General features: G+C 36.1%; 6 protein-coding genes, 1 long non-coding RNA gene and 1 pseudogene across 9 annotated transcripts; 3 read left to right on the top strand and 5 right to left on the bottom strand.

Moving 5' to 3' along the window:
• Positions 1 to 2,185: 2,185 nt before the first annotated feature.
• LOC106391253 (GATA transcription factor 8) lies at positions 2,186 to 4,951 on the bottom strand. Of its 2 annotated transcripts, none has more exons than XM_013831855.3 (3): positions 4,705 to 4,951; positions 3,962 to 4,214; positions 2,186 to 3,293 (listed from the first exon to the last, which is right to left on the bottom strand). In XM_013831855.3, the coding sequence occupies exons 2-3, from the start codon at positions 4,187 to 4,189 to the stop codon at positions 2,520 to 2,522; spliced, it is 1,002 nt and encodes a 333-aa protein (XP_013687309.2). In that variant the 5' UTR covers positions 4,190 to 4,214; positions 4,705 to 4,951; the 3' UTR covers positions 2,186 to 2,519. The 2 variants fall into 2 exon arrangements, with proteins under 2 accessions (XP_013687309.2, XP_013687308.2); XM_013831854.3 differs by having other exon boundaries at positions 4,379 to 4,864.
• Positions 4,952 to 30,928: 25,977 nt separating this feature from the next.
• On the top strand, positions 30,929 to 32,684 carry LOC106393985 (uncharacterized protein DDB_G0286299-like). The gene is made up of 3 exons (XM_022696344.1): positions 30,929 to 31,183; positions 31,231 to 31,357; positions 32,203 to 32,684. Exons 1-3 carry the CDS (start codon positions 30,929 to 30,931, stop codon positions 32,682 to 32,684), a joined length of 864 nt encoding a protein of 287 aa, XP_022552065.1.
• Positions 32,685 to 33,656: 972 nt separating this feature from the next.
• Positions 33,657 to 35,018, bottom strand: LOC106393986 (protein FAR1-RELATED SEQUENCE 5-like). Its single transcript, XM_013834615.1, has one exon. The coding sequence runs from the start codon at positions 35,016 to 35,018 to the stop codon at positions 33,657 to 33,659; it is 1,362 nt and encodes a 453-aa protein (XP_013690069.1).
• Positions 35,019 to 37,489: 2,471 nt separating this feature from the next.
• LOC106395399 (protein ENHANCED DISEASE RESISTANCE 2) lies at positions 37,490 to 41,767 on the bottom strand. The gene is made up of 16 exons (XM_013835868.3): positions 41,588 to 41,767; positions 41,345 to 41,501; positions 41,113 to 41,187; positions 40,973 to 41,026; positions 40,821 to 40,886; positions 40,570 to 40,756; positions 40,447 to 40,493; positions 40,084 to 40,184; positions 39,803 to 39,963; positions 39,655 to 39,726; positions 38,967 to 39,415; positions 38,657 to 38,884; positions 38,413 to 38,565; positions 38,079 to 38,318; positions 37,895 to 37,996; positions 37,490 to 37,801 (listed from the first exon to the last, which is right to left on the bottom strand). The coding sequence occupies exons 2-16, from the start codon at positions 41,495 to 41,497 to the stop codon at positions 37,712 to 37,714; spliced, it is 2,178 nt and encodes a 725-aa protein (XP_013691322.1). The 5' UTR covers positions 41,498 to 41,501; positions 41,588 to 41,767; the 3' UTR covers positions 37,490 to 37,711.
• Positions 41,768 to 41,996: 229 nt separating this feature from the next.
• LOC125585572 lies at positions 41,997 to 44,352 on the top strand. The gene is made up of 5 exons (XR_007322557.1): positions 41,997 to 42,818; positions 43,004 to 43,081; positions 43,164 to 43,648; positions 43,747 to 43,870; positions 44,188 to 44,352. It is a non-coding gene; the product is annotated as an uncharacterized LOC125585572 (long non-coding RNA).
• A 2,911-nt stretch (positions 44,353 to 47,263) lies between these two features.
• LOC106391256 (U-box domain-containing protein 3) lies at positions 47,264 to 50,952 on the top strand. Its single transcript, XM_048754882.1, has 4 exons — positions 47,264 to 47,501; positions 48,339 to 48,628; positions 48,726 to 50,597; positions 50,671 to 50,952. The coding sequence occupies exons 2-4, from the start codon at positions 48,353 to 48,355 to the stop codon at positions 50,734 to 50,736; spliced, it is 2,214 nt and encodes a 737-aa protein (XP_048610839.1). The 5' UTR covers positions 47,264 to 47,501; positions 48,339 to 48,352; the 3' UTR covers positions 50,737 to 50,952.
• A 388-nt stretch (positions 50,953 to 51,340) lies between these two features.
• On the bottom strand, positions 51,341 to 54,509 carry LOC106391257 (uncharacterized protein DDB_G0290685). Of its 2 annotated transcripts, XM_013831865.3 has the most exons (4): positions 54,372 to 54,509; positions 53,377 to 54,231; positions 51,992 to 53,283; positions 51,341 to 51,643 (listed from the first exon to the last, which is right to left on the bottom strand). In XM_013831865.3, the coding sequence occupies exons 2-3, from the start codon at positions 54,221 to 54,223 to the stop codon at positions 52,025 to 52,027; spliced, it is 2,106 nt and encodes a 701-aa protein (XP_013687319.1). In that variant the 5' UTR covers positions 54,224 to 54,231; positions 54,372 to 54,509; the 3' UTR covers positions 51,341 to 51,643; positions 51,992 to 52,024. The 2 variants fall into 2 exon arrangements, with proteins under 2 accessions (XP_013687319.1, XP_013687318.1); XM_013831864.3 differs by having other exon boundaries at positions 51,992 to 54,231.
• A 242-nt stretch (positions 54,510 to 54,751) lies between these two features.
• LOC106393987 lies at positions 54,752 to 59,646 on the bottom strand (annotated as a pseudogene).
• Positions 59,647 to 71,449: the final 11,803 nt, after the last annotated feature.

Here is a 71,449-nt window from a genome sequence, read left to right on the forward strand (position 1 = left end):
TTTTATTAACTAAACTTTTTTTTTCTTCTCATTTTGCTGTTTATGTGGAGATTCTATTTGCACAGGACACATGTTTTTCTTTGACTGAGAGAGATAGATTCGGGCTACGTGGCTTGCTTTATACTCGTGTTATCTCCTTTGAACAGCTAAAGATTGAATTTCTTTAGTATCAAAATACTAGGTATCTGCTATCTCCTATAATACTTCTCTTTGTTTTGTTAGTGTGTTCTTCACTATAATGTGTGACTATCCATTTATACATATAATTTTTTACCATGTTTTCAGATTAACATGTCAATAGAAATATTTGCTCTGCTTTCATTGCTTAGTTATGTCTGCTGTGAGCTGATCATTTATGTCATATAGATTTAAAAAGGCATAGTAGCATGCATTAAGCGATAAAAATTACCTACTCTCTGTGACGTGTTGTTTTATTGTTTTCATTAGATTTAGAATATTAGTTTTGTTTGTAAATGGAGATACTTAATGAATTACTAAATGCAGTAAGCCAAAGAAACCTAAATTGCAAGTCAAAGATTAGAAAATTATCGAAAGCAAAAAATCTTTAAGAAGTTAAACAAGAAAGCTTCAAACTAATATTTATATCAAACAAGCTAATCAAGATTAATGTATAAAATCTATAAACAAATCTAACTTCATTTTATATAGTGTGTGGTTAATAATGATAAGTGTGTTTATAATTATATATATACATGCATAAAAAACAGAGTTAAGTAATTCATACAATTTTTAGCTACAATTTAATTATTATTATTTTTGGTTATTTGGTAAATTAGGCCTAACGAAATTTGTTTTTATTTATGAACAAAAATATTCTCATGCATAGCATGGACACAATACTAGTAAAAAATAAACTAAAAGACAAAAGAGAAGAAAAATATTTGGTACTCATTAAGGGGGGGTTATTGGGCAAAGAATTCTAGAGGAGTTATTAAATTTTTAGATATCATTCTTATTGGTTTGTGAATTTTTAAAATCTAAATAGAATCCATTGTTATTTGAGTGATGATTTTTAAATTCCACTCAAAATCCTTTGTTATTGGAAAATTTTAGTTTTCATTGATTTTAAGATTCTATTAAAATATATTGTTATTGGGATGTAAATTTTCTTTGTTTTTACTCATAGTACTCAACTTTGAGAATATCATCTATACCCATAAGATTTTTGAAATCAATGTAATACAATACACTCACATACAAAAACTCAAATTGAAGAATGAAATAATATACAAATCACAATTTTAACATAATACAATTCACAACTTAAAAAAATAGAAAACAAATATTAAAAATTTTAAATAAAAATTGTAAAAATAGTTTTAAAAATCACTTTCGTATTTTTTAATTAAACATTTCAAAAATAATAATTCAAATTGTTTTTACAAAAATTCAAATTTAAAACATATATTTCGAAATTATATAATTTTTTTTTTATTATTTATATATCTATAAAGTAAGAAGTAGAAATTAATTATTTTGGTCATTTTATTTCTTGAGATCTTTTTTGTGACAAATGTTTTTTTAAAAGTTGTTTAAGAATTGTCTTAATTGAAATGATTTTCTTTTCTTTTTTTTCTACCACCATTAATTTTTTACTTTAAAAATTAATAACAATCAATAGAATTCTATACACAAGTAATGAAAATCTATGTAAAAGTATTTGATAAAATTTGTTAAATCTAGTTAACTTGTAAAATCCTCTCAACTATTAAAATCATAAAATTCCACATAAATTCATGTTCCAATAACCCCCCTAAAGTCGTGAAATAAGGACAATATGCTAAAATAAACATTTCGATAACTTTTTTTTTTTGACATAAACATTTCGATAACTATGAAATAAAAAGAGGTGAATAAATCCATGGAAAAAGAGAGAGGGAGACTGTGTGTAACATGAAATGACGCAATGTGCGAGTTTAGAAAGCTCGCTAAATGACGAAACATGAAAGCTCGTCTATGAAGTCTTTTACTCAATCACTAACTTCCATTTAATTTACATTATTACTTATATAATACTACTATATACACTGATTTAAACGCAACATTAACTTCACCATAAAACCTTGACCATTCATAATATCATGGTCCATGTACATTTAGCTAGCAAGAAAAGGCCATGTATTAAGCTTTGTATAGTCAGATGTAGTTTCAAGGGTAGGAAACATTCTAATAACTAGCAGTTTATAACATTATATTTTAACAAAACCAAAAATAATATTTTTGCTAAACAAATCAACTACAAAAGAATCCTCACAATAAAAGTACAAAGAATTGAAAGGAAGAAAAAGGAGAGGAAGATTTAATGTAAAATTCAACACCTAACTCTCTCTCCAGTGTATCTTCAAAATCGTCTGCTCTTCCCCAACTTACTCTTCCTTTGTTTCAAGAGTTTTGCCCATTCACACTACAAATAATACAAAATACAACACAATCAACTCTCATCTAACTTTTGACCCCTTCCTCAATTGATTGCTCCTCTTCATCCATCTCTTCTAAAGCTAAAACTTGTCTACTCTCTGACTCTTTCCTACTCCTATGCCAATGTAGGCATTGTTCAAAACCAGATCATGCAGATCATTCTCTTCGTTTGTGTAGCTTCCACTGCTGCATCTCTTGTTTCTCATTTCAGCCACCTTCTTGTGGGAGTTTGAGTGAAGAGCTGGAGTAAACGTTGGGCTAGCAGCTGGCCGGTACTCCGGGCAAAGCCTTCCTGATTTGTAACGTACACCACAAGCATTGCAAAGCGTCTTTGGGCCCATAGGCCCGAGCCTCCATTGTGGGGTCTTGGTGACCTCACAGTGCATACATTTCCTAACAGGATTCTGCTCTGAAGAACACGAATCTACATTGTTGTTTCCATTGGTTTCAAGATCAATCTCCGACCAAGAAGATGAAGAAACAACCTTGGCCTTCTTCTTCTTCTTCTTGGTTATCATCTTGCTGTGGTCAGAGAGAAACTGCTTTGGTATTCTAATGATGAGGCGCGAATCCGCCCCAAAAACAGTGTCGTTGACTTTATCTTTCTCCTGGACCTGTGGACGAGGACGTTTTGTGCGTGGACGACCGTGCTTTCCAGGGAGGACAAGTGAGGTTGTGTTGGTTGTATGAGACGATGAGGAGCTGCTTTCGAGTACTGACACTGGACTTGAGCTCCTGAATTGGCTATGAGAAGATGATGAATCCGTGTTTGTGAAAAACGAATCTTCCTTCTTCTCAACTAAGGATTCCTCTACAAAGCTTTGTGGTCTTTCCACCTTAACAATATCTTCAAACTGCAATTTTCCCACAAACAAAAGTATTTGTTAGACACATTATGTACGCAGATAATTAAGCTCAATAAAAAGAAAACATAAAAATCAGCTAAACCAAGAGAAATGGCGCAATTAATTTTGTTCTGGTGATTGGTAAAATTATGTGAATTCACGTAACAAAGGCAAAGTAAAAAATGAAGCGTAACGTGGCTCTCAAAACGAATGAAAAATAAATTAAAGTGAATGAATAAATAAATATTTAGAATGTTGATAAGAATAAGATGAATGTAGTTTTAAAAACAATAAAAATAAAATACAATTATATTGATTTGATTTAAAAATATAAATTATTAAATAATAATATAAATTAATTTATATTCTTTTCTCCAATTTCTATGAGGAAAAATATACTTTGTATTTATTTTAAAATAATTAATTTGAAAGAATAAAGAGTATTCTGAATACTAAAATTACTTCTTTTTTTAAATAGTGTAAATTCTGAAGAACATATTTATATCATTATTATTTTTTAAATGAGTCAGAAATCAAAGAAGAGGGCGTATTTCAGCTATACAAATAATAGTATAATACAAACATTAATCCAGAATAGTTTATTGTGTAATTGATAAATTCATAAGAAATCACATAAAGAAAAGGAAAAGAAGGCGTAGTTTAGTGTGAAAACTGACCGGAACATAGAGCTCAGGTGATGAGTCAGAGTTTGTGTTGGAAGCGAAGACAGGTTCAGAAGCTGCTGGCCATGTGTCGTGATGAGTAGTCCAGATGTTAGGAAAAGAATCGGAGTCACCTATGCTGAAACCGACATCGATATCACCACCGGGAAAATCAAGAAGATCGTCCATGTTGTCAAAGAAGTTGCCACAATCAAGATCCTCCGGGAAGCTTTGTCCAAACATCTTCCTTTTACAATATAGCAAATAGCTGCAAAGGAAAAAAAAACAAGTTGATAATTAAGATAAAAATGAGACATATATATAGAGTTTTGAACCGTAAAGAAGTTTCTCAAAAGTTTTTTAAAATTTTGAACTATATTTTGGAATTGTCTAAAAAAATCAAATTTTGAAAATAAACTTGCTTTGGCCCACCTTCTTTGATTTTTTTCAGAAATAATGAGGACCATTCAATTCAATTGCAATAGACCATCCAATGGGTCTAATAGTCAAAAGTCACCGTTAGGTAAAGATTCTTGATTATCTCTTATGTTTCTTGAATTGTTGAGTGTCTCAGTAACCAAGACAAAGTGTTAACAGAAAAAAAAACAGAGTGCTAAGGAAATCAAAACCACATAATTGCACCACCGACACTAACTTTACACACCATTCCTAAAGTTTCATTTCACATTCAAGAACTCCCAAGAAAGCAAAACCAAAATCAAGAATGTGTGTGAAACAGAGTCAGAGGGAATTCAAACCTCTGTTAGTAGTGCTGTGCAGATAGTATGAGAGAGAGAGATTGCTTAGAAAGGAAAAAAGTAGGAGTGGGAAGAAGTGAAGAGTGATTGATTGGCAAAATGGGTTAGTAATGGAGAGCAACAGCTTCTCTCTTATCATTATAAAGAGCTAGGTGTGAGAAACACTTCTTCTCTCTCTTCCAGTTTTGATGCTAGCTGTATTTTACCATTCTCTTATACATTGTCTTCATGTGCTAGTCTCTTTCATTTATTTCTCTCTCTAAACAATTTCATAAAAAGAAAAGAATTTTAAAGATATCTTTAATCGCACCTCCCTCTTCATGTGGGTTCCATTTCTCATTGAGACTTTACCAAAGATGATTTATTCACAAACCTTGCTTAGCTGTTCAAAAGGTGTTTCTGATTGAAAAGCAATGGTTAAGTAAAAACTTTTTTTAAAAAATGATTTAAATTAAAGTTAAACTTCGAATCAATCTTTTTAAAAAAATATTATTCAACAAAGGTGGTTATTTATTTGTTGTAACTCAAGATAAAAGCAAAAACAGAATTGTCGTTTAAGTAAAGAGTTGACGTAATTAGAAGAAGATATAAGAAAAGAATATGGACTTTAATTATTTTTAGATGAAACAAAAAAAAAATATAACGCGTATAAACTCCTAGTCATGGTTTTGCTCCTACCCGTATATGTACAGACATAAGAAAAGTCAATGAGATAATGGGAAGGTGAAATAGCACGAAGGAAATACAACGTTTACGCGTACATGTAATTCCATTTCATTTAGATATTTATCTATTTATTAATTTCTTCCATTGTTCATGCCACAAACTACGTGTTGCAAAGTAAAAGTATGACTATTTCTAAATACGTATTATTATTTTTAGAAATACACATAAGTACATTTATATTGGGAATATCTTAACATGAGTATTTCTCTTTCATTAAAGTATATTTATACTGATGGCCTAAGTATTTTTCAAACCTAGTTCGTCTTTGTTTCTTTCTTTTTATTACTAACAGTAAATATTGGAACCAAAAAACTTCAAGAAAGATAGAGAGAAAATTATTCTCTCGAAAGTCTTTCCTCCCCACCGTCAAAAACCCTAGAACCGCCGCCGGATTTCCCTGCTTCTCGCAGTGGCTGGTGACGTTCCGTCTCCGGTCACCGTGGGACAACGATTTCGAGTTCTCGTTCCAGCCTCTACCCTTTGCGGTCCCTGTCTTTTCTCTTCTCCTTGCTCGGATGCTCTGGATTTCTCTTTGAGATCTAACAGAATCCACGGGAGTCCTTGGCTTCTCTGGAACTCCGGCGAGAAGCGACGAATCGTGGGTCTCTCTAGGGCCTTGATTTGACTTGGATACTCCGATTGTGGTCGGATCTGGGTCAGATTCGAGACCCGAGTCTCGCCGGGATTGTGCGTCGCGTCGCTGCCAACGCTGTCCTAGCCTCTCCGTCTCACTCCAATCGCCTTCTTCCTCAGCTCGTTCCAAGGTTTGTTTAGAGCTTCTCTTCTCAGCTCAGATCTGAGTGACATGTGGTCTCGAGGCTTGCCGTAGAGAACCTTTTTCTATAGGTCGAGAGCCAACCCCATGGCGTGCTTCGGCGATCGTTGTAGCTTCCCTTCTCGCTGGTTGATGTCTAAAGGTTGGGGTTTTGAGGACGACCCTCTCCGAAGGTGTCCTTGCCTGAATGTGGAGTTTTCGATCTCCTCTTTGCCCGCCTGTTGTTGTGGAGTTCTCAGTCAACTCTATATGTACTTTATGTTCCCTTATTGCATATCTCCGGTTGAAGCGTTTGTGTCTTCCCTTGATGGTTCTTGCCGCATATTGTGGTCGCGTGGCCGGTTTGAGGAGCTTGTTTGTACCGCCTACGTTTGACTGGAGCTTGCTCTTCATCTTCAGCGGTGGACTGTCGGGTTTACACTTCCACTCTCTCCCGTGTTAGCTGAAGGCTAGTTTGATCGGCGTCCATCTCCTGTGGTGCCCCGGAGCCGTTGCCAGCCGCCTCCGTTGAAGCCGCTTGGAGCCACCTTCCGGTGAGTGTTCGTCTGAACGGCCTACAGCTATTCTCTTGCTTCCTTTCGGTGATCGAGAAGTGGTATGTTTGGGAAGTCATATGTTGTCTCTTGTCCTAGTTCACTTATTAAGTTCATGGCTTACCTTCATCGGATTGCTTTGATCTTAATCTTAGTTCTTAGGGGTCTTTTATTTTTTTTGCGGCCCTTAAAAACAGAATGACTTTATAAACAAATTCTGGTTCAATGACAATTGTAATCAAACCTTCATTCACTGCAATGATATTTACATTCTTAGCAAAAAAATATATATATTGGTGGATGATTAGTTAAATTGTAACTGTAAAATTTTTAGTCGGTAGCCTTTTTTTCAAAAAAAAAAAAAAAATTTAATCGGTAAGATTATTGATGTTATTTTTCTAATGTAATTATAATAATTAAATGAAATCTATAGATATATATTCTTACATCAATATTTTCTACTTTAGAAAACATGGTTCCTAAAACATTTTTTTAGTTTTAAAGACTAAATAAAACATGATTAGTAGTTTTAATGAATGTAAATCGAAACTAAAGCTAAATACATTTGTTACAACTCAACTAATTACCTCCAAAGCATTTTCAATTTTTTTATCAAAGTGATAAGCACTAGACTATTGTCATTACGGTTTTATATTTTCTTATAGCTGTAAAATGTACGTAGCACCGTTTCCTTTCCATCTAAAATGACTTCATCTTGTTAACAAATTTACAATCCGTCAAAGAAATTTCATTTACAGTTTACAACCCAAAAATATGTGAACTCTTCAAATGTTTATATTGGGAAATCAATAAAATAGACCACATCAATATCAAGATTATTATATTTATATTTTCATAATTTTGATATAGTGATCTCATTGATCTCCCAATTGTTTGTTTAAACAAATAATTAAACATACTAACTGAAGTTCTATCAAATTTGAGTTGGGTTTTTACCTTAAGCTATTAAGCTAAAAAGGCTGGCAAGATCTAAATGCCTTGAAAACACCTTATAAAAGAAGGTTTGCTTATTACCTTGTTAATATATCTTGAAATTAATTAAATGATAATAACATATCGAATCATGTTTATCTTGTAGATATTATTAATATATTTTTTATGAGTTTCTAATATTAGAACATCTCTATCTCTACTCCATGTTTTAATCCAAAAAATAGAGTGAGGACGAAGATATTTTTACTGAACAATGATAAGGGCATACTACATAAATTAATAGATTGTAGAGAAAACTGTCATGGTCACCAAAAATCGAAGACAATGAATTAAGAGCCATAGAGCTCCACATTTTTAGACGTATATATCCAATGAGATTTCCTTTCGGAGTATCTTCTATATCACTATTTTACTAAGCTAGCTTCAACAATACTTTCATTTATTCAAGCACACTCTTTCCTAAAGATTTTTTAAAACAAAACAACATATATAATCTACCAATTTAATTTAATGCTGATGTTCTAATTAAGGCTATACCTTTCCACTTTCTTTCTTTTATTTTTTTCTTCTCTTTAAGTTTTCATTCTGCAGTAAGTATCTTGGACTTCACTCCACACAATCACATTCTTCTAAAAGAAAGATAAGATGATAAAATAGCGACTTAAGGATAAGAAAGATAAAATAGCTTGGGTTTAGTTTTTAAGAAGTTTTCTAAACATCAATAAAGGAAGAATTCTTTATTAAAGCTATTGTGTTCAACGCTTAGAACTAGGGTTGCAAGTTGGTGAAGTCGACTCCCCTAAAGAAATTTGGGAAGCCGTGAAGTCAAGAAATCTTGGTGCTGAACGCGTAAAGTAAGCTCGTCTTCAGACCTTGATGAATGAGTTTGAACGTCTAAGGATGAAATACACAGACTCAATAGATATTTTTTCAGGCAAGATATCAGAATTGGCCTCAAAATCCACAGCTTTAGGTTAAACGTTAGAAGAACCTAAGCTAGTGAAGAAGTCCCTGAACAGTTTACCGCGAAGCAAGTATATTCAGATCATAGCATCCCTTGAACAAGTTCTTGATCTGAATAAAACAAGCTTCAAAGATATTGTTGGGAGACTCAAGGCGTATGAAGAAAGGATTCAGGAAGAAGATACGCAAAAGCCACAAGGGAACCTTTTGTACATGAACTCCAATCAATCATACAACTCAAGAGGAAGAGGTAGAGGTTGGAATCGTGGTCGAGGAAACATAGGAATAGGGCGTGGAAGAAGCAACACACAAGAGAGAGGCAAAGGAAAGAAGGACTACTCTCAAATTATGTGTTACAGTTGCAAGAAGAAAAGCCACTTCGGCTCTGATTTTCCAGAGATGGAACAAGACGACCAGGAGCTAAACAAAGCAGATACATAGGAAGCTGATGTTACTTTGTATATGCATGAGATCGTATACCTTAATGAAGAGAAGGTCATACCGAAGTCGCTGGTACAAAGCAAACGAGAAGATGGAATGTGGTACTTGGATAATGGAGCAAGTAACCATATGAAGGGCGAGAGATTATACTTCTCTGAAATTAATGAAAGCATCAAAGGAAAGGTGAAGTTCGGAGATGGTTCATGTGTCAACATCAATGGCAAAGGGTCGATGTTGTTTGAAACAAAAATAGGGGAACATAGACTCTTGACCGACATATACTACATTCCAGACCTAAGGAGCAATATATTGAGCTTGAGACAAGCTACTGAACAAGGATGTGATGTTAGGATGAGGGATAACTACCTAACACTGACATACCCTAATGGAAGACTACTGGCGAAAGTGTTAAGGTTGCCTAACCGGTTGTACAAGTTGCGACTTGAAGTTGGTAGACCAGCATGTTTGCACACGAGAATGGAAGAAGATACTTGGAGATGGCATGCTAGGTTCGGACACATTAGTTTCAAAACTATAAGGTCCATGGCGACACAAGAGATGGTACACGGGTTGCCGGAGATTCAAGATGAGAAGGAATGTTGGAATTGGAAGGGAGCTAACAAGGAAGAACAGATCAAACCTGGTATGTTTCGGATGTCATAGGTTGCTACAATGGACGATGGACATGGTCCATTCGTGGTTGGAACTCAACAGGAAGAACCTGCTGCTGAAGAGACTGAAGTGCAGCAACCAGAACCTGTTCAAGTCAATCCAAATGTTGAACAAGTCGATCCTCAACAACCTAGGCGCACGTTGAAGAAGTCGATCCTCAACAACCTAGGCGCTCAACACGTCAATCAACTCGTCCTAGCTATCTTGAAGACTATGTATTACTGGCCGACATTGAGTGTGAGTTTCTACTTCTTGCACTCAATGACAAACCAATTAACTTTCAAGAAGCCAACAAACTTGTTCAATAGAGAAAAGCTTGCACAGACGAGATTGATTCTATCGAGGAGAATGAGACGTGGGTGCTAGTAGACAAATCAACTGAAGTCAAAGTTATTGGCCTCAAGTGGATCTGTAAGATCAAATGAAATGCAGATGGCTCAATCAACAAGTATAAGTCAAGACTCGTGGCTAAAGGATATGTTCAAGAACATGGAATCGACTTTGAAGAGGTGTTTGCACCAGTTGCTCGTATAGAGACGATCAGATTGCTATTCGGTTTTGCTGCTATAAACGGATGGGAGATCCATCACTTGGACGTGAAGACAGCGTTCTTACATGGAGAATTGACAGAAGATGTGTATGTATCTCAGCCTGAAGGATTTGAAAAGACGGGAGAAGAACATAAATTTTTCAAACTTCGAAAGGCTTTATACGGACTAAGGCAAGCTCCACGAGCCTGGAACACAAAGCTTGATCAAGTACTAAAAGGATTAAAGTTCGAGAAGTGCTCCAAGAAAAGTTCAGTATAGCGAAAGGAAGAAGGACTTCTGGTGGTGAATAATAGTCATCATAATGATCACGATCATATCAAAAACGAAGGCAATAATGAAGGAGATTTCGATAATGATCATGATCATGATCACACCACAGATGAAGATGTGATAGAAGATCAACATCAACCTGTTCAACCGGAACAACATGTTCAAGCGGAACAACCTGTTCAACCGGAAGAACCTGTTCAACATCTACAAAAGTCAAGTTGTCAACCGAGCTATCTGGTTGATTATGTTCTTCAAGCCAAAGAAAAATGTGAGAGACTTCTACTATCAAAGGATAATGAGCCAAGGAGCTTTAAGGAAGCTAAAAACTTGAAAGAATGGAGAGATGCTTGCAAGGAAGAAATCATCTCAATCAACAAGAACAAGATATGGGTTCAAGTTGATAAACCAAGTCATATAAAGGTCATTGGTCTCAAATGGGTGTTCAAGATCAAGAAGGATACAGATGGAACTAACAACAAGTTCAAATCACGACTTATAGTCAAGGAATATCTACAAGAACATGTGCAAGGACGTGTGCATGGTGTTGAACACATTGCAACAAGTGTTCAAGGCGCAGACATCTTGACCAAGGCATTAGCAAGAATCAAATTCAAAGAGATGAGGGAGCTGATTCGAGTTCAAGACCTTAGCAATGGAAGTTTGAAGCTTAAGGGGGAGAATGTTGGAGATAAGCTTCGACATCACTAAAAGGAAGTCATGAAGAAAAGGAAGTTATCCTTAAGTGTAATTAGGATAACTAAAACTATTGGAATTACGAAAAAGGAAAGACCTAATTCATTGTGTAATAGGTTAAGTTAAAAATCCCTATTACCTATATAAGGAGATCTTAATGTAAGATAATCTCATAAGAAATATAAGAAAGATAAAAGCTTGTGTTTAGTTTTTGAAAAGTTTTCTAAACATCAATAAAGGAAGAACTCTTTATTAAAGCTACTGTATTCAACGCCTAGAACTAGGGTTGAACGTGTTCTCGTTTTGGATTACATCTTTGTTCTTGGTCACTTTAACAACTCAATTGCAGGTTGATATACCATGGATTTTACCCACTTTCATCCATGGTATATAAGTGTTTTAAGATATAATTATTATTTTTGGAGTCTTTTTAGAGTATTTACAGGTTCAGGTATGTTCTAGAGAAATATGGTGATTTTGGAGCCTTTTGACTGCAGAGCTGCACATACGCGTCAAATGTCTAGCTATTGATAGAGACCTTCCCACCGTTATATTGAGCTCATATTTTGTCACAATATATAAATTTGAGTTAGCTTTCCAATGCCACCAGTTTGAGGTCAATCAACATCTTGTAACAGACGTTATGCCCGCTTTACTCAAGAGTGGTCAGTCTGCCTCGCGAGAGGAAGCTGTCGGGAAGATGAAGGACTGTCGATCGATGAAACAGCACTGGTATCGGTCGACAGCGATGCCAGAATATGGGATGACCGAATGAATCCCAAAAGCAACCACAAATTACCAGAATACCCTTGGACGACCTAAAACTCTATTTATGTGTTTTCTAAGCCATTGTTAACGGCTAAGCTTTATTTTATTCATAGTTCTAGGTTAGGAGAGAAGAGAGGAACTCCTTCAGAGTCCTCTTGGAACTCCATTGGCTTTTATAATATCTATTGCAATTTCATCTATTCATCTATGATTTTCTGTGACAACTTCATGTCTGAATAGATCCACATGTTAGGTTTATGGTTCAGATAGGTTATGTGGGATTAGCCCAAAATATAGAATTTCAAAGTTGTGATATTCATCATTGAGTCTGTTCTTATTGCTTGTTCTTGAGTAATTAACCTGAACTTGATCATAGATTTATTAAGCACAAGCGAAAGCTTGGTTTTCTATCTGACTTGTCTTCTCTGAGTTAGGATTGATAGAAACAAACGAGAGTTGATCTAGAAACCTAGTGAACATTTAATCAACCCGCGCTAAACGCTTACTAGAAGCGTGTCGATCGATTCTCCTAATAAGATATCGATCGACACGAAGGCGTATCGGTCAATGCTCCTATAGAGACATCGATCGACGCTTTCTAAGATTCGACATCGAGATTGAAGGTCTTGGATCTAGTAATAGATAATCTAGAAATCGAGAGTTGATAGGTTATTCTAATCGTTGAGTTCTATAATATCATGCTTTAGTCTCTATATCATTATAATCCTGATTTTCTGAATAAAAACCCTTGATCTAGCAAACCATCCTTCCATCAAACAACACTCTGCCAAGCTGAACAATTGTCTTGTTCAACTTGTTTACTGCTTTATTTACTGTTTGCTATCTTTATTTACTGATTTAAACCTATTAGTCTAGCTTAATCATATAACTATTATATCTTTTGTGTGCCCTAGCTCCCTGTGGATTTGATCCCCAAGTACTACAGCTCGACCTCTTATTTTAGAGAATATAAATCACTTCTTAGGGTAATTTGAGTGATATCAAATTTGGCGCCGTTGCCGGGGAGCTTTGATCGCCATTAGATCTTGTCTAGTTAGATTTAGTCTACGTTTTACTACTGTTCAAAAAACTGATAAAATTTTTTCTTGTGTTTCAGATACATCCATATGAGTATCAGAAGCAACAAGGGAATAAGACTCTTACTAGTAGAGCCACTGGATTTGGAACGCGTGATCCATAAGTCTAAGAGGGCGATCGACACCCTCCAAGCAGCGATTGGCAGCGTAGAAATCCAAGTGTTGATCGACACTGTTCACCCGACGTCGATCGACACTGTTCACCTGACGTCGATTGACATGGTTCATCAGCCGTTGATCGACACTGCTCATCAACCGTCGATCGACACTGTTCACCCGACGTCGATCGACACTGTTCACCCGACGTCGATCGACACTCTTCACCCGACGTCGATCGACACTGTTCACCCGATGTCAATCGACACTGCTCATCAACCGTCAATCGACACTGCTCATCAACCGTCGATCGACACTGTTCATCCATCGTCGACAGACACTGTTCACCCGACGTCGATCGACACTGTTCATCAACCGTCGATCGACACTGCTCATCAACCGTCGATCGACACTGTTTATCCACCATCGACAGACACTGTTCATCTGCCGTCGACCGACACTGTTCATCTGCCGTCTGACACCACTTGTTTGGAGGCAGAGAAGGTGGAAAGTTCATACTTAAAGTTGATGAGAATGGGATGCTAAGAGACGAAGAAGGTCGCACTCGCAACACCACAGGACAATTGATTAATGTAGAGGGTGTTGTAATACCTGATGTGATTGATGTTGCTGAGACAAACGACTTTGATCTGAACCGCGAATGGTATGATTGGGGAAGTGTGGACCATTTCCGAGGTCTTCCTCATGAAGATTGATATATGGTGTTTTAGACATCTTGTATATATGCTTTTCAATTGGTTATCAAGTCTTTATCGAGTCTTCATAGTCCTTTTCGAGTCATTACAGGTCTGGAGTTGCATTGGATGCGAGATAGACCAGATGCAGGAAAAGAGGAGAGAAATAGTGCAATTTTGTGATTTTCACGCAGAACAGTCGAGCGGAGCAACCCGAGTGCATGTTCCAGGGGTAGAGATTTTTAAGGAAGCTTCCAATTATTTCGGGATTTTACCTAGGGCTTCCTCCTTTTACTCCCAGGCCGCCATAGACATGTATATATATCTTTTCTTATTTTCTATTATTGAACGCTAGTTTTTACACAAAAAACCATTGGAGACTTTTGTACTTGAAGATTTGCTACCTTGAAAGGAAGAAGGCTTCATCTCTCTCACCTTGAGAAGATTCTTGAACCCTATCTTATTTATTTATTTATTCAACATGTTTTTTTCATCTATTGTCTCTGTGATTTCTCTGTTTATGGCTGAGTAGTCGCTTGTTAGGTTTGGGGTGTTAGGGATCATGGATCAATGAGTTAGACACAAATAGGATTGTTATTCTTAGATATCTCTATCTATTGCTAATCTTAATGCTTGTGTTAAACTGGCTATTTATCATCTGATCATAGGTTTAATCTAATCATCAAAAGTGTTTTAGGTTGCTAGAAAAGGCATAGATAGGCGATTTGTCCTTAGCCAACGAAACGAAAGCTGATGTTAAGGTAAATTGTGAACCAATTGAATCCAAACTTAATGCTTGTCATCATTGTCTTATCCAAACGACAGTTTAGGCATTAAGATTGCTTGATAAATTGGTAGACACCACGACATTGGGTTTATCTATTCTTGTAGTTCAAGTTCTAGATTGGCTTGTATTGTCTTCCTGAATAGTTGTGTGGCTTATGATCCTAAGTATCCCGATGAATCACCCTGAACTTAGCTCTCTTAATCATCTGAAAACCATTAATTAATCTTGTTACTTGCTTGTGACGAAACCCTCAAATCTTAAAACCCCCATATTGTTTTAGCTTGATATTGATCCTATAGAAATAAAGTGTAATTGTTGGTCTCTGTGGATTCGATCCTAAAGTGCTACATCGACATACCATTCAATTGTGGTAGTGTGCACATTAGGTTAATTGGTGTGCGTATACATGTAATATCAAAGATCCCAGAGACCTTATCAAAGAACTTGAAGAGCTAGCCTCTGCGAGCGAGCATAATGAAGTATCTGTAGACCACATTATCTGCAAGATCTTCCCCTATTCTCTATCTGGAGATGCATTTAGCTGGTTCAGTCAGCTGCAGCCAAGATCTATAATCTGCTGGGAGGACATTAAGACCGCCTTCCTCAACAAATTTCTCTATGAAGCTACAACAACTCGACAGAAGGAGTTTGATGATATGTTGGACAAGATGATTAAAGGTCAGGAGAAGGAATTGATGTCTAGTTTCAGTCAGATGTTGAGTATAGTCTACACTGAGCCGAATGAGGAATCTGAAACCATGAATGCTCAGATCGAAAAGCCAGACATTGAGGTTCAATTGACAGATGAGTTTGCGCGAAGATAAGAAGCTTACATTAGTGACACGACCTCCACATCTACCGACGGTACGACCTCAATGTCTACCGATAGCATGACTTCAACGTCTACCTACGGCACGACCTCAACATCGACCGACGGCAAGACCTCAACGTCGACCGACGGAACGAACTCAATGTCGACCGACGGCACGACCTCAACGTCGTTTGACAGTACGACCTCAACGTCTACCAACGGTACAACCTCAATGTCGATCAACGATATAGAAAAAGAGATCACCATGGAAGATTTCTTGGACCTAGAAGAGTTCTTGGAGTTGGAGTTAGAAGAATTCTTGGAGCTGGAGGAATGGCTTGAAGATATAGATCAGAATTCGAAGAAGAAGCTTGATGACGATCAGAATACTTCGAGAGGAGATCTTGAAACTTCACCAAAGGCTAGCATCGGTCGACACCAACCTGATGAGATCGATCGACACCCACCCTGCATCATCGACCAACACCCACCCTCTATCATTGTTCGCCATCTACCGGATAGCATCGACCTACACCCACCCGAGAGTATCGATCGACACCTTACAGATTACATCGATCGACCACACCCACCCGATCTCGATCACCCGTTGTTGGACGAACCGCACGGTTTCATAGTTGAGATGGAACCAATTGAGGAAAGAGTGCACCAGTCTGAAGCTTCACACCTTGTTGTCCATGGACATCTGAGACCACCTATCTGTGCAGTAAAGGCTACTGGATTTTACAAAAGAGTGAAGAGGATACATGACCCTGTGAAGTTTGTGGTTCCATGCGCTGTGGTCGAAGTTGAATTTCCTATCCCACCAGATAGAAGTATGCAGTTAAGTCCTTACATTGGGGTACTTGATGATCCTTTACATGCAGAAGCTTCTCAGAGAGGGTTGCGATTTAGAGATGAAGTCGATAAGGGACCAGCATAAGCAGCATCGGTCAACACCGATCGGATACCATCGAACGACACCACATATAAAATATCGAACGACATTAACAAGCCGGCATCGATCGACGCTACCACTTCTCCATCGATCGACAGTGGACGCGTATCAAAACAGAAGAAGTTCAATGTGTGGAGAAATCTTAGGGATGGAGATACCACCACGTGATCAGACAAGTCTGGGGGGAAAGAAGAGGAGGAATTAGAAGAAGAGAAAAAGGATCAAGGATGGTCCTCAGGTATCATTGATCTCTCACTTCTCAGATGGTGTCAGGAAATCCAGAGTGCGCAACAGATGCTTCTCACAACCATTTGCAAAGCTTCGAGCGCTCCTTATTGCTGAGATGATAGACAAAGGAGAAGAGTCTATGGAGGAGGCTTTCACACAAGAATGATAAAGCTTCAGAGAGCAGACATTGAGACTTGTTTTGGAGCATGTTCTCATTCTCATCCGTACTAAATTAGATCTCCAAAGTCAAGCTAAATGACTATAACAAAGCGCTGAGTGGGAGGCAACCCACTATTAAGTAATTTCTTTCAATTTAGTTTAGATTGTTACTGATTAAAGTTTTTATTTATTGCAGGTCAAAAAAAAAAGATCCGAGGAAGACGAGTTTGCACGAGGATCGACGGGCTGCGCAGCATCGATCGACAGAGCATCACTAGCATCGACTGATCGCCACTTAACTGTGTCGATCGACAGAGCTTCAAAAGTATTGACCGCCACTTAACTGTGTTGGTCGCCACTCATATCAAAATCAGGTATACCATTTTTCCTTGTTAAATATTGTCCTTATGATTTATTTCCCCACCGATCTTAGACTGTATAACATTGGTTCTAGTGTTGTTTAAGTATGGGGGAGGTTCTACTAATATTGTGTTTTAGATAGATAATTAGAAAAAAAAAAAGAGATTCGAGTAGACGATTATAAAATCGACCGATGAGAGCATGTCGATATAGATCGACAGTACAACACCTACATCGACCGATGGTAACTCATTTCCATCGATCGACATTTAACCCGGTCAGGTTATCGTTCTTACTTGTTAAATTGTGTACTTATGGTTATGTTATCACCATAACTCCGACTAAATATACACTGGAGACAGTATAATTTAAGTCTGGAAGGATGTTTACTGACATTAGTGTGTTCATGAGTCTTATCAAAATGTTTTCAAAAGATTTTTATTGAGTCAAGAAGGGGATAATGAACTTATTAGATTTTTGCTTGTTATCTAACCACTCTTTAGCACCATTCTAGACTTACTGATTGCAGATAGTACTAAAGATACTAAAGTGGATCAACCTGTCAACTATTCACACTTGCTGAGATTGTTTGAAGGAACCAAAGCTGACCTCCAACACTAAACCTAACACAACTGCTTGTCATGGGGCTTGGTATACACGAGATCGGATTCTTCAAACAAGTCTGGAAGGTAAAGCCTTGTGTAGATTTATCACATTTTCTCTCTCTATTTCGACTCTAGATTTTATAGGTAGAGATATTTATTTTTCAAAAAAAAAAACGAAAAAGAAAGAAAGGAAAAGAAAAAGAAAAAGAAACAAAAAAAATAATAATAAAAAAAATATATATATATATATATATATAGTAGGTGTTAGTTAGGTGGAATCCGAACATGACTTGGTGGCTACAACCATTAAGGCTTGCTTCATAAGGATTCCAACAAAAAGAATTCGAACGTGACTGGGTGGCGGCAATCACCAAGGTTTGATTCACATGAACTCTTGGATATAGGTCAAAGAAGTGAACAGGACTTGGTAGCAACCACCATTAAGGCGTGATTCATGGAAGTTTGTCCAACATTGGTCAATGATCTTGCAATAAAGCAGACTTTGACTAGGGGAGAAATTAGTAGAGAGAGAGGAAAGGAACTATTGTTTACCTGCAGGTTCAGATACTTGTTTGAAAATCCTTGCATCATGTGATCGATACTCCCAAGGTAAAGCCTGCACTTTTATTTATGTTACGAAATGAGGTTGGTAGAGGGGAATGTCAGACAGGATTTGCTAAGTTGTTGGCTAGGTGAATTTGGTTGCTAAGCTATGATATGGTATAATGTGCTTTTGTGATTAGGACTTCTTAGATGTGGATTGCAATAATGCAGAGGTGATGATTCTAAGTTTTAAATCATGTGAGTCCCTGTTGTTTTCAAACCTCTTTCAGAGAGACTGCCCGTCTGTTTTGCTTTTGCTTGAGGACAAGCAAAAGGGTAAGTTTGGGGGAGTTGATATACCATGGATTTTACCCACTTTCATCCATGGTATATAAGTGTTTTAAGATATAATTATTATGTTTTGGAGTCTTTTTAGAGTATTTACAGGTTCAGGTACGTTCTGGAGAAATATGGTGATTTTGGAGCCTTTTGAGTGCAGAGCTGCACAGACGCGTCAAATGTCTAGCTATTGATGGAGACTTTTCCACCTTAGATTGAGCCCATCTTTTGACAAAAAATAGATATTGGAGTTAGCTTTCCAATGCAACAGGTTTGAGGTCAGTCAGCATCCTGTAGCAGACGTTATGCCCGTTTTACTGAAGAGTGGTCAGTCTGCCTCGCGAGAGGAAGCTGTCGAGGAGATGAAGGACTGTCGATCGATGAAACAGCATTGGTGTCAGTCGACAGTGATGCCATAATATGGGATGGCCAAATAAAGCCCAGAAGTAACCACAAATTACCAGAATACCCTTGGGCGACCTAAAATCCTATTTATGTGTTTTCTAACCATTGTTGATGGCTAAGCTTTATTTTATTCATAGTTCTAGATTAGGAGAGAAGAGAGGAACTCTTTCAGAGTCCTCTTGGAACTCCATTGGTTTTTATAATATCTATTGCAATTTCATCTATTCATCTATGATTTGCTGTGACAACTTCATGTCTGAATAGATCCACCTGTTAGGTTTAGGGTTCAGATAGGTTATGTGGGATTAGCCCCAAATATAGAATCGCTAAGTTGTGATATTCATCATTGAGTCTGTTCTTATTACTTGTTCTTGAGTAATTAACCTGAACTTAATCATAGATTTATTAAGCACAAGCGAAAGCTTGGTTTTTTATCTGACTTGTCTTCTCTGAGCTAGGATTGATAGAAACAAACGAGAGTTGATCTAGAAACCCTAGTGAACATTTAATCAACCCGGGCTAAACGCTTACTAGAAGCGTGTCGATCGATTCTCCTAATGAGATATCGATCGACACGACGAAAGGCATATCGGTCGATGATCCTATAGAGACATCGATTGACGCTTTCTAAGATTCGACATCAAGAGTTGAATGTCTTGGATCTAGTAATAGATAATCTAGAAATCGAGAGATGATAGGTTATTCTAATCGTTGAGTTCTATAATATCATGATTTAGTCTCTATATCATTATAATCATGATTTCCTGAATAGAAACCTTAGATCTAGCAAACCATCCTTCCATCAAACAACTATCTGCCAAGCTGAACAATTGTCTTGTTCAACTTATTTACTGCTTTATTTACTGCTTGCTTTCTTTATTTACTGCTTTAAACCTATTAGTCTAGCTTAATCATATAACTATTAGATCTTTTGTGTGCATTAACTCCATTTGGATTCGATCCCTAAGTACTACAACTCGACCTCTTATTTGAGAGAGTATAAATCAGTTCTTAAGATAATTTGAGTGATATCAAAAATTACGTAACTAGTTTAAGAAACGAAATATCTATGAATGTGGTATGACTAGTGCATTATACCTGAATATATGTAGGACAACATAGATGTCTTCATCCAAATTTATTGTAAATTTAAAATCTCAATATTGGAAAAGGCTAAACTCCTCGAAAGATTTTTTTTCTATGAACTCAATAAAGTTACACTTAGACGTCTCCATATCATCACATAAAATGATATACTAAATAAATAAAATTGTCACCTCTATCACAAGAGAGTAATAATACAAATCAGTGACAAATGATCTACATATAATGTATAGTATTTGATCAAAAAAATAATAATAATAATAATGTATAGTATTAATAAGCGGGATAATAAAAGTTGGCGGACTAGTGGTTAGTAATTAAACATTTCTTGTACGGTAATTGACCCGTATATGATAACGTATATTATACGATGTGAGTGAGACCATATGCGTATCTAGTCGGTGGACGATTTATTAGCAATTAGCATGTGCACATAGAACAAGTGAAGGCGCGGGTGACTTGCGAGCAAGTAAGAGCCCATGTTTTCGTTAGGACCCACATTTGTCTAAAATATGTGAGAAGATACGATTGAGTTTGGCCCCACGTACATGTTTACAATTATAAAACGGTTTAAAGCGTAATTATCAGAAGGGAAACAAAGAAGATTATAAGCGCCAATTTGGAATAAAGAAATACATATATCATTCAACAAATCACGTGGTTTTGCCTCGGGATCAGTTCTCTCTTCCTGACAAATGAGTATTTTTTAACTCAAACGAATAGGCACCAAACATGTGTCGATCAATCTCCACGTTAGATCATGTGAGGATGTGGGTCCTCCTAGTAGTGTGCTATGCTGCTCTTCGGAGAAAGACTCACCCAAGCATACCAATCTCTCCTTAAATTCCAACCAGACCCGCTGTGGAACATAGGACTAGAAGCTAGGGTTGGATAAATTTTCCATAAATTTTGATATAATTTGTTATATGTTTCTATTTGAACTAAAAAATTTGGATATATATAAAAATTTTAAGAAAACTAAATACTAATATGCAATATTCGTAAAAACGAAATAAATCGCAAATACAATTTTTTTAATAATGGATATTCATTTCGATCCTATATGCATATATACATACATTTAGAAAATTATATATTGTGTTTAATATAATTTTTTCAATATTTTTCTTTATTAAATTGATTATTTAGTCATTAGAGTTCTAAAAAGTAAATAACTTTTCAAATTTTGTAATAAAATATTATTATTATATTATTTTGAATTTTTCTTTATTTTTATTTACTTATATGAATCAAATCGGATATTCGATTAAAATATAATATTTTTTGGATATCTGGACACTGAATATTTTGGTAGCTATAGATCAAATCAAATCGGATAATTGATTATTTAAGCGAAGGAGTAGATCAAGAATATTTCTAAAAATTTGGATATTTGATTCGTGAACACCTATACCTAGAGCATAGGTAAAGAAACCGATACACCAGTTTTAATTGGTATATAGAACATTATGATTTTTTTTTTAAAGAAAAATAAGAACACAAACTTTTATTTTATCTTAAAAATTTATGAAAATTTCTAAAATGTTGACCTGACTCCAACAAGTCCTACGATCAACGGATCAGTTCATGTATTCACTATGCTCTATACTCACACACATGCACCCGCTTTTTTTTTTGGAATACTCAATTCGTTATCCGATTCTTGTATTATTCATGAACCTCTTAAGTTTTGTCATAAAGCAGTTTGTCAGCAATGCTTCACATGCTATTTGAACTAAAGACACCAAAAGTAATTATATTTTTATTCTGGTCGATACAAATACTGTCAGTTAAAGAAAGAAAAAAGTAGCTAGTTGGGCTAGCTAGCAACCTTCTACTTGGGTTTTATACCAGCATAACAAGATATAAAAGATTGAATCGGATTCGTGCCAGTGGTTTGAAACTATGCTGGAGAAAACTATTTGATATATGAGTAATATGTAAAGTTTGACGTACTTAAACATAAAAGAAGACAATATATACAATTTACCGAATTTGCATTAGTTTATTTGGTCTTCTCAACGATTGAACATGTTTGTGTGGATGATGGTTCCCAAATCTCAAACTTAATTGGCCGCCGATGCCCATTTGTCGAACATTCTAACCTTAAGTTAAAAAATATTATTTATATATTTATTTCTGACTGTGATAGCTCAAACAGCTCAAATATCTTGTAACTTTACCACGGTGTTCCTGAAAGTACTTGATGATCTCTAATGTGTTGATATTTCTGAAATTGCATTATATAAACATATATTTGACATATATATGAATTACATGTACCTGTTTAAAGAGTATTTAAATAGTTTTCAACGTAATGATTCATTAGTTAATAACTTAATGTTAGTTTACCGTTACCACATTGTTCCCATTGATGCATCCAAACACAGTACGGGTGTAACTGGATTACTATTTTTTGGAATAAAACTGTCTGGAATAGCTTATTCCAAGAGATTCCAAAAAAAAAGCACTATTTAGGTTGAATTAAAAACAGTTGTCATTCCATTAATTCATGTGAAATAGGTGGAACCAAATGGAATCTAGTTATAATTCTTTCATGATAAAAAAAAAACGTGAATGACTGGAATGGATTAAATGTTATTTTCATGATAATTTAGATTAAATGTTATTTTCATTCCATTCCATTTTATTCCTTTAAAAAGTTACCATTTGTGTTACAAAAATATTTCTCTGCAATTATTCATTCCATTTATTTCATTCCATAACTTCCATCATTCCATTAGTTGGCATTCCATTTTTTTTAATTCTTTGCATTCATAGCATTCCTAAACTTGATTACCAGTTACACCCTACGTGTTTTGTTTTGAATCCCCGTATATATAATTACATAATATAACTACATATCCACGACTTGTACTTGAAATACTTTTGATTTTCCATCTCACACTTGGACACAGGAATTATGATTCATAGCGTAAATACTTTCCACGAACTCTCTCGTTTCATAATAAAATTATGATTCATAGCGTAAATTAATAATACGAATCAAAAGAGACCCGATTAAAAATTCACAACGGAAAGCACTGAAAACTTCGGCGCCATTTTTTTATTTATGCTACATTTGATGTCGTTTAAACTTTTTCCGTTTTTGGCCACATAGTTACAAATAGTGACAGAATTTCACAATCTTCCATAAATCTATATTTGGTCGTTGTGGTGATGATTCATGTTTTCGTGAGTTCGTAGACGAATGAAAATATCATTCACAAATCTGTCGGCATGGATACATTTTCTATATATTCGGTTAAAACAGTTATGTAAACATTATTTTTCTAAGATTGTGTAGATATCATATTGGGTGAGGATGAATTGTATGTCGCACTCTTGACCTATAACCAACACAAGAAAACCTAATTTAACATTTTCCAAAACAAAATACAAGAAAACTTTAATATTTTCAAGGTTTCTTGACATAAGCTTCAGTTAATATACTTGTTGACCTACTTTTTATTTCTCCTCCCAAAGAGAGACCATTACAAAGATGTTTTACAACAATGTGAATCCGAAGATGAAACCCAAATATACATAATAATAGGATACCAAGACTAGAGAAACTAGTGTGAAGCAGTAGAAAAGTCTGTCAAATTTAGATTATATGCTGAAACCAATTTCTGATGTGAGATTGTTGAATCAAGTGAGCCGAGCGTGTCTGGCTGATGGTATGAGACAGAGTTTGGAGTCAAGACCACTCAAATTCACCCAAGGGATGAGATGAATGTCCTTTAGAAGAATGTTTACTGTCTTTGATGTAGATCTATGGATTCGAGAATTCCTCTCTATCCAAATGTAATACATAGCCATTTGAAGAAATAAGGAGGTATACTTTCTTTATCATATTTTTCATTTCTTTTGCTTATACATTTGTTTTGATATAGTCTTATTATGTGTTTGAGCAATTAGGTACATTATTGTGGTATATTTTTACAATATGAAAGGTTAAGAGCACGTTTTAAAGTGACACTAATATTTTGAGAAATTGTCAAAAATTTGATAACTAATCGATTAATAGCCTATGAGTCAAACCCTATACTATACATACGTGAAAGAAACTTTGACAAGGAATCTGTGATCTACGGAGTCCTGACAGCAAGTCTTAATTTCAGTATTTTCTATAAAGTGGAAAGGATGATTGTATTGTTAGAGAATGTACAAATATATACTGAGTACAGAGGATAGTATAAGGTAAGTTAAATATACAGAGAATTATAGATTGATATCTTCTTAATACACCCCCTCAAGATGGAGGGAGTTCTCGTACTCCAATCTTGGAACATGCAATATTGAAGCCAAGACAAGGTAACGGTTTGGTTAATGCATTGGCAAGCTGATCTTTGGCTGAGACATATGTGACATGCAGAATACTAGACTGCATTTGACCTCTAATGTAATGATAATCCAAGGCTAAATGTTTCATACGCGAATGGAAAACTGGATTGGCACTCAAGTAAGTGGCTCATTTGTTGTCACAATAAATGACTAGTGGTAAATTCATCTTGATTTGCAGCTCCGTGAGAATATTACAGATCCAATGAACTTTCGAAGCAGCATTGGCAATGGCGCGATATTCGGCTTCGGTTGAGGATCGAGCAACTCCGGTTTGCTTCTTAGTGGACCAGGAGATGGGTTGGTTTCCTAAGTAGATCACATACGCATTGGTGGAAACATAGTCATCAGCATCACCTGTCCAATCCGGATCTGAAAAGGCATGGAGACTCAAGTTGTTTTACTGTCGAAGGAAGACTCCATGAGTAGTAGTTCCCGCTAAATAGCGTAAAACTCGTTTTGCTGCTTGACAGTGCTCATCCGTTGGAGAGTGCATGAACTGAGACAGCTTATTCACCGCAAAAGAAAGTCAGGACTAGTGAAAGCAGGGTACTGTAAGCTCCCAACAACCATTCGGTTTGAGTGACATTTTGAATAAGCGTTCCGGAGGTGAGAGACAGCTTAGGTGTTGTTTGCATTGGCGTGGCAACAAACTTAGCACCAAGCATATTAGTCTTAGCAAGAAAGTCAAGAATGTATGTATTTTGCATAAGATGTAAACCTTGAGGTGTTCTCGTAACCTCAATGCCGTAACCTCAATGCCCAAGAAGTAATCTACTTCACCTTAATCCTTGAGAGAGAAGCGATGCCCAAGTTCAGCAATTACTCTGTTTATGGCTGCATCATTGTTGCCTGTAACAATGATATCATCGACGTAAACTGGTATATAAACTAGTATGTTTCTGACAGAGTAAACAAAGAGTGAATCATCGGCATAGATGTTCTGAAAACCTGAGGAAGTAAGATAGGTTTTGAGCTCAAGGTACCAAGCTCTAGGGGCTTGTTTAAGGCCATATATTGCCTTTTTAAGCCAGCAACACATGTGTGGGACAATCATGATCAACAAAACCGGGTGGCTGCTCCATGTACACTTCATCTCATAGAGTTCCTTGTAGAAATGCTTGATTGACATCAAGCTGTCTGAGTGGCCAGGAGTTGGGCAAGACGTATAGTAACTGCTTTGATGACCGAACTGAAGGTTTCATTGTAGTCAAGACCATCTCGTTGATGATTTCCCTTTGTACAAATATATAATGAGTAGAGAGGATAGTATAAGGTAAGTTAAATATACAGAGAATCATAGATTGATATCTTCTTAATATTTTCTACCGTTCATCTTCAAAGTTTCTTAATATGCGTTTAGTCGAATGTCAAACTTCTAACTACATCTAGGGGAACACTTATGGTTTAATCAATTTAGTTCAACTCAGGTTACTTTTTTGGGGTTTAAACCCATTTAGAATGAAATTTTATATCGGTTTGGTTTGTGTTTAAATTGGTTTAGAAGAAAAGTTCTGGAGTTTTCAAAATAACTAACCAATCTTCTTACGTCAATAACAATTGATTTTAAATAATACTTTTACTTTAGTATATTTAAAAATAATATATATTTAATTAAATATTAATTATTTTGAATTCTGGTAAGATCGGTTATTTCTATTCAAATTATAAATTTGGCTTAGTAATTTGGTATAGAAATTTCTGTCTTATCAGATTAAATTTATTATCAATCTTGTATTTTGGTTCGGAATTTCGATCCAATTACAGTTTACAAGTTTTGGTTTCATTTGAAACAATTAAGATTGGAATGAATCGTGAGAAGAATATTGGGAGATGAATTTGTATGGAATTTGTGAATTTTAAGAGTTGATAGATTTAAACAAGCTGTGTGGATTGTAAAAATTTATATAAATTGACTTATGAAATTTGATCATAACATTTTCAGATTGGTATAGACTTTCATGAATTTGTATTACTTTTTTTATCATTCATTTTGAAAAGTAAATATATAATTTATTTTTTGATAAATCATATAGCATGATTATTTAATTTTTCTTTCAAATTTAATAAATAATAATAGTGATACATACAAAATTGGACAATTCTCTTAGATAGTTTCTTTTAAGTTAGTCACAAAAAAACACTCAAAGAGAAAAATGACCAAAACAAATTTCATTAAAATGACAAAAGACTTTTTTACCTATTTCTTTATAGATATAAAAATAATAAAATAATAAAAATAAAAGTAATATTTTTTTAATTTCGAATTATATGTTTTTAAATTCGATTTTTTTTATATTTTTCGATTTTGTTCCAAATTTTTATCATTTTCTAAATAAAAACTTCAAATGTTTTTCTAAACTATTTAAAAATTATTATTTTTAAAAATTTATTATTTACAAATATAATTTTATATTTAAAAATGATAAAAATATATAAAAATAATTATATGTTAAAAAATGTAAAAGTATATAAAATGTAATGAAGTATAGTTTTAGACATATAATTTGGATTTAAAGTGCAATAAATATTTGGTAAGTATAACTATTTTGTTTTCTAGCTCTTTTAATCACATGGATTTTGAAAATCAGAAGGATACGTATAATATTTTGAAAATTGAGTGTTATGAGTAAAACTGAATTAAATTTATCTCTCAATAACACTAGATTTAGTTAGAATTAGAGAATCAATAATAACTAAATTTTTTGAATAACAAGAGTTTTGAATGAATTTTAAAAAAATTTAAACCAATAACAATAGATTCTATTAAGATTTTTGAAATCCAAAAACTAATAACAATGAAATCTCAAAATTTTCAAAATTCATAAGAATTCACATGCCAATAACTCTTTTATTAAGTTTTTTTACAATTCAAAGATCTACTAATAACTCTTTAAAATTTGAGACCAATGCAAATATTTCATCGCAGTTTACCAAACAGTACAATTCAACTTGTGATTCTTAACCGTGGACGAAACTAATATTAGATAATGCGTTTTAGGAAATTACGGACTTCGGTCCCCAAACTCCAGATATTAAAAAAAAAAAATCGTTGGGGCACTAGTTATATATCCACTCTTTTTGATAATTTGATAAATAACTCTATTCACCGTAAAAGTATTATTTTTGCCGTTTCTACATGTACTTTTTTTTTTGACTGATTCTACATGTACTTAATCTGTTCACATCTTATCTGTATGCTTAGTGATTCCATACCAACTTTAATTAGAGTTCAATCTCTTGAAACAACAACTTTGTTTTTTTGTCAATTTTTTTTTGCCTACTATAACATGCAATATTTTGGAAGTTACTTGTAATTATGTTAAATGTAGACTGTAGACTGTAGAGTTGTCCGCCGTTTTCCTAAGTGGAAGTGGGCTACATTAATTATGGTTGTTGTAAAACGGTAGATCGTCATATGTAATATGTTCAAAATAAAATTCCATAAGATATGACGAAATGATGATTAACATCTCAACAAAAGAGTATTGTTAAGATTTTTTTTCGGTAACTTGGTTGTTATGAAAAACGTTACAAGATAGAAAATTAGTCAAAAGTTTCTTTACTTTTAAAGAAAAGAAACTGAAAAAGGTTTGAAGTGGAAAGAAAAAGCAAATAAAAATAAGTGTAAAACTACAAAAACAAAACAGAAGAATAGTTAGACAGGTGTCGCTGCCGACAGATGAACCGGAGAAACCTGTGACCCACTAAAACGAGGCACGCAACGCTGCTCAACCCCCACCCGACACACACACACCGTTGATATTCATTTAATTCGGACTTTATTCTCAGATGCCCCTGTCACTCTTTAAAAACTCTTATTAAAATAATAATAATTATTTAATTATTTTTAAATATAAAACCGAATTAAATACCTATCTACCCTGGAAATAGAGTTATTACAAGATCCAACCTAAGTATTCAATTTCGACCCAAACCTAACCGGGTTAAACCCATAAATTTAACCTAACACTTAAACGACGTTGTTTTATAGCTCTCATTTTCTTCTCCAAATCAAGTCGACGCTCTCTTTCTCGACGACGGAAATGGCGACGCCTCTTCATCGATTTCTCATCGGTTTCCTTCAAAATCGAACCTCAATCAAGCCTCCATCAACATTCTTCACCTTTCTCCTAACTTTCTTACATCTCAGTAAGTGATACTTCTTGATTTTGTGGGTTGGTAATGTTTGATAATGAAATTAAGTCAAACAAAATTTGGGGAAAAGGTATGTTGTAGATGAATCTTGAATAGGGTCTGGGAAAAAGATATAATGGGTAATAAATTGAGGAAAATGTTGGTGAAATCTTAGATATGAAGCTATCATGGTAGAATGAGAATTGGAACTCTAATGGGTTGCGATTTTGTGGTTTTTTGAGTAGTTAAGTTGGATAATGGTTAAGATGTTGTGCTAAAACAATAACTTTAAATAATAGAAAATTTATGTACGAATCGGGTTTGTAATTGTTATGTTGTTTAATTTGGTTTGCATTTTGGACTTCGTGATTAAATTAAATTAATTTTTTTCATTTTTATGTGAATTTTGTGAATATGGTGTGTATATAACTGAGTTATTGCGTTTGAATCTGTTTGTAGAGGATGGTAACGAAGAATGGTAAGAGGAAGGGCAAGGGCAAGGGCAAGACCAAAAGCAATACGCGTCAATCTGTGAGAGCTAGTAAACTGATTGTAGAAGAGCTCCCAAATGAAATCCCAGTTCCAGAACCGACAGTGCAATCGCTCTCAGTCTCAATGGGTCAGAAAGTGAGGGAATGTCTGCATCATCTCAAGTATGTGTTTTATATTCATGTAAGAAATGTGGTTAATGTTTGATGACTAATAAAAATGTATGTGATTTCAGGAAAGACAACCAATGCAACCTCTTGAGATGTACTTCAAAAACTCTCAGTTCACGAAAATTTGCAAGATACAAACCAAATGTTTCGTGACCAAGACTGTGGAAGTCATCAAGGAGCTCAAGCCCGAGGTGAACTGGTTCACAGAACACCCTCAGTTTCATCATTTTTTCCACATGCCAGAAGAGCCGAACCTGAAGCTGATGGGGATGTGGATATTACTCTTGCGGACCATTCGTATTGAAGAAGAGGATATAGCATGGTTTGGGGTTAATGGTGTGCCCATCCGTTATTCCATGAGAGAGCATGCCCTCATTTCTGCCTTAGATTGCCAAGAATATCCGAAGAGACATTTGAAGTTGGGAAGTTACCAGTTTGTTGATGCTCACTTCAGCGATAGAGAGAAGATCACTATAAAAGATGTGAAGCAGAAGTTGTTGGCGATGAAGCCGTGTATTGATAGATTGAAGATGGCTGTTTTGTTCTTCCTTGGTCGGATTATCAAAGGAAAGCCAAAGGATAGTGGACCTTTAGACCAGTTCATCTTGAGGATTGTGGATAAATTGGATGTTTGCAAAACATGGGGTCGTCTAACTTTTGAGGATGCTATTAAGGGGATTAAGAACATGATGAACTTTTGAAGGGGGAACCTCATCCGACAACAACAGGATTTGTTGGATTCATTATCCCTTTAGAGGTAAAAGTTATCGTAAGCTTTAAGTTTTTTGTTATATAAGTTTCTAATGTGTGACATTTTCTTTGTATAGATACTGCATTTGAGTGTATTCCAAGTCTAGCGAAGGAATTCCGAGTTGCAGTACATGACTGTCTTGAAGAGTGTCCTAGGATGTGCAAGAGTCGGTTTAAAAAGACTAGCATGAAGGGTTATCCGTTGGAAGATATTTATGCTGCTCTTGGAAACACAAAGGTATATGCTTGTATTATTATGGATTGCAAATTAGGAAATCTGATTATTATATAAGTGATTTGAACTTTATGCAAATTTCAGATTATTGACAGTATGTTGCTGCCAACTGTGGACGAGGAAATCATGTTGGCTCGTATCATTGATGTGGAAGAAGAATATGAAAGAGAAGGTGGTCAATCAGACACTTGGAACTACTGGTTAAATGTGAAGGGGAAAACTATCCGGTGGAAGAAATGTATGAGTTGGACATTGCAGCACGAAAGTTTTCAAAGAAAAAAAACAATGGCAAGAAGAAAGATCTTGAAGCCTCATCCTCTAATGCTGATTTGGAGTCCACTTTGAAAGGTTTGGAAGAGAGGATTTTCAACTCTATGGGTAAAGGGTTTGCTGAATTGATAGCACAAGTGGAGACAAAGCTTGAGTCCATGGACGGTAGGCTGAGTGGAATGGAAAAAACTCATCGTATTTGAAAAAAAAAAGCAAGGAAAATGAATAAGCGATTAACTTCTCTTGAATCTAAGAGGAATGAAGACATGAATTTTGGTGAGTACATGGATTTTGACTAGATGGGGTCAATGAATTATAATAGAGAAGAAGGGAAAGCAGCAGAGAAAGACAAGGAAGCTGTGGAAGAAGAAGAAGGTGACAAAGATACTGAGAAAGTTACTGGAGATTCTGCGGAAGAAGCTGAAAAAAGTGAGAATGATGAGCAAGAGGATGATGAAGAAAAGGCTGAGGATGATGAAAAAAAGGAGAGCAGTGATAATGATGAGCAAGAGGATGATGAAAAAAAGGCTGAGGATGATGAAAAAATGAGAACAGTGAGAATGATGAAGAACAGGAGAACAATGACGATTTTGAGCAAAAGGCTGAGAGGAGGAGAGTAGAGACGGATGCAGCGTGGAGGAGAATTCTTTTTGAATCTGACAATGATGAAGATGTGAAGAAGAAAGAGGCTGAAAATGAATCCGAGGAAACTCCTAAAACTCCATGTGGTAGGCCTAAGCCATTAGCTGCGAGGCAAATAATACTTACACCACCACATATGTGGATAAGGACTAGGCCTGGGCATTTTAACCTGGACCCGAACCGGAACCGACCCAAAAATATCCGACCCGGAACCGGACCGAAAATTTACAAGTACCTTTTGGGTCTAAATTTTTTTTTACCCGAAATAACCGGAACCGAAAAGGAACCGACCCGAATAGACCCGACCCGATAAGAACCGATTTGTACCCTACTTAAAAACATGTATATCTAAAACTATGATGTTTTTGTGTTCTATTTTATATATATTATTTTATGATTTAGTTGAAATATCTTTTGTTAACAACATTTTTTATTATTTTTTAACATTTTTAAAGTAATATAAAGCTTTAAAATGTAAAATTTAGAGTTTTAAAATGTTTTATTTTAATTATTAATAGTTTCATTTAAGTTGTTTTGTAAAATTTTAGATATATATGAAAAATATTCAACTAAAGTTGATGGAATTGGGTATATTATGTTCTTTTCAGATCTTAAATACCCGAACCCGACCCGGATCCGATATGGACCCAAAAAATTACGGGTATTTTATGGGTATTTTAATTATAGACCCGAGCCGACCCGGACCCGAGAAGAACCGACCCGAACCGAAAATTTCTAAGTACCTATTGGGTCTAAATATTTAAGACCCGAAAAGACCTGGACCCGAAAGGAACCGGCCCGAACCCGACCCGAAGACCCGAACGCCCAGGCCTAATAAGGACAGAGGAAAAAAACAGTGAACAAGAAGCTGTTGAGACTGAAAAAGAGGGTGAGAAAGCTGAAAAGTAAGTAGAAATAGATGTGGTATAAGATTTTGAAGAAGAGGAAGAAAAAACTGAGGAAAATGATGAGAATTTATTGGAGGAAGAGAAAAAAGATGAGGAAGTTGTAGAGGAGAGTCCCAACGGAGAACATGCTGAAAAAACGGAGGAAGAAGAAGCAAAACCCGAGGAAAATGGTGAAAAATACACTGAAGAAGAGAAGCAAGGCCGGTACATGGTTGTTTACAAAGGAAGTGAAGAGAGGAAGGAAGCTAAGAAGAAAGCTGAGACTGATGGTGGAGCTAAGAAGAGGGGCAGACCGAAGAAGGATGAGACCGATGGTACAGCTAAGAAGAAGGCTGAGACTGATGGTGCAGTTAAGAAGAAGGGCAGACCAAGGAAGGAATCAGCTACTCTGGTAGAATGTACGCCAAGGAAGAAGAGAAAACCTCCGTGGCTACAGAGTCCCTTCACGAATGTGAAGACCGAAGACATTGAAGGGCCGACGGAGAAGCGTAAAACAAAGGCTTAGTAGGCTTTTTTTGTGTTTTATTTATGTATTTAGGATGTTATCTAAGTATTTTTGATGTTTCAAACTTTGTAAGACCATGCTTTTGGATGTTTAAAACTTGGTGTGTTGAAAAAGACATGTTTGGAAAACTGGATTTACAAGGCTTACTATGCCCAGAAATGAGTTAGTCGGATAACTGGATATACTGGGTTTACTATGCCTAAAAGCCACTATAAACGAAATACCAAAAATGGATATACTGGCTAACACATGTAAAACTATAAAATACATATATAAAAAATAAATTTCACATGTAAAACGTGCAGCCATCATAAATAGACTTAGTAATCTTCAAGATAGTAGTAATACTACCTTACACATAGTAATACTTTTGCAAATTTGACGTTCATTTAGTAAAACCATAACTAGAGAAAATTTTGTAGTAGAACCTAAGGTTTTATATAATGAATATCATTAAAGAACAAAATTACATAAACAATTTACTAGAAATAAGTATTTTCATGGATTTGGGTTATTATAGGCTACAATGCACACAACAACCATGAAAGTTAAGAAATTGTTTTGGAAAAATGATAAGTTTTTCTTAAACTATTGAAAAGAATCATAAAAATTGTCTCATTCTACATATTTATTATACACATAGACTACTAATAGATAATATATGGGTTCTATATGTTAAATATACGTACTACTTGCAATTTATAGGACTTTCAAATTACACACAATAATATTAGTAATCATAGTAGTCTGAATTACACATAGTAAAACCAGTAATCATAGTAGTCTGAATAACACATAATAAAACAAGTAATCCTAGTAGTCTGAATTACACATAGTAAAACCAGTAATCATAGTAGTCCGAATAACACATAATAAAAGTAATAATCCTAGTATTCCAAATAACACAACAAATTTAAAGATTCAAACACTTGAACCCGAACCACTTCCACATTCAAAATACACTGTCATACCTCATCCTCTGGCTCTAACTGTGCCTCTTGCGCTACCTTTGCCTCTTCTTCCTCTTCCACGAGATTCTCCAGCTGATGGAAACCTTGTTTGTTGTGGTCTTCTTTTCTTGACATCATAATCCGGAGGAAGTACTTTCAGTGCTCTAACTTCTTCTGGTATAACCCAATCAGAAATATGAGGAACATGATATATTGTCCTGTGATATGCCAAAGCCCATTGCTCAACCCAATAGTACTTACTACAATACTCAGATAGATGAAGTTTCCTTCCCGCTTTATCAGTCATGAATGTGGCAGCAGCTACAATATGAACACATGGGTATTTGTCTTTATCAAATTGCTCACAGTTGCAAGTCAACATAGCCATATCAATAGCCATATCAATTGTATAAACCTTCCCGTCACTCCCTTTTACACTGTACTCAAGATGGAAGTTGTTTAACTCATCAACCTGAAGAAACCCTGCATCAACACATCTTTTGAACGTTTCCGTTTCCACAATAGGCACAAGCTTCAGTGTGGGTGGTATTTCAGCTACCTCCTTCCTATGTTTGTTAAACCATTCAGCCATTTTTGCAATGATGACATCAAATATTGGTAGCAAGGTGAACTTTCTTGCGTCCTTAATTACACCATTAAAAGATTCTACTGAATTGATGGTGTCAACATTGTACCTATCTCCTTCAAAGTAACACCTAGCCCATTTCTTCTCTTCAACATTTTTGTCGAGATACGTCGCTGCAGTAGGATACTTTCTGCGAAAAGCATGATAAAGGTTTAAGAACTCAGCCTCTGTATAAGCGTGTGCGCACTCCGTAAACTTAAATGCACAAATATCTATGTTGTTACGGACGTGGACTTTGACATTTTGAGACATATGCCATATACAATGCCCATGAGCGGCCTGAGGGAACACTAGACCTACTGCTTTGATCAAGCTTTTGTTTCTATCTGAAAGAAAGACCAATCCCAGGACATCGGATATCACTGATTTCAACTGTTCCATAAACCACATCCAACTATCATTATTCTCACCATCTGCAACACCGAAAGCAATTGGGTAGTGGTGATGATCAGGATCCTGAGCAGTCGCAACAAGTAGAAATCCACCATAAACATTCTTGAGGTGTGTTGCATCCACGATGAGGACTTTCCTCATCGCGCTGAACCCTTCTATGCTAGCTCCCAAGGCAAAAAACGCATACTTAAATTTGTTGGCCTCATCCACTACCACACGAGTTACTGTGTCAGGATTTGTCTTCTCGAGCATGTACATGTAATAAAGAAAAGCTCTCTTCTGGACTTCCTCGCACTTCATTAGCAGCTTGTCTTCTTCCTCTCCATGCTGTTGGGTATGATACATGGACACAAACCCTACGATGAACCAAATTGATCAGAGTATTGGGAACTGGTGTGTCAAAACTACCGGGATAATCTTCAGCCAACATAGCCGTAACGATTTGTGGTGTGCCTCTCCTTCTATTAGGCAGTGTTCTTGTAGTAACAACAGAACATGTATGCTGCTTGATGTAACTTCTAACTGTCCAACGATCTGAGTTCACTAGCTTTGCAACTCGCACATTTTATCACATATCTCACTCTATCCGACTTAATTATCTCATACTCAAAACATTTCTGATGAGAAGCCGTCTGAATATGAACTTGTGCTTCCTCCTTAGTTCTAAATTCTTGACCTATAACCAACTCCATACCATCATCCCGAGTCTGGTAGACAGGTGTGACTTCAACTGATGGTCTTACTTCTGTATCTCCAAACACATGCTCATCTCTTTCGGTTAAATTCTCATGCATCTCAACGTCTTCGTAGAATGTGAGCACATCGTCATTACCATCTTTCTCAGTACCATATTCATCAGTACCATATTCACCACCACCCTCTGTATCAGGAGCCTCTCTATCAGTAGCCTCTCTATCGGTAGCATCTCTATCGGTGGCCTCTCTATCGGATAGACCGACATAGACATCAGTTTCATCATTATCTTCTGAAAGTTGCACTTCTTCATTCGTTTTGTATATATCATTGTTGAACTCCACATGTAGAACACTTCTACACTGCTCATGATTTACTTGCAGTAGATATCCAAACACGTCTTCATCATTCCAGATATATGATGGCTTGTTCGAATTCAACACCATTGGGAAGTAACTAATCCTTGCTTCCATCTTAGATTCATTTACCTTTATCTTTCTGAAAATACGTTCAACCAAACAAGAGTATGTCACCTCCTCCACTGATTTTTTCAACACAATCGTGTGAATTTCATCTTCTCCTTCACCATCTCCCGAAATCCATTTTATTTCAGCATCATCCTTCATATAATATCCCCCGTAATCAAAACAAATGATTGTGCAATGTGGATTTTGCATTTTTCCCCAAATAAAATGGAATTATTATAAAAATTATCAATATTGAAGCAAAAATTTCATTCTCACACCCTACGGTCTTCTCTTACTAATACTAGTTATTTCAAATCTACAAACATAGTAATATCCGTAATACTAGTAGAACTTGTAAACATAGTAATATCAGTAATACCAGTAAAACCATTTTTTCTTAGTAAAACTAGTTATCTTAGTAATACCCAGAAATTGTCCTTCCACTAACTAATAAACTTTTAAAGACGAATTTGTTCGGATATTTCAGTACTCATGATATATACTCTATCTTAATGAGATTAAAAGAAATTAAACAAATAAAAATCATCAAAAACAGACTTAAATATGTATTTCCATTCAAAACTCATAAACATAGTTTCCTGAAACCTTACATTTTTAACATTACCCATCATATACACTACATTTAAATGATATTTTTTTAACATTTAATCAGAAAAGTACATAAAATATACTTAAAATTAATTAACACAGTATTCAAAATCGTCCTTAAAATCTCAAATTTTTCATGAAATCTTATATTTTAAACATTACCCATGATATACACTATATTTAAATTATATTTATTTAAAAATTCATCAAAAACGGACTTTAAATACCTGTTTTAGAAGTTTCAAAATCGCCTATGGAGAATGAAGAAGAAGAGTTGTACGTACGAGGAGCTGTGGAAGAGTGAAGACATGTGGGCCATCTCCAATTTCATTGGTTAAAGTTGTTTATGGGCCACGTTGGTGGTTAATTTATTTAATTCAAGATATAAATGTTTATGAGGTGGATGATATATAATAAATAAATGGAAGATTAGTTTAGGGTTTGCAAATTCAAAAGGATAATGAGAATAGAAAGAGGATATAGAGAATAAATATTTTCCAATAAGAGCGTTTGAGAATAAAATCCGTTTAATTCACACTCTATATATGTAGTCCCATAATTCCAATTATAAAAGGTTTTTTCTAATTTTTATTCATCAAAATTGAGAAAGAAATGAATTTATGCCCCCACTTTCTACGTTAACATAACATTTATTATTATGATTCAAATGAATCCACAATCTTATATAATTACAAAAATTCTTCCGAAAGGAAATGTAACACAAAAATATTTTACACTGGAAAAATTGGTAATGTGCTAAATTTCAAAAATGAAATTTTGCGTGACACATCTAAGCTTTTGTAGGGATCAACTTTAGACATATGTTGAGTGCGAAGAGAACCATATATCTATTATGTATCTGCTCGGTAATTGTAAGAAAATCAGTAAGGGTTTAGAGTTTGTGATAGAAGAAGAGATGTTGATTGTTGCGCAAGTAACTCTTTCTTTGATTTTCATACTATGATGAAATACTCATGAAAACACTTTATACTACTAATTTATTTCTGACTGGTCCAACTATATTTAAAACATAAAATTAAATTAGATAAATAAATAAATTTAATTAAAATAATAAAATGGTTGAGATACTTCATTTAGGTGTTAGACCAATGAAGATCTCTTAGTTTGTTTAGACCAAAAAAAAGATTTCTTAGTTTGAATGTAAAAACAAGTTAGACTTGATCAAAGAATGGTAAAATAAACACAGTAAACACACACAGCTTTTACAAAGAAACAAAATTCGAAATATCATCTGTTCCTGGGGACATCTCATCGTTCTTTTAGAGACTTTGAAACATCGAGATAATTGAGCCGACATGTCCCTAGTAGCAATTCTGGTAGTTCCTCTGCTGTGTTTGCCTGCATAATCAGTTTCAAAACATCAAAGAAATGTATCATTATTACTTATATGATCCACAAAATTAATAACATAGAGCATTGATTTTGCTTTACCTGTATCAAAAAGGCCATTTCTATAACCAAGTTGTTAAGATACCCAAGAACAAGATTGGTTACACCTCTTGCAACAGTTGAAGATCCAACATCAATATCAAGCTGAGAAAGAAACAAATCCAATAAACATTATAATTTTAATATCATGTAGCATATAAGCTGGATTTTTATTTATGTTTTTTACCTCCAAGTAATTCTTTCCACGGGTGTAACGTACTTCAAGTGCGTGACCCACCAAGCAAGCCTTCTTGCCAACACTCTGCTTTACAATCCACGAACCTTTGGAGATGTGAGGGATGAGTTTAAAGCGCGAATTGCGATAAGCATCATCACCGTTCACAAAACTATGTAACAAAGGATGCTCTTCTAATGGAGTTTTCAGCATATAGTACAATGCTAGACTGATCATAGCTGAACCAGGGACCTGGTTTATATATATGTTTAATAGTGATTAGTGTCTCTTAACTATGAATAATATCAACATTCCTTAGAATAACAGCAGCTTAGCTCAAAGTTACCTGCATGTTTACAATGAAGAAAAACTCTGGACCGCCTTTCGCTCCAAATTCTTGAACTAGACCACCTAGTCGACCACCAAGATCATCTTCTCGCTTATCAGAACTTATCCAGTCTGCTCCAACCATTTGCATCATTGTGCCATTTGCCTTTACCTATAGTTTGAGTAGTGCCCGCATCATTATCATTGCATCTAATTAAGCTTCAAGAACATAAACACAAGTGTGTATCTAGAAAATTGATTACCTTCTGTTGGTCATTTAAATAATTGTCTCCACGAATCAAGAATGTGGATGGATCAGCGATAGACCAACTACAAGGCATAGTAAGATTTGGGTCTTGTTGGAGAGTGGCTCCATAGATGAATGTGCTATTTACATCCATACCGACCTCTTGTAAATCCATGTAGCCTTTCTTATTATTGGCTAGATCTTGAAGTTTCTTGACAATACCAGATGGTGATGGTAGCTTGAGCTGAAACACACACACACACACACACAACTTTAAACTTTACTTTTTCCACAAGCATACAAGAAGTGAGAGAGCAGAAATTAACTTGAGAGTGTCCTTGTGAAAAGGGAGAGTTCTCAATTAAGCTATCAAACTCATAAGACTCATTGGGCTCAGGAACGTCAAAAAATTCATCAGAAGCATCATTTAAGTCCATCAAACTGTTGCGTGCTGAAGAAGGTTTCTCCATTTCCTCAACTTTCACAAGCTCCAGATCAATCCTTTTGGCTTCTTTTTTAAAGGGTAAAGTGTTGATCTTAGACAAGGAGGATTTGGTTTGCATGAACTCCCCTGATACGAACTCAGCGAAGCCGTGTCCTTGTTTCGCTTTGAACATTTCACGTAAGGCCGCAAGTCTCTCAACCACACGAATGGTTATAGATCTTTCAGAAGATGGCCTCATGTATAAGTTCCAGCTTCTCCAATCAATGGCTACCATATGCTTAACTAGTGATTGCTTCCCTTTGTTTACAGGAGTTACCACATAACCACCACCTACATTCCAAATGCAGAACTCATTAAAAAACAAAGGATCATGAAGTTAAATTCTATTTTCCATTCGAAAATTCTAACACGTCCCTTCGAGATGATGTGTTTTTGACGTTCTTTCCCCAACTCGGATCAACTTGCATGCTTACTTACATATTTTGATAACAATATTAAATCATTTCTAACTTTCGATTATGTAATTAGAACGAAGAAAATGAACTAGAGTGTGAGGCAAGAAACTTTACTTTTGAGACAAGCGCGAACATATCCTTTAGTTGGTGGACACTTCTTGTGATAAACAGAGTGGCAAAGTATCACTGTGATATTCAAGGATGAGAAGGTTATAAACCTTGAGAGAGGAAACAGATCAGGAAATATTATCATTTATCTAACCGTAGGTTCCATCTTCTTCCCTTCTCCAGTAGCGTCGTAGCAACACGTCTCTTCGATTCATTAACCATGGCAACCAATCACTGTACAACTGGATATTAACTATATCTGTGTGTCCATCAAGATGCTCCACCACGCTTCCTTTGTAGAAACAGAAGTCCCATCTACAAGAAAGTCATGCAAACCCTAAGTCAAAACCATATTAAAGTCTCTAACACTATAGAAAGTCGAGTTCCATCTACTAAGGTTGTTTAGCCCTCTCAGATCAAAGTTATTGAGCTTACTCTGATCGTAAAGGACCAAGAGACATTAACGTATTGAAAATATCTTCTGAAGTACCATCAATGACACCAACTGCCATAATTGCAGGATGATCATCCCAATGCTGCAAGAGGTTTCAGGTTTCAGCAAAGGAAATTAAAGTTAAGAAACCAATCATGATTCACAAATGTAAAGCCGGATTTAAGATTTAGAGGATCTTAAACATTTTTAGGATAATCTTAATAAAAATGTTTTTGGTAATTTGGGAACCACACAATCTAGGTATGATAGTTCTTTAAAATTTGGAGCCAAAATCAAATGTTTTTATCCGGCTGTGCCCAAAATCGACCCTGTATAATTGTAGTATATGTACAACTTTTCATTACCCGACCGCGGGAATCCCAGTCTTTAGCTTCTTTGAAAAGGCGTAAACCTGAAAGTTCATAAACTCAGTAAGGCCAGCAGTTCTTGAACCACAAGTATTTACAAAGAACTTTATCTTCTCTTACCGTTTTGGCATCCAAAAATTTTCCATGGCGAAGGAGCAATGACATCAGGTGCTATTGTTTCAACATTCACCGATGAGTAATTTGTCCAGTCAACTGAGTTTTTGCGCCGTGACCTCCTTGATACATTAAACTTCACAAGTCCTTTCTCAGCATGAGATACAAATTCGCAATCCGGAAATGGAAACTTCTGAAAACATAAATCAAGTGTTTGTGAGTCTCAAATCTTATAATGTATAGAAAATGTAGCAAACCTTTTGTGAAGCATCTTGTAATGATCTGATCCATTTGGCTGCTTCTTCAGGACTACTTGCACCCAGCTGTTCAAAAGTGTCATACAAAAAACCTAACTGATATTTAAAAAAAAAAAACCTGATATGTGAAGAAAAACACTTTCCAAACAAACCTTTAATTGATCCAAATGGTTTGAGGTGTTGTAAAGCGTAAATATGAAAAGGATCTGAAACAACACATGAACCAAAAATAATCAATAAACATCTGTAGATTGAGTAATATATAAGCTCATTAGTATCCAAATGTTAGTACCTTTCTATGGAAACTCTCTCTTCCATTGTCTGTAACCCGAATACAGCAGTCAAGAGATGCTCTTCTATCAGGTTCCTATGCAGAAAACAAAAAAAAAATATAAAAACACAATATTCGCAACTTCTTCTTGTAAATATCTTGCATCCACGCATCAATCTCTTAAATACTAATTCATAATTAACACGTAACAAAAATGTCATGTTATGAAGAAAAAAAAAAAAAAAAAAAAAACCTCATTCTGATCAGATGGTACAGATTTAAAGCTTGTAAGGTTGTTGTCGTGAAGAACAAAATATCGTTTACGGGAGAACTGAAGTCCAAACCGGTTATGTCGGATGGTATAAAGCCAACCTTCCATTCTTCCATCAATTTGAGGCATTTCCATTTCTCTACAAAAAACCTTTTTTAAGTTTTGCATTTCATAAAACAATTCAAATTCAATATTACAAAATTTATCAGGAATTTTTTTATTTACCACTTGAAATGCTTGCTTCTTCCCCCTAAACAAATATTCACAAAACGTCTTAACTTGAAACGATTCTCTGATTCCGCCTAAGCGAAACAGAGAATCGAAAGTATGGAAGATCAGTTGCACAAAGAAGTTTTGTTTATTTATTTTGCTTTTCTCTCAACCAACAGAGAAAAACAAACATAAAAGTTCCTTTTCCTTTCTTTTATTGCTGTAAGTTTCCGTTTTAGTTATAAGATTTTTAACTTTCGCTGGTTAAAAATTGCTTGCTATTTTTGTGAGAGGCTAAATGATTGGCGCTTCTGTGTTTGGGTTTAAATTCTATAATTAGTTTAAAAATGTATAACTCTGCTATTCATTATGTCCCTTCTACACTTTTATTGTTTACAAATAGACTCCAGATGTATTTGTATTGTACGGTGAATGACTGACCATGAGTAGAACCAAGAATTGATCTAACACATTCCACAACTTAAACTGAGACAAAGAAACAAGAATTCGTTGTTACACACTCAAACACAACTTAAACTGAGACAAAGAAACAAGAATTCGTTGTTACACACTCAAACACACAAATTCAGTTCGTTACCAAAAATATAATTAACGGGCCTTACGCATCAACTGGGTCTAACCCATCAATTTGTTACATACGGCCTAATATTTTTTTACTGTGTTGGCAACAACAACAAAAGAAAATTCTCAAATATTTATAACTCCAATTTAGAAAGAAAAATCTACTTTGTCTTTCGAAATTAATAATTTTACTCTATTATTTCATAAAAACTGGGATAAAAATATAAATAAATAAAATAAAATCTATATATATTATTATAAATGAGTGTTTATGCCTTTCTGGTGATGTCACATCAAATTACACATAGATAAGTGAACTTCCCTCGCGCGGATACGTTTCACTCAGAAACGAAACTCATCGTTTCACTCAGAAACGAAACTCATCGTTTCATCAAACGCATATGTTGATGGGCTTCCGTTGGTTATTACGTTGGGCTCTGAGTTTGGCCAGCGAGACCAAAGCACAAACTTTAGGGTTCTTCTTTCACACTGAATCGAAAAGGCTTCTTCTTCGATCTCTGTAAACCAGCTATGGAGCTTCGAGATTTTCAATCCACGTGATAATTTCCTTTGTAGATCATCAATCTTGACGTTTTGCCTTCTCTTCTATCAACGGAAACGGTTCCTTCTCTATCACTCAGGAATGTGTATGAATACATCGCAGGTGATATGTCTTGGCAAATCAATTTGAGATTTCCTATTATTACTTTATGGTTTCTAATTTTTTTTTACACTTTGATTTCTGATTAAGCGATTCCTTGAATCTTTTATTACTTTATTGTTTCCAGTTATTCAAATCCGTGATTATTCTCTTTTGCTTCCCTTCTTTCCATTTTTTGAAAATCTCAGGAGATGGCGAAGAGGTTCGGTCGGTAAGATCAGCTCCACAGGGACCTTCACGACGCTCTCGCAACCACCAAATGTCAGGTTTCATTATTTCTCTCCTTCTCTGCGCTCATACTCTCTTATTGTGTAACGTTTATTGATTGCCAGTATCATTTCTCTGTAGTTAGATGAGTTCCAAAGCACTGTTCAATCTAGCTACGACAATGATTTGAAAGACGAAACTCGAGACAAGCATCGTGAGTTTACTTTCGCTATGGAGACTCAGGTTGTGAAGATAGAGAAGTCTCACAAAGAAGCTAGAAAAGGAACTCCGAGACGGGTTCGTTTGGACGAAGATGATCAAGATGATCGTAATGAGCTTACCCTTTTCTTGTCTGGACCATCTGACTCTGAAAGGAAACAAATTTCCACAAATGGTGTGAAAGTAAATCAGCTTCAAGAAGAAGTGCTACTGATGATTTCGGTGCTTGGATTGCGGTTTCTGATGATGGGGTACTCCACAAAGCTTTGGCGAGCCATTTGTCTGACCTCCAAGAAAAGTTCCCAGCTTCTCTGGCGTCTTGAACTATATGGAAAGCCTTAGATCGTCAAGGAGAATCTGATGCTGCATTGTTACTTATCCAAACTAACCATGCAAGATCTTCCAACGTAAGAACATTACGCACGTTGACCATATCGGTTCAAAATACTTGCTTTTTGTTGGAATAGATTATTCACTCATTTTGTTTTCAACCATATATAAGAAGACTAGGAAGAGGTACAGCTTCTTCAGTGAGACCCCTTCGGTGAGCTTGCATGTTACCATGGAAACAAAGCATTTGGATCATGCTTGGTGCCACTGAAGTATTGTCTTATTTACATTAAGTTAAGGTAAAATCTTAAAACCTAAAAACCACTTTATAGGAAACTTGGTCAATTATGATCATGACAGTTCTTGAAAGTTAATGAAGGAACAACTTAACACACTTACTGTATATTTATGTTCGACTATGGCCCACGAACATTAGACTAGGAGTCTGACTTCTGTGAACCGTATTGCGATATCTTGGGGAGAAATTTGTGTGGTGGATTCTCTAACAGCCAATGTTTGGTTAATATGTGATTCAATGGATGATAGTGTGTAATATATTTGGTTGGGGAGGTGATATTCAAATCTTCTAACGTGCTGTTAACTAATTATTTTTCAGAAAATATGGGACCTTAGGCTTGCAAGAGCAGGATCTCAGGCAGACAGTACTCACGTTACAACTGCAGTAAGTAATGTTAGTGAAGGCTATGTTACCAGGAAGCTTCATGCTTTAGTTTTGTAATAAGGTATTGGAAGATGAGTGATTGATTGTGTTATTTATGCTATTGCTTTGCTTATAGAGACAAATGGGAGAAAGTGGCTTCAAGATAACCTAGAAACAAGAAGAAAAAGATAAGATATCTGAGAAAATGGGTCCGCATCTGGAAGGACCAAATATATTTCTCCTTATTCTGGGTTTGGTTCTGAACAGTTTAGTGTTGTTCTGTCATGGTGGCAGAACAAGTAGTTATGTCAGGAGGTTAGAGGCAACGGTTTATATGCCGCTCGATAGTGATGTTTTTCGTGTTCCTCCTGGTTTCAATGCACCGCAACATGTACGTATACACCTTTTCTTTCTATAATCGACAACCTCTTCTGAGTTTTGTTCCCCAAAATAATTATAATGATTAAGTATTAGTTTTTTTTTTTTTTTTTTTTTTTTGTCACTGGGCGCTCTCTGGAATCCCGGAGGAATCGAACCCATGTGCCTTGGGATCCAGTTCACTCTAGTGTTTTACCACTAGGCTATTCTGTCCCGGCAATTTTTTTGTTCTTTTTTGGTTATGATGCTGGTACATCAATTTAATTTTTCGGTGGGTGTTAGATTTTCTCTTTTTAAGTTTAACATTAGAAGAGCCGGCCATCCTGAAATTTTAGAGATTACAGTAATTTAACTCTTGAAATCTAGGGGTTCAAAATCTTATTTAACTATGCTAGAACCGGCTCTGAATATTAGGTGTGACGTTTTGTCTTTTTAATATTTGTTTCTTTAGCTACTTGGGTTAATTGTGTCAGTAGTTTTAGTGGTATGTATTCAGTTAGGTTTGTTAAGGTGTACATATTTTAGATGATGAAACGTTCCAAAAAGAAAATGATGAATCGTTCAATATTTTTATTTCATATTTATCTATGTGCAGCTATGCAGCTCCTGGATACGTGCAGACAGACCATCTTCTGTTAAAGAGGGATCTCTACGGTTTTGTTGTTGTGCTCAGCCAGATCATAACCCGACGTGGCGACGCCCGAACCAATGAGAGAAGCAAACCTCACACTGAACCAATGATGGCTCCACAATAACTACGCAGCTGCAAGAGCATGTAGTTTGGGTAGACTTGCTGATCTTTGTTTAAAAAAAACGATAACGATTGGCCCAAGTTGAAGATTGTAGCGAAAACTTGATGAAGATTATCGAAGAATCTGAGAGTGAGGAGGAGTTAGTGTTGGAGTACAATTTTTCGTTTTCAAGTTTTTTTTGTTGTTCAAGTTTCATACTATATATATATCAATTAAAGTCAATTTAGTAGTTCGTGCAAATATTTGGTCTGAGGTCTGACAAATATATCAATGACGCTATCACTTAATATAATATCAAATTCCAAAGTTTGGTTTGCTAAAATTATAGAATAAAGGATAAGCTTTGTATAAATTCTAATACTTGAACATGTTATTTTGAATTGCATATGTAGTTATTTTGTTATCCAAAAGAAACACGAACAAATGTACACATGTATGCTATGAACTTTATAATTTTATATATGCATTACATTTTCTCAACTTTCACACTCCCAAAATTTTGAAGTCTAAAAAACGAGCAAAATAACTATGAAGTTGATGACTCTTTAGCTTATGTTTTCCTGAAATATTAAATTAAAATAAAATGATCTGTGCATATGTAAAAATATTGAAAAACTCAGCTATTAGAATAAATAAAAAAGCAAAATTCTAATAAATAAAATAAAACTTATGTCTAATAATAACAAACTTTATTCAATTTTCTAAATTTACACTAACTTAATTATATATAAAGAAATTAATGTAAAAATCATATTCCTAAAAAACTCAATAACATTTATTTAGAAAATTATAGACGTATATTTAGATAATATGTTTACTTAGTTTACAAATATAGTAGCATATAAAAGAATCAATGATGTATATTTTTTTATCACAGTAATTTGAGTATTTAATTTTTACATTCTCTAAATAAGAAATTATAAAATAAAAATAAAATAAAATATCTCTAAATCCAAAAAACAAATACAATTGTAGAGAAATACATCAAAAATAAAGTGTAATATGTCTGAAGCTTTTTATTATCTTATTATATGTATTAAGAAAAAAATAAAATAGTGTTATCTTTTTATTACATAATAATTGTTATTAAAAATATAATGCAACTATTAAAATAAAAATTTACATTATAAATTAGTTTATATGAAATATATTTTACTGTAAACTTTTTTCATACGTTTTTGTGATAATTTGTATTTTGTTAAAAATATTTAACCAGAAAACACACAATCTCAATGGAAATTTAACAGTTTTTGGAGTTGTAAAATATAAGCAGGAATAAACATAAATCAATAATTTACAGTATAATATAAGCACAAATAATTAATATATATATATATATAGTATAGTTTTAACCCAACAAAGCATTTGACTAATTGTCACTTATATATCAAATTTTAAAATAAAAATTTACTCTAGCTATTCTAATTATTTTTTATTTATAATCTCGTCCGTAGGACGGCCCTAATAAGTTATATTTATTGGTTTAACTCTCATTTACTTTATCCTTTTTTTTTCCTCTCTATCACTCATAACACTTTCACCAAAGTGTTCTCTGTCACACCCCACCAAAGTGTTCTCAGTCACACCACATATGTACTCAAAATTAGAAAGCCTAACAAAGATTAATCATTGTACTGCCTTCTCATCTCAAAGACTATACACATTGTCTACCCCTTTGACATTATTATTACCAATCTTCAAAAGATAGTAATGTTAAAAATCACAATCTCAACTTTAATCTCTAGTCTTTTGCCAAGGCAACTAAATGTCACTTTTTATAAAACATAATAATATTATTTTAAATTTAAATTTATAACATCAGAAACGTGGAAGAAAAATAATAAAAATAGACAGCTTTTAGATTACTAACTCCACGCAAGAAAACAATAGAGATACCTGCAACCTCCAACTTGGGGGCCCCCAGCCATTACTTAACACTTACTGTTTACTCTTTCCTCTGTCTTAAAATCTCTCTCTCTCTCTCTCTCTCCTCTCTTCGTGTAAGCAAAGAACCGATCTTTCGATAATTTGGGTAATAACTCTTCTCTATTCCCCTCCAAGCTCTCCAGTGATCGCATTGTTCCTGTGAAAGCTCGACCTCGCTCTCTTCCAGCTCCTCCAGAACCTGCTGAATCCTGGGTATTCTCAAACTCACATTTTCTTTGTTAATCTTTCTCTCTGTACGAACAAAGTTGCTTCCTTTCTTGTTTTTCTCGAGTTCACCATTAGCTTTGTAATAAGCCTGCTAGGGTTTTTCTGTAATTTCTTTCTTCTGGGTTTTACTGTTTATGCGATGTGATGGGTCTGTTGAATGATTCTTCTTAGGTATCGATTTGAGAATTTATCAGATTTAGAGGAATAAGTCCCACTTGTGTGTGTGTTTGTGTAATTAAATTTATATATTTCTGCATATTTTCCCACTTTATTAGACTGGGAAAATAGTTTTAAATTAGGTCAAAGTGAAATTAGAAAGCAGAAACATCTGTTGATAATGTCAAGTTTCTGTTTTAAAGTTAGTTCCTTTACTTCAGTTTCCACAAGAGAAGAGGTGACTCAATCTAGTCAAGTCTGTCTTTCAGACAAATGAGTCAAAGTCAATGCTTTAACATGTTGTGTTCCTATAGAGAAAACTAAGCTAAAGATACAGTTTCCTTCTTTTTTCTTCATATAAAACACATTATGCTTGAATACTAAGGAACCAACACTCTTTCAAAATCATGATGTCTATTGTGTTAGTTGCCACTAGAGGTGACTCAATCTAGTCAAGTGTGTCTTTCAGACAAATGGGTCAAAGTCAATGCTTTAATATGTTGTGTTCCTACAGAAAACTAAGCTAAAGATACATCTTCTTTTTTTTTTTTTCATATTAAACATATTAGGCTCTAGTGTGTTAAGTCATTTTAAACTTTGATTTCTGAAATATTATAATAGAATGTTCCATAAGTTGATATGTATGTTTGTTGGTGTGTTCTTCAGCTTTGTAGTTTTGAATGGATCCTGTGCCGGTTCGATGCCTCCTTAACAGCATATCTCGTTACCTTCATCTGGTTGCATGCCAGACCATAAGATACAAGCCCATCCAAACATGTATTGGAAATGTGGTTCACTTGTTGAAGCTCTTGAAACCGTTTCTAGATGATGTTGTTGATTGCAAAGTACCTCCTGATGACTGCTTAAACAGCGCCTGCGAAGATCTGGATTCTGTAGTTAACCAGGCTAGGGAGTTCTTAGAGGACTGGTCCCCAAAGTTGAGCAAGCTCTTTGGTGTAAGTTGATGAACAAGCTCTCATTTTCAGTTTTCTTTCTCTCTCTCTCTCTCTCTCTCTCTCTTTTTGCATCATTCATTGAGTTGTGTGTGTGCAGGTGTTTCACTCCGAGCTTTTGTTGGAGAAGGTCCAGACTTGTTCACTGGAGATTAATCGCATACTTCTTCAGTTATCACAGTCAAGTCCTGTAACTTCAAGTGTACAAGGTGTTGAGGTAAATTTACTTCAGCGGTGTATGCAGGAGATTGAATGTTTTAAGCAAGAAAGGACACTGTCTGAACACATGAAGGATACTGTGCCTTTGGATACTGATGATCTTGACAGCATTATTCAGATGATGGGATTGATATCAAACCAGGATCTCTTAAAGGAAAGCATTGCTGTGGAGAAGGCGAGGATAAGATCTCAGACAAGCAAGTCCAAAGAAAAGATTGAACAAATCGACCAACTGATAGATCTCGTCTCTTGCATCCGTGAACATATGCTCAAAACCGAGTTTTTTGAAGTGGCTAAAGGCGTCTCAATACCTCCTTATTTCCGGTGTCCTTTGTCAACAGAACTCATGCTGGATCCTGTAATAGTAGCTTCAGGACAGACATTTGACAGAACATCGATCAAGAAATGGCTTGATAACGGGTTAGATGTTTGTCCCAGGACGAGGCAGGTGCTGACTCATCAAGAACTCATTCCTAATTACACCGTTAAGGCTATGATAGCGAGTTGGTTGGAGGAAAACAGTATCAACCTTCCTGCTAACTCTGATGGTGGTGGTGATGCTTCATCCATGGCTAACAACATGGGTTCTAATGACTTCAACCGAACCGAGAGTTTTCGTTTTTCTTTGAGGAGCAGCAGTTTTACCTCGAGATCGTCTCTTGAAACTGGAAATGGGTTTGAGAAAGTGAAGATCAACGTGCCTGCCAGTTTATGCGGGGAGTCTCAGTGCAAGGATGTTGAGAACTTCGAACTTTCTTCTTCAGGGCAGTCTTATACTCACAGCAGGAGTGAATCAGTTTGCAGTGTGGTCTCTTCTGTTGATTATGTCCCTTCAGTGACAAATGAGACGCAAAGTATTCAAGAGAACCACCAAAGCTGCAGTGAGATGTCTCCCAAGAAACACTCAGAAAGTTCAAGCAACGTGGATCATGTGTATAGTGAGTGCTCTTCACATACTATGAAACTGGTACAAGATCTTAAAGATGGATCTAGCAAAGAGAAGACTGCTGCTGCAGCTGAGATACGTCATCTGACCATTAACAACGTTGAGAACCGTGTTCACATTGGGCGTTGCGGTGCCATCACTCCACTGCTGTCACTTCTATACTCGGAAGAAGTGCTAACTCAAGAACATGCAGTCACTGCTCTTCTGAATCTTTCGATAAGTGAAGTAAACAAAGCCATGATTGCGGAAGCCGGGGCTATAGAGCCGCTTGTTCATGTTTTGAGCACAGGTAATGACAGAGCCAAAGAGAACTCAGCAGCAACGTTGTTCAGTCTATCTGTTCTGCAAGTCAACAGGGAGAGAATAGGGCAGTGTAACGCAGCGATACAGGCTCTGGTGAATCTTCTTGGAAAGGGAACGTTCAGAGGGAAGAAAGATGCTGCGTCTGCTTTGTTCAATCTCTCGATAACTCATGAGAACAAGGCTCGTATTGTGCAAGCCAAGGCGGTGAAGCATCTTGTGGAGCTGTTGGATCCGGAACTAGAGATGGTTGATAAAGCAGTTGCTCTTCTTGCGAATCTTTCTGCAGTTGGAGAAGGGCGTCAAGCGATTGTGAGGGAAGGTGGGATACCGTTGCTTGTTGAGACGGTTGATTCAGGGTCTCAGAGAGGGAAAGAGAATGCAGCTTCTGTGCTGCTTCAGTTGTGTCTGAACAGTCCCAAGTTTTGCACTTTGGTGTTGCAAGAAGGCGCAATACCTCCACTTGTTGCCTTGTCTCAGTCTGGTACACAGAGAGCAAAAGAGAAGGTAAAGAGTATAACAAAACCAAGTCCGGTTTCTTGTTGTGGTTTAGATATCTGAATAGTGATGTTCTTTGCAGGCACAGCAACTCCTCAGCCACTTCCGGAACCAGCGAGATGCAAGGATGAAGAAAGGTAGATCATGAACATCAAGAAACGGAGCTCCATGAGATTTGTATTGTTAAGCTAGTAGATTTTTTCTCTCTTTTTGCCAGGAACATTATAGTGTCTTCCCTTCTCTCTCCTTTTTGTGCTGTGTGATGAGTGTGTTAATGCTTGTGTGTAGTAGTTATATATATATATATATATATGTGCAACTTGTGAGATTTGAGTATATAGGAAATGAAGTTTTTATTACAAAACACATTTGCATAGATACATCATGGAAACTATAGAACTCTAAACCCATTTGATTCAGTATATCTATGTTACATTCCTCCAATTCTCTTGCTTGTTTCTTTACAAACAAAACCAGAGTCCTTCCACTGGTACACAAGCATTATTGGTTTGATGTCAAAATTTGTTTGTTACCTTGGCTTTGGTTGCGAAGCAAAAGAGAGTAAGGGCTGAACGAGTCCACCAATGCACTATGCAAGAGTTCAGAGACCACTGAAGCACGTCATGGTCTGATCCAAAACCAAAAGAGTGAACAGGAAGCTGAGGAGGCATCACCCTGTAACTTGGCATCATCAGATACTAACATTCGGTTTAGTTTGGCTTCAAATACTGATCTAGATTTAATGCTGCAAATCACTTTAACAACACTACTAACATCATTTGAAAGTAACAGAAAATCAAATGTTTTTTTAGTCAACAATAAGAACAAGAAAGAGGAAGATTGACTCTCTAGACTCCCACATATTACGACACATTAACAAGAACTCTGGTCTCCAGAAAATACATATTATTCTCCCAAACTATTACACATCCTAAATTTCTCTCTCTCTCTCTCTACCTAAAAGGTCCACAAACGCACAAGCAATAGCCTCCATATTCCATTGAGAGCCACTTCATCGTTTACTTCTCTTCTTGATGACTGCCACTTGTTTTCACCTGAAACACAAAAAACAACCACTGTTGAAATCCAAACTCATTTTCGAATCCCTTTGAAGAAATTCACACATGCCCTTCTTAAGAAAACAAAACAAAACAATCAAAGACATGGTCACTATGTCACTATGTATATATCCTATTCTTCTCGGTCTTACCCTCTATACGTTAAGAGTTTATACTTTACACCTTAGCTATTAACAACACATCAACCTCCAAACCGGTGGATTATATATATATATATATATATATATATATATATATATGTGTGTGTGTAAGCATTCAAGCATGAGCCATCAGAAGCTGCACAAAACAAGTTAAATCACAGAGGAGGTAATGAAGCAGATTTACCTGAACTGAACCATGCTTGAATCAAAACTACATCTAAGCAGGAAGAGATACCGCTGCTTCCTCCTCGTCTAAAGACACAACATAAGGCTTAACTTTGAATGTTTCAGTGATTGTAAAGCTAAGCTCGTAATTCACAGTCTTCGTCCCAAAGATGTTGAACTTTCCTGCGCTCTTGTAAGCTACATCGGCATCAGCACCCTTCCTAAATACTACTCTAGCCCGATTCTTCTCCTCGTCAACCTCAGTCTGTGAATCCCTTATTGGTCCAAAATGCCTGAACATTTTACTCAGACTCTTCTCAGAAGGTATTGCATCCGCTTCGGAAAAGTACATTATAAGCTCAGCTGGTGCATTCTCATCAAAGTCCGCCGGTTTGTCTGAAGCTGAAGGAAGAGGGTAACTGATCTGAGACTGTCTTCTTCTGTATGGACGACGAGTCCTTTTGACCTGAGCAGGTTTCAGCTCAACAGGCACAACTTGATAGTTTTCTTTTTCTGTAGCAGCTGGCGTTTGCTCTTCGCCACCGTTATGGATCACCCTGTCAGTCCAGTATGTGTCTCCCATTTCCTCAAACTCAAATGCTTCGGTTCCAACTGCTGCGCTCGAATTGGATCTACCTCTTTTGCTGCTTGCCTTCTCTGGAACAAACTGCTGCGAAGCCGATGAGTTTCGGAAATCTAAGAAAAAGCCAGAGGCGATTTCAGACACAGCGTTCTCTTTTACAGGGTCTGTTGCTGCAGAGTGAAGCTGGGATACAAAGCTCTCAACAGAAAGAGTCTCATCACCAAGGTTACTACTACCCTTGAGAACAGAAGGAGATCCTGCCATCTGACTAGCAGCTCTGGCTATGCATGCACCGATCTTAAAGGAGGGCCTTTGTTCACTCAGGACATCAGCCTTTCGTTTCACACCATTGGTCTTGATATCAGAATCTGTTCCAACTTCAGCATAGTCAGAGTTGTCAGGATTTTCTTCCATTACTGTATCTTCCTGCTGTTGGTTTTGATCGATACTTGGAGCTTCATGAGTAGTGTCATCTTCCTCCCTCCTTGTGTCTTGTTGATCCTTCCCGTCTTGGTTTTCATCAGATCCCAAAATTGCATCAGAAGCCTCTTCTGGACACTCTGTAGCAACAGGTGCTTCATTGGATTCATTTTCAACACCTTCAGCATGTGAGCTTACTTTACCACCATCCTCCTCGGTGGCAACTTCCTCTGCGGTGAGAGTAGCTTTCTTATCCTCTTTCAAAGATGATAGATTCCCAGATTCAGTTTTGAGGTCTTGTACATTTCCTGACCAAGAGGATACACCACTGAAATCAATAAAGTTGGTAATATCAGACCTTGGATCAAAAAGACCGTTCTGATCCAACTGTTCAATTTCACCTGGAGCAGCATCTTCACTGGAACTCTTTGGATTTGCTGATTCAACTGCCATATCAGCATCATCTTTCCTTTCATCAACTTCCATTCCCTTCACTAAATTGCTGTCAGCTTCAGTAATTGGAACATCTTGGGTTGGTACCATACTTGCACCAGCATCATCCAAAACAAGCTTCTCCAGCGTTTCCTCTTCAGTATAATCGACATCCATGGCTTCTCCATTTTCTTCTTTATGGGTTGTATCTACTTCACCACATGTTTCAGCAGCAGGGTTTTCTTCGTTTGTTTCCTGAGTAGACTCCTCTGGAACTTGCACAGATTCTGAATCCTTACCATAGTTGGTCTCGGATCCAACATTCTCTTCATTCGCCTGTTTGCTATCAACATCCATGTTGGCATCATCACTTCCATCACCTGATTCCTTCTCTTGGCCAGCTTTATCTTCCGCGACAGAAAGCGTCTCACCATCCACTGAGCTTTGTTGGGGCTTCTCAGTTTGAACATTTTGTTCAGCTACATGGTTTGCCTCCTCGTCATTCACTTCATTCTCCTCTTCACCTGCACTTTCACCATTCACCGGCTTCACATCAACAGCTCCAGCATCTCTCTCGGTTTCAGGCTCACCAGTCTTTACAACATCATCAGAGCTAACACCCTTCTCAACGTCATCCTTAGTAACAGAACCAACACCTGAATCAGAAACATCTTCGACGCATGGCTCCTTCACCGGAACATCAACTTCACCATCTAGGGTTTCAGACTTAGAAGCTAACCCTAGTTCCTTACCTGTTTCCTCCAAGGGCGCTTTGCAATCACCAATTGACGCACTTTCTTCTCTCTGTTCCTCCATGGAAGTACCTGTTTTGCAGCTTAAACACTCAGTGCATAGATGGATCTCGTCTAAAGAAAGACCAATCCTTTTAACAGAAATCGAGGCAAACTTGAAGATTTCAAGTGAAATTAACAACGGGAAAGCTGAAAGGGATCGATGGGTTTACCTTTTTTAGATCAAAGGTGAGGCCTTTGGGTCTCTCTCAGTTACAGAGACGAGTGTCGAGAAGAAAGATGAACAAGCGAGTTCTGGAGAGAGAAAAGAGACCTTGATCCTTTTTCGGGATAATGCCTTCAATTCTTTCCTATTTATTTGTAAGTCCTTATTGTTTACAGTTTTAGGATTAAACTTTTCGAAGTTACTAAAAGAACCTTTGGTTATTTCCGTATTTGTGCATTTTGAGTTACGCAAATGTGCGTTTGCTAATACAAAGGTTTTTTATTTTTGGTTGCTGATACAAAGATTATAGAATTTACTTTGCGAGAATGACCGTTTTATAAAATATAACTAGGTAGATGCCCGCGATTTTGCGGGTTTGAATGTTTTGTAACAATATATTTATTATAATTTTTTGAATTAAAGTATGTTTTTATCATTATGTGTTTTTTGTTAGATATTTTTCTAAGAATAATTGTTTAAAAAAAAAGATAATTACGTCTATTTTAAATAATTTTTGATATTTTGTATTGATAATTTTACTAAAATTAGTTATGTATAATATTCATGATTCAGTTTTAACAAAATTACTTAAGTTTTGAAGGTATATAATATATACTGAAACTTTTGAAATATTTTATACAGTTTAGACATACTTGATTCCTAAAAATTATTTTATGAAGCATTATATATATTATATAAATCACATATTTAATTACCATAAATAATTTTGTGCAATATACTTAGGTCGTTTGGATAATAATAAAACTGGTTCTAGAACTTATTTTCTTACTCATAAAATAAAAACAAATTAAAAATCATTAACAAATCAAATTATAATATTATTTTTCAAACTCTCTATATGATCGACACCTAACAAAAATTAATTAAGAGATTTCTTATTTAATATAAAATGAAATTTCAAAATAGATTTTATAAATTAATTTATAAGCTTATATAAATGACTTAAAACTTCTTATCATAATTTATAATTGTATGAATGATTTATAAAGCTTGTATGAATTTTATTAGACATTAATAGTTATTATAATACTTTATATACAAATATAAAGCTTTATATGAGAATATAAAATCATTATATCAATTTTAATAAAAAACATTGTTTATTATTTTATGTAGTTTACAAATATATAAAAAATTGATCAAGCATTATTATTCTTTCTATAGTTTCAACAAATAGTTACCACAAATAATTATTTGTAATATTATGTAGATTTTTGCAAGTGATATTCACTGTTTATAAAATAAAAATAAATAAAAATTAAAATAAAATAAATAAAATTAAAATTATCGACCAATCAATTTATAACAATATTTTAAGATTTCATAAATGATCGACACAAAAGCGAAAATATCTTAAGTGATTTCTCAATTAATATATAGTATGATAGTAGGATGAGATTTAAAAAAATATTTTATAAATTAATTTATAAGCTCTTATAGATGACTTACAAACTCTAATGATAATTTTTTTTTTTGATCAACAAACTCTTATGATAATTTAAAATATACAATAAGCCAAGATAAATAATTTGATAAATGTTTTTATAGATGATTCACTACAAAAAAAAGTTAGTTTAAATTATTTATTTTATATATTTGTATTACTTATAAATGATGTAAAAACATTAACATCACTTAAATAAATGACTTAGTTTTTGGTGATACAAATAATTTGTATCATTTTGTTCAAAACTGATGTAAAAAATAACAAATATTTCCATCAATTATTTTAAGTGATGTTAGTATGTGTCAATTGTTACAAATGATGTTACTATTTATATCATTTGTTCTAAATGATGTTTGTATTAGTGTTGATTTAATAAATTGATTGCAATTATTTAAATCATTTACTATTACCTGACGTAAAAGTAATATCAGTTTTTGGAAATGATGTTAATAGTAGTATCATTTACAACAAGTGATTTAAAATATTTATATCATTTGTAAATAATTGATGTTAAGCATATATCAGTTCCATGAATGATTTCAAAAATTGTATCATTTACAAAAAAAAATCGATCCAAAATATTGTTATCACTTTTAGATAAATGATGTTAAACATATATCAATTTTAGTAAACGATTTTAATATATTTCACTAATAGAAAATGATACAAAGATTATTTTTATTTACATATTTTTATAATATACGTACATTAATATAAACAAATTTTCATTTTAATAAAGATATATAAAAATAAAATCAAATAATTAGATAAATACACCCAAAACTAATAATTAATGTATTAGAAAGAAAATTACATAGTTGTTCCATCATGCAAATTCAGACAACATAAAAAGTTCAAAGTTACTGAAAGTATTGTTAAGCACTACCACATCCTCCGCTTGAATATTTCCATCAACACAATCACTCATTTTCGTGAGATACAATTAGACAACAAATATGTTACTCATTTGAGTATTAATGTAGTACAAGTAAAATATAAATACATTTACCTGATCTGGTGGATCTGGTATGTTGGCAAACGTTGGATTTGGTATATTAGCAAAAGCAACATCAAAACTTGTAGCCCGTTCTCTTACCTAAATATTTAGTTAACATATTAGTTCTATATACCAAAGTATAGTAATGTAATTTAACGAATAAATGATATAATTACATGTTCACCTGTTGAAGTACCAATTATTTGCTGGATGAATGTAGTCATTCCTTTGACTTGATCTGATAATTCACTCACTTGTGTCTTCAACTCAACAACCATTTCAGAATTCTCTACATCTTGTCTATTTGCAGTTGAGCGGCACACTAGTTTGAAGGTGTAGGTCCACGAACAACAGTTGAGCGGCACACTAGTTTGAAGGTGTAGGTCCACTGGACGTTCTGGACCAAAAACTTGAGCATATTCATCGTCCAAGCTAGCTGTAACATTGTTTGTGTTGTGTGGGTTTTGGCTCAACAATGTAGTAAGTGCTTCCTAATAAACAAATAAAAGATAAATATCTAGTATAATTAACTCATCAATCAACAGAATTTTTAAATAAAACTAACCGCGCGTTCTTTTGCTTCTTCACATACAAAGCTTCCATTAGGTTATGTGCAAGTCTCGATGAAAAACTCTGCTCGACGTGGTGTTTTCCCGGTCTTGATTTTCTTTGTAAAAATACATGCATAAAAATATACAATATCAGTATATTAATTAAACTTGCTTTATACTGAAACTAAATTTACTTACAATCTCATTTCTTCTTCTTGAAAAACTCTTTCTTCCACAGACATAAGGCATGGTATGTTTTTTCTGGTTTTCAGTATTCCGCTCTTGCATTTTCTGAAATTTCACATACATAAATAGTTACTTAATATTTTATTTTATATACAACTGATATAATTATTTAACGAATCAACTATACCTTCCAATTTTCAGTGAATCTCATATGGGCAAACTGACCCCATTGATATTCTGGAACCTTTTGAGGTCGATTCTGCAATGTCTCAGTTAGAGTATCTCGCTTATATTCTTTCCAAAGACGTAGTTTGACATCCTTGCATCTACTTCCTAATGCACCCATGACAAATGATTTTCTCATTTGTGGATCATCAAACCTGAATTTGGACTGAAAAAATAAAACATACAATGATTCATCAGACCAAAATAATATCTTAAAATAGTTCAAAATTATGACAACTGATAAAGATGTTATGTGTTACCTGAATTACTTCCCACGCCTTGTTCTTGATGTGAGGACTAACCAACCTCCAATCACTGTAGTTAATGGGTAGCAAATTCACATCATTTCTTAATTGACATATCCATGATCCTAGTAGACCTCCAGACTCTCCAATTGGTTGACCGCTATCTTCGTCAAAATGCACAATCACTCTACTGTTTTGAAATTTCCAGACATCTTTAGATGTTACCATTTTACCTTCAATATTTCCATCATTATCTTGTTCATCAGAAAAAATATAAAAATCAAATGAGCATATAATATATATCTTAATTCTAACCATTCCAACAAAATAAAGTGGATTATCTACGCAAGACAACGTAATAATAAATATTGATTTTCTTGATCTTCAATGTTAATAAGTAGTAAGCAGTATATTCTCTGTTTGATCAAACTCGTTGAACACAAATACAAATAAGTTTCACAAAACTGAATCTTCTTTCTTGCATAAAACAAAAATGTTTGACTAAAACTAACGGTGGCAAAATAATTATGTTTAACAAGGACCTTTGCATATATATCTCTAAAAAACTGACAAAGCTCGACAATGGCTGATGACACATCTGCTGGGAGGAGATTCCGAATTGCAACTGAAAATAAGTCTCTCATTATCACGTGGCAATCATGGCTTTTAAAGCCTGATATCTTTCGACCATTAACATCAACACAACTTGATAAGTTAGAAGCATACCCATCTGGTAGTTTTGCATTCTTCTTTTAAGTGTCTTTCCCATGGTTGTCAAGAGAAAAACATGCATTTTGATACTTCTCATTATCATTAGGCCACAAGTCAGAACGTTTACCTAGCTTCCGAAGATCTTTTCTAGCACTCAGATTATCTTTTGATTGTTTTTGTCACCCAGCAGTGTGTAGGCTAGATTATCAAACACGTTCTTCTCTATATGCATGACATCCAAATTGTGTCGTAGCATTGTAAATTCCCAATAAGGCAGATCAAAAAATATACTTTTTTTCTTCCATTGCTGAGTGCTAGATCTTCCACTATCACTTCGATCTCTCTTTCTTCCAACTCCCACTGAAACATTTTTCTTACCAAGAGTAACATTAATTTGTTCCAATTGATGAATAATTGTAGAACCTGTCAATGTGGCTGGTGGAGGAGCTCTGGTTTCTATTTTTTCGTCAAAATGTGCTATATTCTGACGAAAGCCATGATCTAATGGAAGAAACCGCCGATGACCAATAAAACAATTTTTTTCCATGCAGTAAATGTTGCCCGATGCCATCATAGTTACAGCTTGGACAAGCTGATGATGTATATGTATTCCAACCCGACAAATTTCCTAAACCAGGAAAATCGCTAATTGTCCACATGATAGCTGCTCGCATGTCAAATGTTTGTTTTGTGGAAGCATCTACTGTTTCAATCCCATCAAACCACAACTCCTTCAACTCTTTGATAAGTGGCTGCAAGTAGACATCAACATCATTACCAGGCATGTCTTTTCCAGGAATAACCATAGAAAGGATCATAGATGTCTGTTTCATTGACATCCACGGTGGAAAGTTATAAGGAAATAACATCACTGGCCATATGCTATAACTACTACTCATTGTACCAAATGGATTAAAACCATCAGTTGCCAATCCTAGTCTGACATTTCTTGGATCAGATGCAAATTCATGATATTTTTAATCAAATTCCTTCCAAGCTCTTCCGTCTCGTGGATGGCGAAGCTTACCATCATTGTTACTAGCAGATGCATGCCATTTCATGTGGATAGCAGTTTTTGATGACATGAATAAACGTTGTAATCGTGGTTTTAGAGGAAAATAACGCAAAACTTTGGCAGGAGCTTTACTTTTTTTGTGTTCTGATCCAGAAACAATGCTCTCTGTAGAATTATTGTTTTTCCAACGAGAGGCTTCACAAACTTTGCATTTTTCCTTTTTTGCATCCGCTTCCCAATATAACATGCAATCATTTGGACATGCATCAATTGATTCATAAGTCATTCTCAATTTGCGAATAAATTTTTTCATGTCATTAAATGAATCTGGCAACTTCGCATGTGTAAAAGCTTCTTTCATCAGATCAAGCACCATGGATATACCCTTGTCACTGATCCCACACATACATTTGATATGGTGCAACTTCAATATAAAAGACAATTTCGTGAACTTACTGCATCCTGGATTGAGCTCTTGGTTATAGTCAGCAAACGACTCATCAAAACCTTCTCCTTTTCATAATTTCCACTTGAAGTTGATGGTCTTTCAGTGTCCATAGATTGTTCAGACGATCCAAATCCATGTTCAGCATGCATATTGGTACTGATATCAGGAAAAATATCATCCAAAAGATTCAAAGTAGAATCTAATTCAACCTGATTAGTATCAGACGGTACTCTTGCATTCCCTGTGACACATGTATCCTCTCCGTGTAATATCCAGCTCGTGTAAGAATTTAAAAAACCAAAGCATATCAGATCACCTTCGATTTCTTCTTTTGTTTTAGATTTGGCTAGAGTGCAGCGATTACACGGACATTTCACCATGCTGATGTTAGGAGTTTTCAAGGCTCCTAAGACAAATGTTGTAGTATAGTGATTGTCGAACCAGTTCTGAGGGATATCAAAGCACTAAGTGCAACCAATGATTTAGATGAGTTTTAAACTACTACTAATACTAGAAAGCAATAACAAAATGATACTTTCTTGACTAAGGGAAAAGAGAACTCATGGGCATAGGGATTAGACCTTGGGTGATCAAGTATCGAACTAAGGATGGCAAATGATCAATCAAACTATCAACCTTAAGCCTAGACACAATTCTAAGCAAGATCTATGTCTAGATAAATGCTCATTTGCTAACATATCTCAAACATCAAATGTCTTTGGTTGAATAATATGAAAGCAATCATTACTAACAAGTCTATTAGCTATCTTAGCACCTTTAACAACAAATGTCTTTGGCAAAGTATACTAAAAGTCTAGGAGAGTTGTCTCAGGCATTTCATCAAACACCTTTCGGGTGGGAAATGCCTATTGATCAACTTTTGAGTAGCCAACTCAAAAGATGCATTAGGAATACTCTACTAGCAAGGAACAAGAATGATCTACACTAAAACATCCTAGAACTAACCTAATCACCCTTAATCTCCCTAACCCATGAATTCAAAAGGTGATTACTCACTAATCTCCATGATTCCTCTTAAACCCATATTGGATTTCAGATTAACCATGTAGAGAAATAGATAAGAAATCAACAAGAACACAAGATGAAAGCAATGAAATCTGAATCAAAAGAGGTTTTTTACTAGTTCTTCTCTAGAAAAGAGATTATCAGCCTCCAATCTTAAAAAAAGTACTTAACTTAGGTTTAGAAAGTGTAAAAACATCAAAACAAATGACCAAAAGGCCCCTGAAATAACATAAAAATCGTCCAAGCAAAACACGCGGAGTGACCTAGCATAGTCGCTCCAGGAGGTCACTCCCGACGCGTTTCTTTGTGTCTCGACCCGTCAAAACGCGAGTGACTTGAGCTGGTCGCTCTGGCTGGGAGTGACTTGAGCTAGTCGCTCTGGCTGGTCGCTCTGGCTGGGAGCGACCTCGGTAGGTCGCTCTGAGAGGTCACTCTGCGATGCTCGACCAGGATGGATATGCCTCTAGTAAATTGATCATAACTCCTTCATTACATCTCCAAATGACTTGAAACCACTTCCATTAGAAAGCTAACTCAATTTTCTGTGTCTCCACAAAATCTTAGCAGCAGGATATTTCTCTAAAGGCTCCATCCATGCTCATCTTTCACCTCCTTTTGGATCATAATGCTCCCAAACATCTCAAATCACTCCATGGCACACTCCAACACCTAATAAGGACAATAAATGCAAAATGCAACCTAGACATGGCTAAATCCTAATCTATATGATGAAAATACTCATGGATGAATGGATAAAACAATGTAAATATGCAAGATATCACATGCGTGCATTAGATTTGCCAAAGGCAAATTCGAAGAAATTTTTCACTCCTAACCGGTAATCTTGAGATAAACGTGATTTGTTTATCCATGATTTATCCATCAAAATCTGAAAAATACAAAAAAAAATGTATATAACTCTTCGCCTTTATAATTTAGAAAAACATATTTAACTCTTAGTCAACTGAAACATGAAGTCAAGTTACCTTATATCGTATGTAGTCTTGATTCTTTGAAATTTCTCATTGGTGATTTCTGAAACTCCGTTGTTTTTCTGAGAAAGAGATAGAAACAACTCTTTTAAGTGCGAAAATAAAATTTTAAATTTGATTACCATCTGTAAAGAAACTTACCTTTCAATTTGTTGTCTCTTAGTATTAAAGCTTTAACTCTTTTATCAAAAGCTAATTTGAGAAGAAGAGGATCAAAAGCTGCAAATAATTAGTTTTGATCCTGAATAACGGTAATGACGGCTAACCCTATTTTCTTTCATTTTTAACACAAATTAATATTTGCTTTATTTATATTTTAAGATAAATTTTAACTAATTTTTTTTATCACATGTATCTTATTAATACAAAAACTTATTTCATGGTATATATATATGTACGTATTATTATTAACTAATTTTTCTTGATGTAAATTTTGTATTATTTAATAAGTGATGGCAACAAAGAAAATAACTACATCATTTATTTAATTGATATTAATTATAAATAATAACATCGCTTGTTTAAAAGTGAAACCAGTTACAAAAAAATATATCGCTTTATGGAAATGATGTCAAATAAATTAATAAACATATCACTTTTTACAATTGATGGTAAATTATATATATTGGTATCATTTACAAATAAGTAATTTAAAATAGAATCACTTAATTTTGTGATACCATTTAAGTGATTTAATCTATCTCTTTTTTTTGTAGTGATTTATAAAGCATATAATATGAACTTTAGAAGATGTTAATAGTTATTATGATAATTTGTATAAAATATAATGCTTTTAAATAAGAATATAAAATCATTATATTAATTTATATAAACAGTTTGTTGTTTATTATTTTATGTATTTTATAAACAATTAGTTACCATAAATCATTATTTGTAATATTATGTAAATTATTTGGCAAGTGATATTAATTGGATAGAGACTTACCTTTCTTTTTAGATCTAAATAAAATAAATAAAAATTAAAAATCATCGACCAATCAAATTATAACAATTTTGTAAGAGTTTACCTATGATCGACACGTAAGCAAAAGTCACTAAATTGACTTCTCAATTAATATATAGTAGAATTTTTTTTATTCCTGATTTACATTTAAAAAAAAAATCAAGAACTTCTGATTCGTAATTGGTTATTTCACGATTTTAACATCGCTTTTATAAAAACTGAAATATTCTCTTCTACCCAACATTTTTTTGTAAGATTTTAAATTCAATACATTCCTCTATTATAAAATAATTATGAAAACAATATTATGATACTATATATGTTTCTAAATAATGTAATCATTAATCTTATGTCTAAACAATAATATAAAACATCCTTAGGAATTCCAGAAGATATTAGCGGATCCAAGTGCAAACTTTTTGCATTTCTGAAAGATAACATAGAGTGAATGGATAGACGGGCAGATGGCTATCAAAATGCAGAAAGTAGGTTCTGATTAAATCTATCTTGTTAGCACTTCTGACATATGTTATGTCTACTTTCCTGCTCCCTATATGCGAAAACCTTGCTAGTGCTATCGCACAATTTTGGTGGAGCTCGAACCCCCCGAAAGAGAGGGATTCATTGGGCAAAATGGGAAAAGGTCTGCAAACCACAAGAGGAAGGCGGGATTGGATTCCGTATGATCCATGAGTTTAACCTTGCTCTACTGGCAAAACAATTATGGAGGTTAGTGCAATATCCTGATTCGCTGGTGGCTAGAGTATTAAAGGGAAGTTACTACAGATTGTGTTCGCCTTTACGAATAGTCTCTGTAAACAATCCATCATATGTGTGGGCCTGTATCTCAGCAGCATGGAAATTACTATTGTTGGGGATCAGACATAAAGTACATTCAAGATATGAGGTTAAGGTGTGGGAGGATCCTTGGATTCCGACAACACCAGCTAGACCAGCACGGCCTTTGGCCCTAGTACTGCATTCGAATATGAGAGTCAGTGATCTCATCAACCAATATTTGAAAGAATGGGATGTTGGACTACTGGAGAATTATGTTGACCCTGCTGATATACCTTACATAAGGTGTCAGGCTATAAGCACCACTCATCGTCGTGATACTTTCTACTGGAGTTTTATTAAAAATGGACAGTATACAGTCAAATCAGGATATTGGGTAGCTCGCAACTTGATGTTAGGAGTTTTCAAGGCTCCTAAGACAAATGTTGTAGTATAAATGATTGTCGAACCAGTTCTGAGAGATGTGAAAGCACCGAGAATGCAAGTAATCACTTAATCTAAGTGCAACCAATGGTTTTTAAAAGGGTTTTTAAACTATAACTAACTAAAAGGGATAACTAAATGATACTCTCTTAACTATGGGAAAAGAGAACTCATGGATATAGGGATTAGACATCGGGTGATCAAGTTTCGAACTAAGGATGGCAAACGATCAATCAAACTATCAACCTTAAGCTTAGACACAATCCTAAACAAAGTCTATGTCTAGATGAATGTTCATTTACTAACACAATCCAAGCATCAAATGTCTTTGGTTGAACGATATGAAAGTAATCATAACTAGCAAGTCCAATGGCTATCTTAGCACCTCTAACAACAAATGTCTTTGGCAAAGTATGCTAAAAGCTAGGAAGAGTTGTCTCGGGCATTTCCTCGAACACCTTTCGGGTGAGAAATGCCTAAGAATCAACAACTGAGTGGCCAACTCAGAAGATGCATTAGGTTCACTCTGCTAGCAAGGAAATATGAATGATCTACACTAAAACATCCTAGCTCTAACCTAATCACCCTTAATCTCCCTAACCCATGAATTCAAAGGGGGATTACTCACTAATCTCCATGATTCCTCTTAAACCCATGCTGGATTTCAGATTAATCATGTAGAGAAACACAAAGAAAATAAATATAAGAACACAGAATTTCAATAACAAAACTGATCAATTGATTCAAGAGATGACTTTCCAAGAGTTTTTGGTGGTTTTTCTTAAGAACAAAGATGATCTGCCTCCTGGTGGCTTACAAAGTATTAAAACATAGGTTTAGAAAATAAAAACGTGCATCATGAAATGACCAAAAGGCCCTTGAGAAATCATAAGTTCGAGCAGAAATAAGACGCGGAGCGACCTCCGCTCGTCGCTCCGAGTAGTCGCTCCATACTTCGGGAGCGACCTCGCTGTGTCGCTGCGAGAGGTCGCTCCGGACTCGTTCTCGCGTTCCCGAGTGATGAAAACATGAGCGACCTCCGCTCGTCGCTCCGAGTAGTCGCTCCATGCTTCGGGAGCGACCTCGCTGTGTCGCTGCGAGAGGTCGCTCCGGACTCGTTCTCGCATCTCCGGGTGACCAAAACGCGAGCGACTCTTCCTTGTCGCTCTGGTAAGGTCGCTCTGATAGGGAGATCAGAGCGACTTGACGGTGTCGCTCCGGACTGGTCGCTCCGGTAAGGTGCTCGCCCAATGATCACTTTAAACACTTCTTTTGGACTCCAATTGCACCCAAATGTCTCCAAGAACTCCATGTGGTACTCCAATACCTGATAAGGACTCATGTATGCAAAATGCAACCTAAACATGGCTAAATCCTAATCTATATGATCAAAATGCACATGGGTGAATGGATAAAACATTAGAAATATGCAAGATATCAACTCCCCCAAACTTGTTCTTTACTTGTCCACAAGTGAACTTTCTAGAACTCATAGGGAGAGAGGTTTGAAGGTGGGAGCTCATAGCCAAAAGAAACACAACTAGCAAACACGATTAGCACACTCTCTTATTACACTCTAGCTTCTCTAGGCCTATCTCAACTCCTTTTGTCCCTACACTCGTCATCAAGCATCCACACATTCAAATCAACCAACTCTCACATTCATTAAGCACAAAACATCTAGTGAATTCTTGCAAATGGTCAGTCGGTCCAAGTCATTTGGGTAAGGGAAGGCTTTTATTCAGGTGAATCAAAAGGAGGTGAATCAAAAGGTTCGAAACATAAAATCTTTACGGTGGTTTACTCTCGAAACAAGTAGCCTTGACATTGCACATAATATATCTAAGAAAGGGACCAACTCATGCATACAATGCTCAATCTCCATTGTTCTACCCTTTTCCCAAACATACAATTACACAATTTTTCCCAAATGTCAAGCCCAACTCACATCTCTCACCAAAAGATCTCAAGAACACCTTGCACGACAAAACTCTTTTCTTTGAAATCTCATAAGGATTTTTCTCAACTTCAAAACAAAACTTAGCTCTAAACAGTTTTGCTAGCCCCCTTTTTTTTTTTTTTTTTTTTTTTTTTCGGGGGCCAAGACTTTTCATAAACTGAGGTAGAAGTTTCTCTACTTATCCCATAAAGACTAGCCAATTAAGCACAAGAGTTCACTCTTTTCCTTCCATTTTCTCAAACTCCCAAATCAAACTTTACAACACTCACCCCCATCTATGGCTAGACAATGATGTGCCTAATCTAGTAAGAATGAAGATCAAGCATTTTTCCCGATACTCTCAACATTATGCACATGTAAGACTTTCCTAAGAAGGCCTCACTCATCAAACAATGAAAGCTTAAAAGGAGGGAAAGGTTTTTGGGAGTGGTCTACCATTAGAGTTTGTCAAAAAAGATTGGCATAAAAGATGTGACAACTCAAGTGTGTATAGCCATGACTCGGTACACAAGGGACCCTAAGCAAGAAGCATTAAGTTCGTTTAGTTCAAATAGGGTTGTAGTTGGCTTCAAAGAGTAGGTTTCAGCAATCAACAAGTTTCAAAGAGAGTTTTCAAGGCACGAAACATGCAAGTCTTTTCGAGAGGTGCATAGCTTTTCAGGTGAAACGTAGTGTTCTTTATAAGGCATTTAAAATCATTGCTCCCAGTGCAAGTGAATGCAACCTATATGCCCTAGACTCTCCTAGAAATGCAAAATGATGCAAACTGAATGAAATTGTTTTTTTTTTTATGCAAATAGGTATGCAATACATGACTCATGAAACAACATCAAAGAAAACATGATCAAATGCTTGGTACCTCCCCCAAACTTGAGTTACACAGTCTCTGTGTTGTCAAGTAAAGAGAGAGATACCGAAATGAAAACTAATATGTAAAAAGGGAATGGTATATACAAGGGAGAGAAAGAAGTACCTCCTATGGATAGTAGGTGGGGGCTGATGCCCCAGCATCGTCGTCGTCAGGTGGGAAGGTGGTATAGTAACCACCGGATGCTGAACCGGAGCCTCCATACCATGGGTGGCTCTCAACCTCGTCAATCTCGTCCTCACTATCAGAAGAAGCGAGGGATGGGGACTTGTTACCGGAAATGGAAGGTTGAGTGGGTGGGTTCCTCCGCTTACGCTGAAGCTGCGCAGCAGTGAGGGGGAAGCCAAGAGCATCAGGCGGAGGTGGAGGCTGGGGGTTCGAGGTGTTCGCGAAAGCGAAGTCTGCTGAGCTACATCCAGCTATCCCCCCCCCTGGTTAAGACATCAGCTACTTTCTTCATGAATTTGGCTGAGGTCTTTGCCTGCTTCTTTACCGTCTTGCTTAGCGCCTTGCACTTATCCTTCAGCTTTTCTATCGTTCTGTCCTGAGCCTTGTTCCACCTCTGAAGGCGACTAATGTGGTCATGAGCATCACGAAGAGCTCCAGGGGGAAGAACTCCGTCATGTGGCTTGAAGTAGTAGCGCGGAGGTCCATAGATATGCTCAGAAGGGTCTGCAACAGGCGAGTCATGTCGCGTAGGAACACTTCTTCTCCTTGATGGAGCAGCATTAACTGGATCGAGAGGCCCGTGTTCTCCAAGAAAGTACTCCTGGGGTATGTTGAAGCTAATAGCTCCAGGTATCTCTAAACTCGTCAGGTTCCGGTTTGGAAGAACCACTTCGACTGGCTTGCCCTGCAAATAGTAGTGGTAGACGTAGTCCTTCCCATACATCCCACTAAAATAGGTAGCAATCCTCAAGTAGGTGCCATCAATGAACTTCGGTCCCACTGCGTCCTTTCCCAAGGGAACATTCAGAAATTGGAGCAGTGGTGTGATCATTCCACCTATCCCCATCTTTGGGCGCGAGTCAGTGGTGGACCACGCCCAGTCTCTGTAGTGCTGGAGACGACCCACAAAGAAACTGACCATCCCGAAGGTAGCATAGATGTCGGTGTTGGGAAGGGGTAAAACTCCAGGTTGGGCGTAGGGACGGATAGCCGGACAGAGCAGTCGCATGTCTTCCTCAGTAACCGTACCAGCTTGCTTCCGTGGGTAGAATGCATGGACTAGCATCCTGTGGAGGTAACGTACGGACGGGTGTCGGATGTGTGAATTCTTGTCAGCCCCGGTAGTAGTGTGTTTGTTTCCAGTGATCAACTTCCAAAGCTCCGTGGGAAGGTTCTCACACTTGGGTAGGGAGTGGTCTTCTAGGTCTTGGAACCCCATGACTCTTCCAATGTCCTTGAAGTTCATGTTGTAGTCTCGTCCATTGACCTTAAAACTGATTTTTCCCCATCCTTGCCTCACATGCGCGGTGTCGTGGTAAGTGACCGCAAGAGAAGATAAGAACTGACAAGTGACATCCTTGTAGAAAGGATATGCCATGGTGAGGAGTTTTGGCATCTTCAAATGTCCTAGCATCTCTTCAATGTCAGAGTCAAGACCCAACTCCTTCAGCAGATCAAGGTCGGCGAACCTGGTTGGAGTCCAAGTGACCTCATTCTTCAAGTGATCATACAGCTCCTCCACAGATGGAGTTTTCGCCCTATCTCGATCAACCGCAACCCCTTTGCCTTTGGACATCTTGGCTTTCTTCGTAGGTGCCTGCTCATCAGCACTCTCAGTTTCACTTTCCTCATGGATGGGAACTGCTACACTTTTCCCTGCCCTCTTCTCCTGTTCTTTCGATTTCCTTGCAGCCAAGGTCTGCTGTCGAACAGTCTTCTGCGTCCCTGAGCCAGTTGGCTCGGAGGGAAAGCTTTTCCTCTTAGTGCAAACTCTTGTCTTTCAGCTTCTTGCCTCTCAGCTTCCAACTTTCCCTTTGTCTTCTTAACCATTTTCACCTGAAATATTAAAAACTTGAAAAGGGATAAGTAGATGGAAGTAAAGAAGGGCAAGACTTTGCAAGTGAAAATTTGCAAAAGTGAACTTAACAAATGAATTATCAATTTAAACTCAAGTTCAACACAATGCAATGATTCTCACTCTTGTAACACCTTAACGCATCTAGTTCACTCACAGACACACCCAATTAAGGTCAAATTCGAAAACCCCCAAATCCATGAACCCTAACTTTGCCAAAGTGCAAATTAAACTCAATTTCACCGTTTATTCGACAACCCAACTTGATAGATAAGCTTTCCCTAGTCTATTTCACCACAATCTAGCAAGAAAATGACCAAATTTCGATTTTTAAATCCTAGGGTTCATGGACCTACGAATTTGAATTTTAAAACTCAATACCTTGCTTTGGATGAAAAGAAATGGTGAATGGGTGGTGAGGAATAGGCTACAGGGGCGAAAGCTTGGATTTAGAAACAAGAACTAGTCGATTTGGGTGAGAATTGAGAAAGGTTTGGGATTTTTGGTGTGGGTGAGTTTGAGAGAGTTTGAGAGTTTGTGAGAGGAGGGGAGAGTGATAGAGATGGATTCGCGGGGGCTGGGGGTAGGTTTAGGGTCGTCCGGTTCGGTCTAGGGTGGTTAGGGTCGGTTTACTTGAAGTAAACCGGGGTTTAGAGTCAGAAAACTTACCTGGACCGGTTCGGGAGCGACGTGAGGGTGTCGCTGCGAGAGGTCGCTCCCGAGTCCTTCTCTCGCGTCGTGATTCGACGAAAACGCGAGCGACTCTGGAGTGTCGCTCTCGAAACCTCGCTCTGGAGATGGAGCGACTTCGAGGTGTCGCTCTAGGACGTCGCTCCGAGGCAGTTTTTGAGCTCCGTGACGACGAAAACGCGAGCGACTTCGAGGTGTCGCTCCCGTAACGTCGCTCCCAGTTGGAGCGACTTCATGTGCTCGCTCTGAGAGGTCGCTCCGAGAGCGTGTTTGGAGCACAAAACGTCTTTAAGCCGAGCGACCTCGAGGTGTCGCTCCCGTAACGTCGCTCCCAGCTGGAGCGACTTCGAAGTGTCGCTGTGTGAGGTCGCTCCCACGCACGACAATTGCTCGAACCTGCATCGATCAAGCACCTGCACACGACTTCTCTCTCCCCCTTTTTTTTTTTTTTTTATAAGATGAAAATGAAAATACCAATGCAATATATACAAGGATACGCATGGGACTTCCTCCCAAGTGAGCTTGTTTTAAGTCTCTAGCTTGACTTTGCCTCTTTTTGGATTAGGCCGGGGTAGGGTCAGACAGTGGAGTTGAAACCCCATCTTCCTCTGGTGCAGTAGCCATGTAGAGCTTAACCCTTTGCCCATTGACTGTGAAGTCTCTTCCATCAGTACTCCACAAAACTATTGCTCCATATGGCCTAACCTCTTTGACTTTGAAAGGACCTGACCACCTTGACTTAAGCTTTCCTGGAAATAGCTTCAGCCTAGAGTTGTAGAGAAGAACTTGATCTCCTTCTTTAAACTCTCTCTTCAGGATATTCTTGTCATGGAAAGCTTTAGTCTTCTCCTTGTAGATCCTTGAGTTCTCAAAAGCATCCATTCTTATCTCATCAAGCTCATGTAGCTGAAAAATCCTTTTCTCCTTGGCACTCTTGATGTCAAAGTTCAGCAACTTTATTGCCCATAGTGCCTTGTACTCAAGCTCCACTGGCAGATGGCAAGCTTTCCCATACACTAGGTTGAAAGGTGTGGTGCCCAGTGGTGTCTTGTACGCTGTCCTATAAGCCCAAAGTGCATCATCGAGCTTATTGGACCAATCCTTCCTTGTGATCCCCACAATCTTCTCCAAGATAGACTTGATCTCCCTGTTAGAAATCTCAACTTGGCCACTTGTTTGGGGGTGATAAGGGGTTGCCACCTTGTGCTTCACACCATTCTTCTTGAGAAGTCCCTCAAGCAGTTTGTTAATGAAGTGGGAACCTCCGTCACTGATCACAACTCTTGGGACTCCAAACCTTGGAAAAATGTTGCTCTTGAACATCTTGGTTACAACTCTAGCATCATTGGTGGGGCTTGCAATAGCTTCCACCCATTTGGAGACATAATCGACAGCCACAAGGATGTATTTGTTTCCAAAAGATGATGGAAATGGTCCCATGAAGTCAATACCCCACACATCAAACACTTCAACTTCAAGGATTGGATTCTGAGGC

The sequence above is a fragment of the Brassica napus genome, chromosome C4 (assembly GCF_020379485.1).
Source record: "Brassica napus cultivar Da-Ae chromosome C4, Da-Ae, whole genome shotgun sequence".
In the NCBI taxonomy this organism is placed as follows: Eukaryota; Viridiplantae; Streptophyta; class Magnoliopsida; order Brassicales; family Brassicaceae; genus Brassica; species Brassica napus.

Bases quoted from the DNA above. Each gene is read 5' to 3' on its own strand.
- LOC106391253 (XM_013831854.3), bottom strand. From the start codon at position 4,413: ATGGTCCTCATTATTTCTGAAAAAAATCAAAGAAG. The intron at 4,215-4,378 runs GTGGGCCAAAGC...TTTCCTTTGCAG, and splicing joins TCTGAAAAAAATCAAAGAAG to CTATTTGCTATATTGTAAAA. The intron at 3,294-3,961 runs GTCAGTTTTCAC...GGAAAATTGCAG, and splicing joins CACCTGAGCTCTATGTTCCG to TTTGAAGATATTGTTAAGGT.
- LOC106393985 (XM_022696344.1), top strand. From the start codon at position 30,929: ATGGGGTCAATGAATTATAATAGAGAAGAAGGGAAAGCAGCAGAGAAA. The intron at 31,184-31,230 runs GTGAGAATGATG...TTTGAGCAAAAG, and splicing joins ATGATGAAAAAATGAGAACA to GCTGAGAGGAGGAGAGTAGA. The intron at 31,358-32,202 runs GTAGGCCTAAGC...ATGTGGTATAAG, and splicing joins AACTCCTAAAACTCCATGTG to ATTTTGAAGAAGAGGAAGAA.
- LOC106393986 (XM_013834615.1), bottom strand. From the start codon at position 35,018: ATGTATCATACCCAACAGCATGGAGAGGAAGAAGACAAGCTGCTAATG.
- LOC106395399 (XM_013835868.3), bottom strand. From the start codon at position 41,497: ATGGAAATGCCTCAAATTGATGGAAGAATGGAAGGTTGGCTTTATACC. The intron at 41,188-41,344 runs GTTTTTTTTTTT...TTTTCTGCATAG, and splicing joins TACCATCTGATCAGAATGAG to GAACCTGATAGAAGAGCATC. The intron at 37,997-38,078 runs GTAAAAAACATA...TTTCTTTCTCAG, and splicing joins GTGGAAAGAATTACTTGGAG to CTTGATATTGATGTTGGATC.
- LOC106391256 (XM_048754882.1), top strand. From the start codon at position 48,353: ATGGATCCTGTGCCGGTTCGATGCCTCCTTAACAGCATATCTCGTTAC. The intron at 48,629-48,725 runs GTAAGTTGATGA...GTGTGTGTGCAG, and splicing joins AGTTGAGCAAGCTCTTTGGT to GTGTTTCACTCCGAGCTTTT. The intron at 50,598-50,670 runs GTAAAGAGTATA...TGTTCTTTGCAG, and splicing joins CACAGAGAGCAAAAGAGAAG to GCACAGCAACTCCTCAGCCA.
- LOC106391257 (XM_013831864.3), bottom strand. From the start codon at position 54,223: ATGGAGGAACAGAGAGAAGAAAGTGCGTCAATTGGTGATTGCAAAGCG.